At 33.5% G+C, this 72,089-nt stretch overlaps 1 protein-coding gene across 1 annotated transcript; it reads right to left on the reverse strand.

The window, feature by feature from the left end:
* Positions 1–1,410: 1,410 nt before the first annotated feature.
* Positions 1,411–43,406, reverse strand: LOC132556769 (unconventional myosin-Ia-like). The gene is made up of 30 exons (XM_060221210.1): positions 43,272–43,406; positions 40,204–40,319; positions 25,914–26,008; positions 25,243–25,347; positions 24,941–24,987; positions 24,679–24,742; positions 24,295–24,308; positions 23,400–23,484; positions 22,843–22,949; positions 22,077–22,224; positions 21,707–21,825; positions 21,307–21,393; positions 20,736–20,807; positions 20,193–20,297; positions 18,301–18,363; positions 12,444–12,638; positions 12,104–12,218; positions 11,301–11,356; positions 11,031–11,096; positions 10,687–10,754; positions 10,184–10,400; positions 9,011–9,160; positions 8,607–8,675; positions 8,132–8,293; positions 7,571–7,702; positions 6,578–6,684; positions 6,078–6,213; positions 5,339–5,491; positions 3,099–3,235; positions 1,411–2,456 (listed from the first exon to the last, which is right to left on the reverse strand). The coding sequence occupies exons 1-30, from the start codon at positions 43,404–43,406 to the stop codon at positions 2,336–2,338; spliced, it is 3,246 nt and encodes a 1,081-aa protein (XP_060077193.1). The 3' UTR covers positions 1,411–2,335.
* Positions 43,407–72,089: the final 28,683 nt, after the last annotated feature.

The following is a 72,089-nucleotide window of genomic DNA, read 5'->3' on the forward strand; positions in this document are numbered from 1 at the left end:
ATGTATCAAATGGCCGATTATCCTCGTATAAATCCACTGAATGTGACGTCTATGGAAGGAAAGCCACTATTTTCAAACATGAGTCCAATAAACAATAATTGATGTTTGTTCAAAAAGGAGCAGCGGTAAAGAAAAAGTAAAAAAACAAACAAATTGTTACGTATATCATTGATGGATTAAAGAAATAAAAGTTCCAAATCAATTTCTTTCCATCTTTTACAAAATACTTTTTAATTGGTGAAACTATTTTTATAGCTGTCATGTTATTTGTTTAATGAGATATCTTGAAAATGGCAATTCAAAGTTGGGAAAACTTGTGCCTGATCTAAATGATATCTGTGTTAATCAAATCAAAAAATTACATTGAATAGCATTTGCAGGCAAGTAAAAAATGTCTGAAGGACTGACATTACAAATAAGACCGCAAAAAAGGCCACGCCTTCTAACCAGGCAAATTGTTAAATAGGCAAATTTTCTTGAGCCCAAAAAAAAGGCACATGGCATTGCAGAATAGACAGGTGTCATTAAAACCAATGCACAAAATGAAAACAACATATACAATAGATATGGAAATATAGTCTAAATATGTAAACAAACAGATCTAAGTACAACATATCAGCAGCCAATAAGGCACCATTAACATATTGCATACAAATCACCCCTCAATAATACCTCAATACATCCACACTATCACCATGGTCTTTTGTCATAGTGATGCATGGCGATGCACCAAATCCTATATTGTGCTAAGCACTATGTCAAATTAAGATAAGATAGCACTTGGTAAGTTATCCTTTCAATATATATATCGATAATGAACCTCTGATTACTTTTAGAAGTACAGTTAATGTTGAATTTAAAAATCAATTTACAACATCTGTCTCAAAGTGTTAGTAATATACTGAAACATTAAAGGTTTAAGTACTTGTACAATGTACCTTCAAATCTATACTAATTTCAATTATTTTGATCTTATGGTTATCAAATGCTACAGTATATATCAGAATTCTAATTACATATACTATCATTTATCATTAGACTAGAGGTCACATTACTATCAATGATGAAAAATTACAATCTGATTTCGTTTAACAAATATCGTATATGGTATTGGTCTTCTAACTTCACTTGGTTCAGATCAATAGTAAATAAATGCATTAACAAAATATCTGTAAAAATCAACAAAAAAGTTCTGGCTAACATATGATATCTAGCACAGCTATAATGAGTAAACACAGAGATTAACAATGTATAAATAGCACTATATGTAGATAAGCTCATTGACATCACAATATCTGTATAATATTCGTCACTTATGATTCATACACTTCCAGTAAAAAAAAAAAATCCCAAACACAAACCCATACATTTTGTTGTATACATGACATCAGTGGAACTGATCTGCATCAGACTGACATCAGTTAAGAGTTAATCATTTGTTTGTCACTTGGTTAATGCAGAATACACAAAGCATGGATATGTAAGGATTATGATGTATACCAACAAAAATCCAAGTAAGAAATTCTCAGAAATTATGTGTATACATTTGTCCCAAAAAGGTGTCATCCACAATTTTTCAATAATAGACATGACAACCTTGTTATATCTTTTGGATTTTAAGGATGAAAAAGTTTGTTATTCAAGAAACAAGGAAACCTTTGTCATGTAATGTTATTATGAAGATGTCTTTTCTTATGATATTAAAGGAAAACATTACAGAAATAATAAATGTATTTATAAAAATCTGCAGAGTAGCTCTAGTGTCATCAAACATACAGCAAAACCTTCCATTCTACTTAGAACAACACTAATGCTCTCCTATCCAAGGCTGGATTATTAACACCATTGTCCCTGATGTCGAGCTTCCTCACATATTTGGAATTGACCCTTTTAAGGCACCACCACATACACACAGCCTCCACATGCATGTGCCACATCAACAGACACTTCTACACCTTTAAGGATGTGCCACATCCCAGAAACATAAAACGATCCTCTATGGATGCGGCTTATATCACTTTATGACACATAAAACCCCTCTTATCATTGTGCCACAATAAAACCCATGTATGGATGTGGCACATCACTTAAGACACATAAAATCTATCTTATTGAACCTCTGAATGTGGCATGTTCACCTTTGCATGCACCATATCCAAAGACAAATGTAAACCTCTCAATGGATATGCCACATAAACAAACAGACAATAAACTTCACTATGGATATGACACATCAACAGACAGACAATAAACTTCACTATCGATGTGACACATCAACAGACAGTCATTAAACTTCACTATGGATGTGCCACACTCCCAGACATTCAAAACTCCTCTACGGCTGTAGAACATCCATGACATTTTTCCTTCTTTGGATTTTTATACCACCAACAATGTCTTGTACTCCATTTTGGAAGTTCAGTTGAACAGATGTTGACCCAAACTGTGCAGAAAATCTGGAATTATTAAAAGAATTGTCATATATATATCAAATAATGATAGTCTGAATAACTTAAATAGCCATAAACATACTAACATAAAGTTGATTGAATAAAAAACAGGCAATGAGTTTGCAAAATTAATGCAAAATATTCCTCTAGAATCATTCTTATATCCAACGCATTTCTTTACCCAGTTTGAAACAAAATTTGTGGAAGTAATGAAACCTAATAACAAGACACTATATTTGTACAAAATCACACACTTCATTTACCTCTAAATAATTGTACTGTTCAAATGGTTAGTCTTCATAGGAAAAGTCATAACAAAAGATGAACTTGGTATGATTCTGTGTGCTTCTTGTTACTCAGTTAAAAGCATCTGTACAACTAGCTAGATTTTCTGCTTTCATACTTACTGTTTAGATAGATATCTGAATACAACACACCTGTGATGTACTGCTTTGTATCTCAAGTTCGATATTCCGTGTCTCATACTTACTGTTTAGATATCTGAATACAAGACACCTGTGATGTACTGCTCTGTATCTCAAGTTCGATATTCTGTGTCTCATACTTACTGTTTAGAAATCTGAATACAAGACACCTGTGATGTACTGTTCTGTATCTCAAGTTCGATATTCTGTGTCTCATACTTACTGTTTAGATATCTGAACATTAGGTGGCTGTGATGTACTGTTCTGTATCACCAGGTATGTTTTAGCCACTGCCTCGATGGCATGATCACAGCAAAACAGGAAATCTCCCTTCTTTGACAGCTTATCACCATTTTCATGCTAACCATTAAAAAAAATTGTTTTAAAAGTCTTCTTTTGTCCATTTGTTTATATACTATTACATTGTCAGAAATAACTTATATTGAAACAATTTATTCATTTTCTGTACATAGTATGTGAATGATATATATGTGTAACACCATTTCATAGTCAAAAAATTTAAAATTTCAAATGAAATCTAAATTTGTGAATTTTGTAGTAAAATAATGCTAAACTAACCATGTATGTTATATGTATCATACTGAAATTACTAGAACATTAAATCTGTTCTTCAGTTCTTTAAAAGTTACAAATTAATATATTGATCATATAAATAGATGGGTTTCTTCTGATCCTTTAAACATGACATTTTAATGAAAATGATAGATTAATTTTATGTGTGGAATTTCAAAGACATGTGAATATTAAAACAAAATTAACAATGGTCCATGTTAAAACTAAATTAATACATATACTAGAATATATGACAATAGTTAAACTATTTTAATCATGAAATAAGCAAACTGCAGCATTTTGATCTCTGAGATCTTGTTTGAAATTCAAAATTTGTTCTGAAAAAAATTCAAACAAAAGACAAAGAATTACATTAAAATTTGTGCAAAGTAAACAACTGAAGACATAGTGAAGCTCAAAGTATGACAATGGCACATGTAACTCACTGCTGGATCAGACGGTAGCTCTTCCTCTTCTGTCTAATGTACCGTAAACAAGGGAGACAACTATGAATTACCACAACACAAGGCATATGTCATGACTAAGTACCGATATGGTAAATGAGTCAAGGGAGGTAAATCATAGCCATGATACTACACAGGATACCAACAACATAAAATTATTCTAGGAAGGTTCAAGTAACAAAAGGTGAAAAAGAAACATCTAAGGTCTTACATTAAGGTAATTTGGAAGTTAATACAGGAAAGTGTTTGAACAAATTTAAATATTCCAAAAAGGGCAGACAACTCTAAGACAACTAGTGAATTACAGTTTTAGGGAAATCCTAAAGCAATAAAGTTGCTAGCACTAAAACTATGATGGCAGACACAGGTAACACAATAATCGGGTCCCCTCATAATAAATTGGCGAGAGGTTTGATATACTTCTGGAAACACTTTGTATGTAAGTCTGCATTCCAATTTGAGTCAGTCTTGACTAAATGATCCCATAGCCTTGTCATGTAATTATATAAATACTTCATTTTTGGAGCTATTTCTTTGTAAAATGAAATTACAATAAAACCAGTCATATGATAAAAATGAATCAGTTGTGTACTGAGAGACCACTTTCAGAATCACTTTAAGTGTTTTATTAAATCATGCTAATACAAATTCTTGAAGGAATGCTTGTCAAGAGTACATGCAGAAATATATGGTGGTGTCAAGATAAGCAAGGTCTTGATGAAACCAAATATGACAATCGTTAATGTTAAAACCGCATTCTATGGATGTCATGTTAATCCACACACAAAATACTGCTGGTAGGAAGTAGGAATAATGAAATCCTTTCCTGACGCCTGATTCATCCGACCACCGCTAATTAAAGATGTCTGGATTCATGACCACTGATTTTTCTCTTGACTTTTATCCCAAACATGCCTTGAACCCTTTGTACATTTCTTATCCTCCAATTACCTATCTTGATTCACCCTTGATCTCTGTACATTTCCCTCTTGACCCTTGAACTTTGTACAAATATTTGTCCTGATCTCTTATAACTCTCATAGATCTATATGCAAGTACAGGAGGTCTTTTCACTGTGGGAGGAAACCAAATTTCCTGGCAAAAATCAATGCAGTTAGGCCAGTAACAACATTTATTGTCAGTTCAATCATGGATTTGTTGCATTCCACACTTTCTATCATTATTAACCACGGAGTCCTAACCTCTGTTCACTCACTTCCTTTGAACCCTGACCTCTGATACTCAATCTCCATTGACTCCAGACTCTTAATCTCCTTTTATTAAAAAAAACTCTCTTTCTCCTTGTTATTGACTTCTGACCCAACATCACCCTTGTTTTGTTAACCTCTGACCTCTAATCACCCCTTGTAGTTGACTTTTAACCCCCAATTCCCCTTTTCTTCTGACATTGACAACACATGCTCACCTTTTGAAGGTGAAGGACGACTAGGGAGTCTCTGAAGGGACTCAGTGATATCCTTTTGATTTCAGCGACAGGAATGCGGTACTTGACCATCATGGTATGGTGTTCTATCACTAATATGGCCTGTGTACTGATCACCAGTAGCTGGTCAACCATCTGTAAATAAACTCATCTGTCAGTGAAATACTTTCAATTGTTATTATTGTGTTTGAAATTTTCTTCTTTGTTCCACCCATCCTTTAGAACCCCTTCTGGCATTTCTGATGCGTTCTGTTTGTTCTTTTTATGTATATCTGAAATCTGATGTTAATTTTCATTTTCTCTGAGACTGATGAACCTCAAGTAAGCTAAAACAAAATATTCTTATTTAATTTAAAAAATCTCCAATTCAATGGAAAATCATGAAAGTGTGAATTTTATTGCACAAAGTTGAGACAATGGAAACCTGTAGCCACACAACATGTTATAAAATGTGTTTTTATTTCAATATTACAAAAAAGATAATGAAAATGTAATGCAAAGAAGAAAATTCGCCATCTTTGTGAAAGCAGATTTGGCAACAATTAGAAAAGATGGAATAAAACAGAACATTACATACTGGTACCTGGTATTGTCTAAATTCAAACCTGAATACACGTCAGAGAATATGAAAAGGAAAACCACAACTTTAAAAACTATTATGTACAAGAATATACAAATGAACCAGTTTAAGATAAAATATTATCAGTTTTTAAACCCATACCTTTCCATTGGCTCTGTTGACCTTTTTGACAGCATCTGCAAAAACAACGTGGTTGTCATTGGCTACTTCGTTCATTTTCTTCCATTTGGGGTTTTGTCGCAGATTTTGATAATCACCAGCAAATTGCATGGAGACCCTGAAAACAAAATCAGTCATAAAAATTGGAAAAATGTCTATCAGTTGGTTGTTTTCACAAATAGTAACAATGGAAATTAATTTGACCCTGGAACAAGGTTTCGTCCTAGGTATTAATCCTATAACATGGATTTGTACGTATAAGATTTTGTAAATAAGACTACACTACACTTTATTTGAAGATCAGAACTCTATTCTTTAATTACTGATTTCCTTGTTAACTCTTTAATCCAAATAGTGTTACACTACATAAAAGAGAGTTCAAAATGGTCACCTAATTAAAAAAAGTATAAAATTTGGGGTTATAATCTGTGTTTATAACTGGTTAAATAAACTATAGCCCAGTCTATATACAAGGTTCTTACGTTTGTGTATATCCCTCCTTCTTATCTTTGAATAGGTCACTGGCAGTGACCTTCTCTTTCATCTTGTATCTCTCAGCCGTGTCAAACTTCTCTCTGTATTTCGCACACTAAAACAAAGGCCAAATAATCAACTAATGTAGAAATAGGTAGAACATGATCACATTAGACTTAAATCTAACTAATGGATTTTACTTCATATAGTAAAATAATAAATAAATAATTTTTTTTTTTTTTGTAATTTTTTATTTTTAAGCATTTTTTACAAGTATAGTTAACATCACATAAGCATACACACACTCCACACACAGAAACTTCCATACTTGTATAGGATTGCAACTATTTGTGAATCAATAACTTAAGTATATTGTAGATGATATCCTAGTTTACACAACATTCTTATCTTCATAGTTGCCATCAGCATTAGAATATTGCAATCAGGGTTCATCCATAGATATATGATTAAGAAAATATGGTTTACAAAAACCAATTACCATTTCTATATACACAACAAAACACATGCCTTTGTCATCTTTATTACACACACACACTTTCCTTCCACATAGAGAGACAGAGAGACAGAGAAAAAGAAAGAAAAGAAATGAGAGGGTGATAGTGGGCTAAACATTCATATCACATCTATGTATCTCACTCACCAACAATGTCTTTTTCACTTACATTTTGAAATCCTCACACACTTTAGAGGAGAATAGCAGAGATAAAAAGAGACAAGCAAGGAACAAGACAGAGGGCTAGTGGAAGAGAGAAAAATTATATATGAGTATATTGAAAATCTAAAATACACAATGAAAGGTCATTTTTAATAAATAAATAATAATAAAAATTAATTAGGTGATAATATCAACATGAAACAAAATGTGATAGATATGTTAACACATGATGGCCCCATATCAATAATAAGTAGCTTACCCTTGAATACTATCCTACTAATGCAGTCCTTGGGAAAGGACTAGGCCAGTCTAAGTATATGCTTACCCGCCACCTATGGAAGAAGACCTGTAGTTGGTCTGATGCATCCTTAAAGCGTGGTGAACACTTAGGCCAGTAGGGGTCAGTTGGTGACATGGAGGGCAGACTTTTCTTCATATTCAATAAGAACTGTTTCTTCTACAAACAATGGAAAGTAGATAGATCAGTAATCATTTCTAAGATAAAAGGTTTTGTTAAACTAGACTGATATTGTTTCATGAATGTGTAAAATTAGATCGCATAGAACTAATACTTGCTAGTTTCTTTTATGCATTTGAGATTAAGGGTTAAGTAACGGCAACTGTGGTCAACATGCAGTAAAGAGACATAATTAGAACTTGTACAATTTTCAACATATAGTGAAATAATTTCAGAATATCCAAAGCAACAAAATATTGGGACTCAAAAGTCATTAATGAAGCTGATCAATTATAACTGTTTTATATCATCCCTATAATACAGTAAACAATGTGACACTGACATATTCCACATAGCTTTTAACAGCAGGTCAGGTGAACTGCTGGGCTCCAAGTATGGTTATTGATTTGGATTTTTATTTTAACCTACCAATGCAACCTGGATGAACTTGACAATTTTGGGGCCCGCCTGGGCTCGGAACTTCTTCCTGTACTCTTTACGAACTTTCCAGCCAAGGAAATATTTCCTGATAATAGCCACAGCCCACAGTTCCAATTTCTCTCTCTTCAGCTTCTTCAGCAGCACACGTGCCTGAACAAACACACACAGAGTTATCTCCCTTACTTCATAAACTGTCGATACCAACATCAAATTAAATCAGAAGGAGGTTTACAGTCTACTGTGACATTTTATAATGCAATTAAACTAAAACACTGGTGATTCCATAACAAGCAGTACTAGCTGTTTTTCCCCCAAGTTCAACTTTTAAAAAGAGGTGACCTAGATTTGGATTTCTGAAATTATCAGCAATTGCAGTATATGGCATATATAAATTACATAACATACTTGTGAACTGCTTATTCTCCTGCCCATAAATTACAATAGGTTGATATAAAGATCTTACCCTCCAGCCACGGACAAAGCACTGTAACACCAAGGTAGCTCTCTTTGTCCTATGATATTGTTTCTGGGCCTGTAATATGCAGAATTTAAGTTTAACAACTACACAATATTTCATCGTAATTTACAAAACAAGGAAAATGTGTGTAACATATGAATGCCATTGCTTCTATGCAAATCAGCTTAGGCAGGTACCTTTAAGTTCCTGAGTACCTCAATTGTCCGTATCCAGTTTTCCTACTCTGCTTCTATCCCTGAACAGTAAATGTAAATGGACTTATTACATTTATAGCCTCGATTCTCAAGCAGTTTTAATTTATATGTATACATCCTTTATATTTTCAAAATGCATAAGTTTCCATGTATGTAGTAATACTGCTTAATTAAAGATCTATTGTTGTGACTTACCCAGAATCCTCTGAACCGAGCAGCAATGATGACCTGACTAGCCCTCATTAGCTGGTACAGTTTCTGTTGTTTCCATCCTTTGTATGTTTTCTGTATCATCACAGCTAGGTAGTGCATACGGTCTCGTCGCCTCTCCTCCATATCAAATAACTACAGCAAAAATCTTACAATATATCACTGTTTCCTCTCCTCCGTATCAAATAACTACAGCACAAATCTCACAATATATCACTCAGTTTCCTCTCCTCCATATCAAATAACTACAGCACAAATCTCACGATATATCACTCAGTTTCCTCTCCATATCAAATAACTACAGCACAAATCTCACAATATATCACTCAGTTTCCTCTCCTCCATATCAAATAACTACAGCACAAATCTCACAATATATCACAATTGTTTTCAGTGGATAAACATTGTGTCCTCTCCTCCATATCAAATAACTACAGCACAAATCTCACAATATATCACTCAGTTTCCTCTCCTAGTGTCCATATCAAATAACTACAGCTTTGTTATGTTTAATAATATATAATTATATACAAATCTCACAATATATCACTCAGTTTCCTCTCAAATCTCACAATATCAAATAACTACAGCACAAATCTCACAATATATCACTCAGTTTCCTCTCCTCCATATCAAATAACTACAGCACAAATCTCACAATATATCACTCAGTTTCCTCTCCTCCATATCAAATAACTACAGCACAAATCTCACAATATATCACTCAGTTTCCTCTCCTCCATATCAAATAACTACAGCACAAATCTCACAATATATCACTCAATTTCCTCTCCTCCATATCAAATAACTACAGCACAAATCTCACAATATATCACTCAGTTTCCTCTCCTCCAATCACAAAGTCTCATCTCCCCTCCTCAATATAAAATAACTATACAAATTTCAAAAGTGCAGCACTTTTTAATTCTTTACCCTTGAATAATGGATGATGTTCAAAATGTACTCTGGAATAGCATGTGATAAGAAAATCCTATCATGTTAATTTGATCAGAGTTATATGTGTTCGTAAGATATCTTATACACAAACTTTAACATCTTTCAGATGGAATTCAATTATACAAACAAATTTGTTAAAAGATAGAAAAGATCGTTAAAGAAAACCTATAGTGTGGTACTTTTTTTAAGCAACAATCTTACCATACGGGGGTTTCTGATAAAGATCTTAGATTTTCCAAAGGCATATTCTTCACTAGAGATATTCTGGGCTAAACAGATGATTTTCACACCCTCTTTAGGGTCACCTGTCCAGTGAGGCCACGTCTCATTGGCCAACATCTTGTATCGGTAAAGGAATTGTGGGTAGCTCTGTCGGAAGGCATAACCAGCCCTTCTCACCCGTACATTCTCCATCAACCTATTATATAGAATGTATATATTATATAGCAAAACTTAACTGTTCTTGAATACATCGCATGGCATCAATGTAAGACGAGGGACAAAAAACTATGATATTAGGTCATATGCTCTCTATAAATGCCAATACAATAAGCTGAATGTGATTCCCAATGTATCCTTGCATAACCATAAGAAATAAATAATTAGTAAGTTTAGATTAAAGACCTCCACGTTTTGAAAGTGGCACAGATTATAATTTGCATCAGATGAATCTAAATGTCTTTCATTTAATGTTTAACACTCACCCAAGATACCGGACTTGATGTCGCACAATGTCCAGTGTGAAGACACCAGGTTTCTTCTGGTCATTTGGCTAAAATTGACGACAAACAAATATTAAAAAGACCTTTGTAGGGGTGATGCTATAGTGTGAAAATTTTTTATCCATGGGATCATAGGATATTTTGTACTTGAGGTTATCATGGTGGATACACACACAGATGCATAGACAAAATAGTTACTATACCCCAACCCCCACCCCCACCCACACCCTCATCCCCATTGCATAAGTGGAAGGGGGAGGCGTTCTTCCTTATTCATTAACACAGACGTTATATGTAAATAATTCAAAATATGTTTTATGACTTACCTTAATACACCTGACATAATTTGGATTCTTGGATAGAAGATTTTTCATCAGTTCTGTAACAGACACCTGAAACCAAGAAAGAATAAACTTTGAATATAAATCAGTGCATAGCAAGTGATGTCTCTTAAAATGTATAAATTGAGGCATATTGCCTAAAGCTTTGTAAAGAGAACCTTCAGGTTAGTAGGACACAATTAAAGCATTTATTTGCAGAAATATTATAATATTTGAGTTTCATGAAAGATCTGATCTAAAGTAAGGTTTCCTTACCTTGAATTGAGATCCAGTTGTAGCTGGCCTTTTAAGAGACTTCAGGGCTGGGTTACCTGGAATAGCGACAAGATTTTTTACATACAGAGCGAACAGAAATTATGCCCAACCATCATGTATAAAAATCCTCTTTAAACACCACAAATTCTGCTTTTTAGATAAGAAAGAAAAAAACTATGAAATGTTAAAACATGTCTGTTGATATTTCTGTAAACCAATGCTAAAGAATAGGAAAAGCTATGAAGGTTATTTCTCAAAATATCATACATTAATAACTTAAGTATACAACAAAGATATAAAGTTGGCATCATCTGATTGGTGTGTATCCATCCTGTAATGCGTGATACAAGTTTAGCTGGAATATTACTTGGTCCCTCGTGAACCAATAACATTGGGTTAATATTCTAATTATATTGAGCGGGCTGAGGTATCCACTCTATCATTTAACTATGTTTAAAGTTTGGTTATATCTGGACTCGCTCAACAAATCTAAATGCAAAACTTTAAAATGAAATGTTAAAGACGACAGTTGTATCCCCAATGTTGTCTTCCACATTGCAACGTCACAACAAATTGAGATGAAAATCCCATAAAAAAATTTCAAAATCGAATTGTACGTAAATGATACATGCAACGCCACATCTATTCCCACGCTAATATTTCTTTGTGATATCATAGTCCTAGATCTAAGAGTCCGTGTGATGATTGACAGTAAAAGTCAACTAATGGATTATTTATATACATAATAATGAGATCTCAAAATAATTCTTTATCTTTAATGATATGTAGAATTTGACTTGTACCTTCAGGGAAAAGATCCTTCAAGAGAGGATGATCACAGGCAAACATGGCTTGAGAGAGGTCACGGAAGAGTAGATCGTTGTTTTTGTCTATAAATCCCTCCACTTTGTAAGTCACCTGTTCACAAAATATTTTAAAAAAACTTTCAACCAAATATTTAACTTCCATTTCATAAACATAATATTTGTTCATATTTAATGTAAAAATGAAAATTTTGAGTCAATGTAAAAAATTAACAGATCACAAACTATATTTACAAATGTTTCAGAAACAGTTTTAAAGAAATCAAAATTAACTGATTTATGGATATTCTAAAGTTGGTATAATTTACTGTTTACTAACATTTCCAGCGTAATGCTTGAGACGAAAGATATCATGGGCTAATGTTCTGTCCGACTGATTTTTTTTACATCCTCTGCTCTCATAGTGGGGATGGTTACCACAGGCTACATTCAGTTTCTCCAGGAAGGTTTTGTCTGTGACATTTCCAGGGCGGAGACATTCCTCATCCAGCATAGCTAGGATGCCAACATTTGGCTGTAAAAAGCAAAGAACAGATTATTTAGAAGCATTACATTTAATTAACCACAGTGAAGTGGAACCATAGTTAAAAGTTGACTCATCAAATTAATTTCCATTATATATATATTATATTAAAAATGTTTGAAATTTGTACTTTTCTTCAAATGAAATGACGTTCAAGTAACAAATGAATTTTTTGTTATATTCTATCAGGAGAATTTGTATTACAGTTGCTATTTCTTTTGTATCAACTCATTATTTTGCTGTTGTTTGATCATCTCTAAACACAGTCAGAATATCATTGGTGAATAGTAACAGCATATGGTTGCCTTTCAAATCAATATTACCACGAGTTTAATCAATCTAATCATGATTTAGAAATTAACACTGTAGTAAATGAACATGTTATGGAAATATAATATTAAGTTTGATTGTATGTTAATTAAATACCGGTAAATAAGCTATTTCTATACATAAAAAAAATCATCTCTCTGCAGAAAAGAACCAAAAATATTAGATCCTCACAGGATTAGGTGTACAATAAATAAATATAAAAAATTCTTTGAAATATATCTGAAAATGAAAACATCTTCATGGTTACTTTACTTGAAGTTGGAGTTAAATGTCAACTGCTTTCTGTTCTGTGTATACAATTTAATTAAACAGGTAGAATATTTAGCAGTAGAGTCCAAATTCCCTGTCAATTCTAAATTAGTTTTCCAAGAGAAAGTCCAAGGATTCAGTGTAAACAGCAGTGGAAAATTCAAACAGAAAGGCAAGAACACTTAAATGCCTGATGAGACGAAGCAGAGCAGAAGCCAAGTATAATTATATGTAAGGTAAATAAAAAATGGTTAGCATTTCCATCCATAATCATATTCAAATTACTGTACAGCAAATTCAGTAGACATGTATTATACAGTCCTATTTTTACCAAATTTCAGGCCACATTCAGAAAAGAAAACCTACTTAAATAAGTAGAAAACTGTTTTGTACCTTAATTTTACAGCATTGTACATTGAAGGTATGTAAAAAAAAATTTAACTTTAAAATCCTTGTTCTTGCTTATCTCTGATTAAATTAATACACATTATTACATCAGTGCTTACTGAAGAGTAAGACCTTTGGAGTTTCAATTCTACTTCTTTGAACTGAGACATTAGGAGACATGTAATGTTTTTTATTCCAGAAGACTTATGACTTAAAAGATCTATTATGAAGTAAATAATAGCTTCACAAAACTCCAAATTGACAAGAGTTATCATCTTAATTAATTACCGATATACTCTACAGATGCTCGTCATAAACAATAAAGGGAGGTCTCCATTTTCTTAAGGAAGGTCATCATAAAAACACTCATTATTCACCAAACCCCCATATAAACACTGATCAATACATACATCAACTAACATTGACTGTACTTGAACTTACAAGTTTTCAGTCTGTGACTCAATGTATTTTAACAAAAAGAGAAATTTATTTTCATAATGCTATTGGTCAAATATTAAAGGTTTTACATTGTAAGATATATCGACCATTTAGAGAATACAGCTTTGGAAAGCAAGGCAACAATATGTGCAAAAAATACTCAAAAGACACAACATCAGAGAACAGCTAGTACTGATTTGTGCAAATCACACATAGTAATGATGTGCTTATCCCAATATCATTTTAATATTCATAGCGAGGGGATGATTAATACATAACAACAGATCCTTTACTGAACATACAGTGTTGATATATATCAAACTGAAAAACGCTCTTTTAACCTCATTGCTAAGGGTCCCCTTCACCCGTGACCACACTTCACAGAGGTACAGCGAACATATAAAGATGTGATACTAGTGTACACTGTGATGACCACTTTAACAAAGGGTGTTGTGGTAAGACTTAAACAGAAACCTACAATTTAGCATGAAATAAATAGATTTTATACAATGATGTAATTACATCAACAGGTGAGTGAATCAAAAATATATTAATGCCATTTAACAAAACAGAATCTAATATATTTCATCCATTTCTTGAACTGAAAGAAGAATTGTCTTAAAAACAGATTTCAACATACTTTTTTGTTCCTATAATTAATGTTACAAATATCTCCATATTGAAAGCAAATCAAAGCAACCATTCCGTTTTGAATGCTACAGGAAACATGAAAAAGGAAAACATATATGAAAGCCTTTTACAAGAAAATCTCACACCAAGTTGTCTTACCATGTATTTACTTTTACCGGAGGTCTAACAAAACAAAGACATACAGATATAATGCAAATGGAGGTCCGACGACCGAATGGTGCATTATACGTGCTTACATAGGCAGAGTGGGTTAAGTGCATGGAATATTTTATTTTGTTGTTGTATTGATAATGGAAAGTGATAATATAATAGTAAATGGTACGTAAGTGCTTAGGATGTTTCATAATAATGGCTAAGGAAAGGGAAGACAAGTACAGCGTACAATGTAGGGAAAATTAGTATATATAACTATGAATGCTCTTATAATGTTCTGTATTTTCGATTGAAATTTAAGCTGTTGTTACTGATAATAAAAGAAAAGAAGCGATTCAAGATAATTGCCAAGCTAAGGAATTGTTTCCAATATCAAAACTAAAAGCATTTTTGTTTGTATTGCTAAATTAATTGCCCCATCAACAGGGTCACTTTGAGGCAGGAACTCTTAATTTCAAAGATTTTATAGCATGTTAAGGTCATGATATAATTCTTACTGAACCACATATATGGCTTTATCTTCAATTCAAAACTTTCAAGAACCATCCCATGGTTACCATATGGCCACTCTAAGACAGGAAATCTCCTTCAGCTAGGCTTTAGACTTAAGCAATTCCATTGCCTTTATATAATGTTATTTTAGCAGGTCTCCATCAATTAAAATGACTTTAACCCAGTTTTATATTGTATATTGTCTACACGATAACTATTGAACTGATCAAACTCTGTACTACAAACTAACTTAAGATAAATCAGTATGTAAGGAATTAACTATCATATGTACTTATATGGTCTTACAAGAGTTATCTATCTTGAATTGGTCATTGACAGCATCATAATACAACCTGTTGTTTATGACTTCACAATACCTGCCTTCTTGTTTAGAGAGAACTTCTCTTTAGCTCTGTTGAGTGTCAGACTAATAAACCAGAGATCTCAGGTTTGAAACCTCATAAAGGCATTGAAATAAAAAAAAAACCTCGGTTACATTGTCCAAAGCCAATGGTATGTGCATGATCAATGGGTACCATTAAACACTAGAAAACCAGTCCCTAGTTTACTGTGATTGATGTACCCCTTTTAACAAACATAGATATATGCTGACATTGCATGTTAAAGGGAATTTTGTGCTTATATTTGTAAGAAAATTATGACAAACCAAAACCAGACATTTTATCAAATTTTACCAGCTTATGTTTTTAATACCAACACCGAGTGAAATGTTAGTTTAGACATAACAGATATGTTTGATTAGCACCATAAAACATGCATGCCAATTACCGAGAGATGTCTAGATCAGATGTACAGCTACAGTTCTCTTCTAACCTTACTACCATAAAGTCTTCAAAAAGCATTTGTTAAGAACAGCCTCAGGAACCATTACCCAAACAAAATTCATAAAGTTGAAAATAGTGATTTGTATCCACACCAGTACTTGACCATTTTATAGTTATATTTTCAGTATTAACTTCGCTTGTGTGATTTATCGCTTTGTCAACTGAATGGATCTTAGTCTGTAGTTATCTAAACACCCACTAGGTATATATATTCATACTCGTTTTCTTCGATTATCTCCCTTGAAATGAAAACTATGTAAACAACACTTTCTGCTGAATTTGAAAACAAACTGTAGTGTGTGCAAGCTATCTGTGTCCTATTGTCACCTGTGAGGCACATGGACTACAAGATGAAGAAACTAGTATTTGCTGCTGGCAAACTGTCTTATATTATTAGTTCCAAAGCGGTACAACCGAGAGATCAATATTTAAAGTGTGTAACAATGGTTGGATTTGTCATGATTAAACTGTTTTAAACATAGCTGAAACTGAGAAGTCTGTGTGATAAAGGTGATACACTTCATGTTAATTTCTGTCTCTGTTTCTTGTTTATTGAATGAGTAATAATGAATACTTTCATATGACAGAGGCTTAATTCATGATAAACTGTTTTTAATTTTACAAACCCTATTAGGATGTTAGATGATGTATTTCCTGTTTAAACCCGTTACACAAAGTAGATCCAAGTGTGAGGATGTTAGAAATAGGATATACAGTACAATTACTTACATCACCCTTAGTTGCAGACTGGAAGAAGGAGTAAGCATGTCTATAGATAATGCAATGGGTCACACACCATGCTCATACACAAAGTATATCATATAACTGTTCTGCTTGTAACCTTATTCTCAAACTGCATTCATTATTCATTGAAATGAGTCAACAATTTGAGGTCCATTTCATAAATTCGATTTATAATAATAATCATAGTTTTCTTTATTTCACCAAATAGCTAAAATGACAAGAGATTACTTCACATTCATAAACTCTTTCCTACAGATATAAAAGACATCTTATTGTTGTATCAAAAGGAAAAGTTCTGTTTAAATAAGTAAGATTTTGTTTTTGAGGAAATAAAATGAATGAAATGGCACGTTTAATGCAGAAACAGTAAACATACATACATACAATGATCTTTCATTTTTGATATTGACACTCTATAACTTGCACATGACATGCTTAAATGTATACTTGCCAGCTCTTTCTTTTTATTGGGGCACTGTCGTTTTTTTACTATCATTTTTTATTTTCAAAATGACTGAAAGTCTAAACGTCTAATTCTTTACTCAATTTCCATTCATTTATTATACTGACCAGATTAAACTGTAATTAATTAACCAACATTTTGTCAAACAAAGATTTTGTCCGTCAGTTTCTGACCCAATAAGAAATTTGAGAAGACGGCAAGTATATGGATTCAGAAAGAAACTGACATGCATTTGATAAAATTTATTTTACAAAAGTATAAAAGTTCTCTATATTTATGAGAAGGATGATATCAAAGTCACACAACAAATATTTCCTGGTTTTATCAAAACATCTAACTATAAAGATATGATTTTGGCTCTACCAAAACCCATGGCAGTCAGGAGGCACACAAGATGCTTAACATGGCACAACAAAAAGTTAGGATGTCACTGGGCTTTTTAATAAACATTTTAAAAAGTTTTCTGTCTACATTAAATGAGTATCACCATTTGTTCACATGAAAATACTCATGTTTGAATAAATGACCAACGTTATTCATACCAGTATTTATATCCTATTAATCTACAGATCCAATGAAGCATAAAATGACATCAAATTTACTCAGCCGTGACATTATATAGCTTGAAAACTAAATCACTACACTCAATTCTACAAAGTTGTGGAACTAAGAAAAAATAAAACATGGTGAATTAGTACTTGATACTTTAAGGATCAAGTGTGAAAAATATTGAGATTCTGATTAAAACATGTGGTTAATGTAGTGAAGGACTACAGATAAACTATAAGGAACACCCCTTACAGGGCTCAACATCCATAACAACAGGAGAAATACTCCAAACTCATGTGACATCAGCAAGAAGTCCTATAAATATCTAATCAGTGCCATATCTGTACTATACCTTTTCAATGAGCTCACAGATCACAGAATTGTTGAAGAAGTCAACATGGATCCATTCAATTCCCTGAAAGAAAATTAAATAATTATAAATTCTAAATCTATGGCCATATTATGATAATATATGATGAGGAAAAGTGTTATCACTGAAAATTGTTTTTAAGAGAATCAAGCAGAAACATCAGGTAGGAAAACAAGAGACCCACAGGCCTTAAACGGTCATCTGACTATAAAGACCTACATATGAAAGAGGCCAAACAGGCCTAAAATAAATTGAAATCATGCTACTTCACCAATGCCATTACTCCAGACCTATTGCTTGTAGAAAAAGAAATATTAAGATCTTGACTCACTTAACCGAAGATACCTTGAATATAGGTCAAGATCAATTATTTGAAGAAATTGGTAGCCCTTCATCAATTTATATCAAAGAACCAAAATCAACAGCCTGGACATTTCTATTATTGAGAAGAAGTCATTTGAAGATTTCATACTGGTTTGTAATGATGTCACACTGACTTGCAATGATGTCATACTGACCTAAAGTAATGTCAAGTTGACTATATTATGTCACCAGCAATCAGAATGATGGTTACTATAACATCATTACATGTCACTATGACATCACTAAAGGTGACTATGACATCATTAAAGCATGAAAGTCTGTATGACATCACTATAGGTCAGTCAGACATCACTGAAGGTCTGTCTGATAACCCAGTGGTCAGTATGGCATCACTCGTCAGTATTACATCACTGAAGGTCTGTATAACATCACAATTGGTCAGTTTGACACCACTAAATGTCAGCATGACATCCAACTGGCCAGTATGAAATCATTACAGATCAGTGTGATATCACCAGAGGTCAGTTCAACATCACTGATGATCAGTATGACATTACTATCACTGGTGAGTATGACATCAATGACACATCACCAGTAGTCAGTCTGACATTGCCAGTAGTCAGTCTGACATCACCAGTAGTCAGTCTGACATCACTAGTAGTCAGTATGACATCACTAGTAGTCAGTCCGACATCACTAGTAGTCAGTATGACATCACTAGTAGTCAGTCCGACATCACTAGTAGTCAGTATGACATCACCAGCAGTCTGACATCACCAGTAGTCAGTCTGACATCACCAGTAGTCAGTCTGACATCGCTAGTAGTCAGTTCAGTATGACATCATTAGTAGTCAGTATGACATTGCCAGTAGTCAGTCTGACATCACCAGTAGTCAGTCTGACATTGCCAGTAGTCAGTATGACATCACCAGTAGTCAGTTCAGTATGACATCACTAGCAGTCAGTCCGACATCACTAGTAGTCAGTATGACATCACCAGTAGTCAGTCTGACATCACCAGTAGTCAGTCTGACATCGCTAGTAGTCAGTTCAGTATGACATCACCAGTAGTCAGTCTGACATCACTACAGGTCAGTATGACACCACTAGTAGTCAGTATGACATCACCAGTAGTAAGTATGACATCACCAGTAGTCAGTCTGACATAGTCAGTCTGACATCACTACAGGTCAGTACTACAACTCACTAGTCAGCTTGTCATCACTACTGGTCAACATAGCATCAGTACAATCTATTTTTACCTCGTCATTACTACTGGTCAACATAGCATCAGTACAATCTATTTTTACCTCGTCACCACTACTGGTCAACATAGCATCAGTACAATCTATTTTTACCTCGTCATCACTACTGGTCAACACAGCATCAGTACAATCTATTTTTACCTCGTCATCACTACTGGTCAACATAGCATCAGTACAATCTATTTTTACCTCGTCACCACTACTGGTCAACATAGCATCAGTACAATCTATTTTTACCTCGTCACCACTACTGGTCAACACAGCATCAATACAATCTATTTTTACCTCTTTGATGTACTCATCCTGTTCTTCCTTCAGAGTAAGTTCTATGAATATCTGTTGTAATTTCTCATTACAGTAGTTGATGATGAACTGCTCAAAACTGTTCTCCTATAAAAGATACAATTATAGTTCTGTTAGTCCTGTGTTCTACATTCTTTGTTGTAACACTGTGCTAGAGGATAATGAGAATTGTTTTCTACAACAGCGGGTAAAAACTGTATAATTTTATTGTCTGATCAATCATTCTTATAGCTGTATTTTCTTTTTCTTCTTTTTTTGTTTGTTTTTTGTTTTGTTAAAAGAATTCGAAGAATATACTGATTAAGGAGCTAGAGGTTCGATATGAGGGTAGGACAGTGATTTCCATAATTGTTTTTTAAAGTTGCAATATCAAAAGTCACTGTATAGTTTGTATGGTTGTACCTTCAGTGTCCATCTTACGTTTTACGCATAATGACAATTTTCTACATTTTTGCATTCAAAGGTTTCCTAGACTTAACAATTTCTTAATGTACTATAATGGAAATTGTATAAGGTCTGACCTACCTGAAACACTTCAAATCCATAGATGTCTAAGACACCCATCACTTTACATTTACCAGTGGACTGGGATTTCACCTACAGAATTACAAAAAAAGCAATTCAAGACTACATGCAGAACAAGCCACAGATGTCTAGGACACCCATCACTTTACATTTACCTGTTCAGAACCCTTCCTATACATCAAAGGTTTTACTTGTACAACAGTTCAGAACCCTTCCTATACATCAAAGGTATTACATATACAACAGTTCAGTACCCTTCCTATACATTAAAGGTTTTACCTGTACAACAGTCATTACCCTTCCTATACATAAACAGTATAGCATCTACATCAGCTTCTACAAGAAGAATTCCCTTTTCTCTTACAATTTATTTCCCACAGAAAAGTCTCACATCCAATGTAATTTAGTATCCAGTGGACATGGTTTTTCTATCTAATAAAATATTGTATATTATCAAAGACATATGACATATTTTGTCCAGTAACATCTCATTCTGTTTAACTGATAGAATTATTCAGCGAGATGTGTGGCCAGATTGTAACACAATGGTACAAGACATGTCCAATCTTACCCTAATGCTGTCGTTAATCCTGCCAACCAACCAGGAAAACATGCGGCTATAGATGGCCTTACAGAGGGCATCACGGGCATAGGTTGCCTGTAATATAAGATTTCTCTTTGTAACAGGTTTCCTGAAAGCTCTTACATTTGAAACTTGTTCCTATTTCATTTGCAAAGTGTATTTAAAACATGAGAATTTTAATACTCAAACATTACTTTGGATTCATCAACAAATTAGAAATTGTGAAATAGCAAGTTTCTCAATTTTATGTACTGGTGTTACATCTACAGATTTCAAGACTTCAAATGTTAACTGTGTGTTTTTCATGTCTGTAATTATATTGAAAACATATTTAATTTCACAAACACAGACAAAGTCAACTTCTTTTGACAACATCCCTTTCACTTACCCCTGCTAAATTAAGATCAGATTTGACCTTTTCACCTCTGACCTCAACTGACTTGCGGGTCAAACTTTCATAAAGGTTTTCCATGGAACAGGAAAGCAAATCAGAAACATCTCGGAGATCTGAAATAAGAAAGGAATCTTTACAGTAATTGATATAACAATGATTGCAAAACAAACAGGAGTTAAATCTCAAAACCCATTTCAGACAATATTCATTAAGGTGTAATTTACTGCCAGAATCTTTTGAAGCCTTAATTGTATGAATATTTTCAAATCTAGGAAATCACACCTGCCTGTTATTCATTTATTTGTTTTGTTTTTCTTAGGAGTGTTTTTCTACAGATTTCTGGAAAAGCAGAGATAACACAAACCTTTGTCATCTGCTATATCACAGCCATCAGTTCCATCCATGTTGCTACGGTGAACAAATCCTACATTACCAAGCTTGAGTACACTGGCCAGGAGTTGGTGTACTGCGTTGATCTCTTCTTCCCTGAATCCTATCACCTTCATGCCATTCTGTAATATATAATACTGCATGTGTAAATATCTGTCCTAAATCCTTGAATGTCCTGCTGTCGTTCCATTCAACAGAACAATTCTGTACACATCGCTGTCTGAACACCAATGATAAGGAAATTTGGACAGCTATGAAATAAGACGCAATCAGGAAGAACACAGATGTATGAGACTCTTCAGTCATTTAGAGACTTTGAAGAAATTTTGGAAAACTGGCAGACTTCTAGAATATGAAGAATATATCTAATGTTATTTATGAATTTTAGAAAATCAACAATAAATCAGTTTTAAGATTTATCTAATGGGGAGAATGGGAATGTTGGTAGGACTAAAGTTTCAAAATATTTTAAATTCATAAGATTTGTGACAACACAAGTCACCTTACCCCAGTTTTCAAAGTTTTGTGAGAGAAAAGAAAATTGAAACAGTTGCCACTGAAAAAAAGGACAAATATCATCAATCACAGCTGTGAAATTATAAAGGATGTTCCAAATTTTGTATATTCTATGTTTGAAAATTTTCGTTAAACACTGGTTAACTATAACCAAGCTTCCAGGAACTGTGGCATAAGTTTGGCAACAGCATACTCTGACTACAGCAGAAAGGGGAACAACTCACCATAACAATGCGATAGTTCTCTTTATCATCCACTGTGTCCACAGACACACAACCACTCTTGTTGAGAATAGTAAACTGGTTGGGATCTGAAGTTAACTTTAAATTTGCTGAAAATAATACATATCATACAAATTAAACAGACTTATATATCGAATATGGTTACATATGGAACAATAACTGCTTATCAAGAATTCTACATCTCTCAGTGTATGTTGACAGGTATTCAGTATTTCTGATAGAAAAGTTCTGATATTTCACTGGTAAAAATGTCATTAATTTGTGTTACACAGGAAACATATATTCAATACAAGGACAATTACAAGCCTCTTGAACATTTGTTTAAATAATTGGACTACTAGAGGTTACCAATAACTTTAACATACATTTAATACATAGTCACTAGTGGTAAATGATGTATAAGCTTAAAATTTTCAAAATGCTATATCACACTAGGATATGATAGGAATATTAGTGAGTGTAGAAGTTATAGTAGACATATAGGTTAGGGTTGCTAGCCTTTTTTTCCTGGTTTAGGATTATTGTGTGATATACGATACCTAGTGTAGTAGGATCTGCTCCAGTCAATAGTTGGTAAAATACATGGAAATTTCTTTCCCCGCTACTTTGTCCAGCAACCCTTGACTGGAGGTAACATATACGTTATAAATGTTATCAAAGGTTGATTCAAAACATGCATTTGATTAAGGATATAATACATATATATAGTGGAAATTCTCCAAACAGACTTTGTATGGGATATGAACCTTGATCTGTTTTAGGAAGGGTTCGGTTTGTAGAAGTAAACAAAGTTGCAAAATGACAGTTTTCTTGTTTTCTAGCTCTGCACAAGTACCTATTTTCACTCTGTCTAGCCTTTACTTGCTTCAGCGAAACATTGAATTTGGTTACATCATTTCATTGGTGATAATTATAATCATTTATAAAGTTAATTATCATCCTGTCCATCATGGTAGATATTGCTGTAGAAAGACTACCCATCAATGACACACATGCACCTGTCAGTCAGGTCTTGATTACTCAGATGGCAGTTTGGTTTTCAGAAGTAATTTTCAGTGTATCTTATTTACTTTGGACACAAAATTGGGTCAGTATTGGGAAATGGGAGGGATCAGTCTTGGGAAGTATTTTCATTACTATAATAAAGAGAACATCTTTTCATACATTGCCATTTTGTTTGTCTTTAAGTGATACTCAGTTTTGTGAATCATCAGTTTGAAGAATTTGCACTGCAATTTCCAATACGTATATGTAATTCAGGAAAAGAAGAACAAAATGACACTTATTTGCTACATGAGTATACAAAACATTAACACATTGTTATATTCATATAAACCAAAAGCTCTGGATGAGGAATCTCATGCCAAAAAGGAACAATGTAGATATGTAAACAGTTGGCGGGAATAACTGTTGAAACTTCCATGTCATACTCACTTTTTCTAAAAGATCTGTAAATCAAAACAGAAAAACATATTAGTTTGTAATGAAATTTTACTTGAAAAATAAATTTTCAAAAAATATAAATTCTTTTATTAAATCTATTTTTATATAACCTTAACAAATTTATATTACGACAATATCGAGATGCCAAAAATTGAAGTAATTTACTTTCAGGAAACATTACATTTAAGCTTTTATATAAACAACAGGCCAGTATGTAAAGGTATGTAAATGAATTAAGTACAATTATGGTTGCATACTTGAATCAAAAGATTAATTAATTAATTAATAATAAGCAAAATCAAGGTATTATTCAAATGTTCTCTTCATTTAAACTGTATATAAGTTATCTCCCCTTTGTTAAGTAGGGACACTTACAGTTGGTGATGACACCACCAATAGGATCTCCCTTGTAGTCAAACTCAATGTCCATGTACTTTCCCTGTTAACAACAAAACTCTTATTACAGTACCATGTGCACAACAAAGAACCCCTGAAGATCTTGATTTATGAACTACAATTGTAGATAATTTTCAATCACAACATATATATTTGAAACCACTCTATGTATAATATTGCAATGCCGATCATATGTCATTAATGTAAACTTGGGATTTTATAAATTTTGTAAAATACTCACAAAGCGAGAAGAATTATCATTCTTATTGGTCTTGGCATTTCCAAAGGCTGAAAATATAGAACAAATATCAAAGAGATTGTTAAACTAAAAGGAAAGCATACACCATAATTTGCTCATGCCAAGGTATTATATGGAAAAGGTTTTTCTGAATAAAATCAAGTCATCTCTATTTTAAAGAAAATGTTACTCCTCAACATCACAAAAATATATGAATTCCACAACAACGAGATGTTTTTATGATGATTAACATTCTATGTAATGGCACTGGTAGATGACAGTAACCAAGGGGAGTAACTCCTTACCCTCCAGTACTGGGTTTGACTGAAGCAGCTGTTCCTTGACCTGGTCAATGTCACGACCTTTCCCTGACACCTTAGCTATGTAGTGCATGATCATCTTACTGGCCTCTGTAACACACAATTTTTACATGCAAACTGAAAAGTTTTGCAGTCTTATTCAATGCAAACAAACTGTAACTTATCTAACACATGCTTTGTAATGAAACCATGCATGTACATCCTATAATCTATATACAAGAATTGACAGTTAAAGATATTTTCAAAGTACATATGAGTTTCAGTAAAGTGCACATACTGTTAAAGTAATTGTGTCTTCAGAACTAAAACACGATTGTGTGGGATAATGAATAAAAACATGTACATATTGTAAATAAAATATTTTGTGTATTCCTGAAACATTTTTGAATTGACAATCAGAGTTGGAGATCACTGTGACAGATTGGTGTATTATTTCCTTCCGCATTTTCTTTGTGTGACCTCCAACAACTCTTTTAAACAAGGAGAGACATTTCAGGAAGCAAACCAGATATCATTATATCATTTTACTTCAGCTCATTCACTGATCATGGATTATGATGATTCATTATGCTACGGTCATAAAATCTTCTGGTGCTGACAGATATCTTTAAGAAATGATGACATTGTATTCAAAAGGTTTTGATAACATATCTCACCAGTTTTACCAGCACCACTTTCCCCTGATATGATGATACACTGGTCCAAGTTCCGATCCCGCATAGACCGATACGCATCATCTGATATGGCATAACTACAAATAAAACAAAAATTTAATTTGAGGTAGAATTGAAAAGAGGATATACTACAAATAGAGAACTTTATCCTGCAACTGACAGCGACATCGTTGGAATATATCTGCCATATTTTTTCTATTCTTTTTGCGGCAGTGATGGAAAGCAGTCATAATATTATCATGTGCATTAATTCAACTGAATTACTTTCTGATTTACTTGAACACTTCATTCAAAAATATGAATAACTGTTTAAAAAAAGCTAGTTTGGTCACTGTAACAGACTTGTAACAAACAAGTTAATTTACAAAAATTTTGAAAATTGCTTTTTATATTCATTCAGTGTAGCGTCAATGTCAGATAAATGAGGATTGAAATCCATAGAAATTTCAAGTCTCAATTTTCAATGAGTACTTAAGGATAAATAGAATACATGGTCAGTGTCTTATGCATATCAGCTACACTTTGGCTTGGGACAGAGAGACAAAAGTGGCTTGCCAAAACCTCACAACTTTCTTTACCCTCTCCAAAATAAAGCTTACATGTTAAGACACTGACTCACTTTTCAACCACTGATGCACTTAATTACTTTACTTTGATTACAAATTATCATATCTTTTCATGTTAACCTTATTTATTTTAATCTTAAGTCATAAGATGTCCTTGACCACTCCTTAAAATTTATGATTATCCCAATGATTATAATCCTTATACCGATAGGATAAAGTTTAACAAACTAAAATTATAACACTAAATTATCTCAGAATAGGTTAGTTATTCAGTTCCATTTTTAGGATACGATTCTTTTATACAAAACAGATACAGACGCTGGAATCGGCTATAATGCTTTGCACTCAGGTTGTGACTCACAGCCTTGACTCCTACAGATATAAATACACTTACAACTTGTTTGTAAACTCAATTAGACACATGCAGCAAATTTGATGATATTAATCATAGCCCCTAAGTTACAGATTTCTCTGGTTATCCAAAACAGTCTTCAATTACCCAAGTCAAAGTTTTCTCTAGTCTCAACACCATACCAGATATTTATCTGTCAAAATGTCTAACCCCTGGAGATGGGGCCAGAGGTCTCCTAGATGGATTGATATTTATAATATTTTGAAAAATAGGAGAAGACAAATCCTTTATATCATTTGCGACTTTTCTTAACAATATCATATTGAAGCTCAAGGCATGCGGGCAACTTCAAAAGATATTTCAAAGTTACAACATTTCCATAGTAACATATGACACAAATAGTATATTATTTTCAAATATTTCCGGGTTGAGTCATCCACATACAGAAATAAACAAAATCATAGACTGATAATGCTAACACAGGTGAAACATTAACCTTCCAAACGATGTTTTTGGAATGTCAAACATTTAAATTGTCACAACATTGCCAAACTTAATTTTAACAAACCTACAGAAGATTTATGTTATATTCTAGCTCCTGACTTCTTTTAATATAGATCTTTTTCTGTAATCTGAATTTCTAATTTTAGGGTTCATTTCACAACATGACTAACTAAATCTATATATACAAAGAAAGTAAATTATAAAATATGAGTATAATTATTTACATCATAACTTTTTTTGTTTTATTGCATGTACCGGCCATCATTATAAATTCTGTATGTAAGAACAAATATGAAAATATTCCCATTAACAACATTACTCTTAGCTGGTCAAGATTCTTTTCAGGTTATACAGTTTCTGTAAGGAAGTGATGGATCTCACTGCAACTAGAGGATGATCTGAAAATGTTCCCTAAATGCTCGTAACAAATAAGCATCATTGAATGGCATATCCTGACTCCAACAGATGAAACAATATTCAACAATCAGACACATTCAAGATAATTGCAGTATCTGCATCTCAGACTTTTTTAGCAATGAATGTCTTATAGAATGTCCCATGTAAATAGCGGTATCAGTTCACGAGGTTTTCAGACAAGTTTCAGACTATTATCAAGTGGTCATATAAGTATAAAAGTCCATGTAATGATCCTAAGATACACCCATGTGTAGCAAGACGGACAGAGAGATAGCACCAACAATTTAGAGGTGATAGGGAGTGCATCTCTCACACGAATGGTTCAGTAATTCACAGTTATGTTGCAAAGAATTTCCCAGAAATAGATTACCTCTAGACCACCTATCAGGATCACATCTCTCTGCCCCAATCATGGAGCTAGACAATACATTTATACGAGATTATGTCCACCCCATCCATGGATGTTCTAGACAATATTTGGTTATAACTTGTTCCTTGTCCAGCAGAAAGGTTTAAAGATCAACCTCCGTTTTTCCTATTGGACCCATTGCCTCTCTGCCCCCAGATGAGATGTGGAGGAAGAGGCAGACCATCTGATTTTTTAAATATACTGTCACATTCATGTAAAAAAGTTGCTTACGTACAGAAAAATACCTATATCCGAAAGACTGTGAGTAAAATTAATCTCTATTCCCCCTACTGGGCCCCAGTTATGTCCACATGGTTGGAAGACCCTTCCTATAAAATTGCCCTACATAATGATATTCTAAAATAAGAAAAATATTGAAGATTTAAATGTATTTCTTCCCTTCTGCCCCTAACAGGGTTTATCTCCACAATGCATACAAACTCATAATCAAGCATACATTCTGTACTAAAGTTTTCTGATAACCTTAAGAAAAATTTCAAATTGTCTCTATATATTGCAATTGATAAATCAAACACATTCTATATATCACCTGAAGTAAATGGAGAAATTGAGTAATATTTATTGGAACTCAAGATCAAATTATAACAATTTTTCTCATTCTAGCAAAATTATCTTATATCATAGAAATTTGCCAAATTGTAGTTATCAAAATTTCAGGAAATTTACCATACAGAATTTTGTACTGGAAGTGAGACTTTATTGCCACTCCCTGTTTAATGCTGTGTGCCAAGCATGTCTTGAAATCACTAAAATAGTTCCCCCAACATAATTCACCCACCCTTACCAAACAAGATAGTAAAACACGCGTGAAAGGTCAATGATTTAAAAAGGGGACGTAGTATATTTTTGATACTGGCAATCAATACTATAATCTTGCAAACTCAAGTTTGGTCGGACCGCAACAAATGTGGTGGGCATCTTTTATTACATACAACTATCAGTTTATGGAATCTTAAACATTTCAATTCAAAGATGACTGAATATTTACCAAATTATAGACAAACTATACCACAGTTCACTTTATATCTTGCCGTCTTTCTATATCCCACCACCTGTCTATTCATCCACCACCTGTTTGTATCTACCATCTGTCTATCCACCACCTGTCTTTCAATGATCTGTCTATCCACACCTGTCCTTTTATCCATCACCTGTTTATATCCACCATCTGTCTATCCACCACCTGTTTATATCTACCATCTGTCTATCCACCACCTGTTTATATCCACCATCTGTCTATCCACCACCTGTCTTTCCACAACCTGTCTATCCACACCTGTCCTTTTATCCACCACCTGTTTATATCCACCATCTGTTTATCCACCACCTGTTTATATCTACCATCTGTCTATCCACCACCTGTCTTTCCACCACCTGTCTTTCCACAACCTGTCTATCCACACCTGTCCTTTAATCCACTACCTGTTTATATCTACCATCTGTCTATCCACCACCTGTCTCTATCCACCACCTGTCTATGCACACCTGTCCTTTTATCTACCACTTGTTTATATCAACCATTTGTCTATCCACCACCTGTCTATCCACACCTGTCCTTTTATCCACCACCTGTTTATATCCACCATCTGTTTATCCACCACCTGTTTATATATAACATCTGTCTATCCACCACCTGTCTTTCCACCACCTGTCTTTCCACAACCTGTCCTTTAATCCACTACCTGTTTATATCTACCATCTGTCTATCCACCACCTGTCTATATCTACCATCTGTCTATCCACCACCTGTCTATCCACACCTGTCCTTTTATCCACCACTTGTTTATATCAACCATCTGTCTATCCACCACCTGTCTATCCACAACCTGTCTTTCCACACTCGTCCTTTTATCCACCACCTGTTTATATCTACCATCTGTCTATCCATCACCTGTCTATATCTACCACCTGTCCTTTAATCCACCACCTGTCTATATCTACCATCTGTCTATCCACCACCTATTTAAATATACAACCTATTTATCCATACCTGTCCTTTTATCCACCACCTGTCTATATCTACCATCTGTCTATCCACACCTGTCATTTTATCTACCACCTGTCCATATCTACCATCTGTCTATCCACACCTGTCATTTTATCCACCACCTGTCTATATCTACCACCTGTCTATATCTACCATCTGTCTATCCACAAATGTCATTTTATCCACCACCTGTCTATATTTACCACCGGTCCTTTTATCCACCACTTGTTTATATCAACCATCTGTCTATCCACAACCTATCTTTCCACACTCGTCCTTTTATCCACCACCTGTTTATATCTACCATCTGTCTATCCACAACCTGTCTATCCACACCTGTCCTTTTATCCACCACCTGTCTATATCTACCATCTGTCTATCCACCACCTATTTAAATATACAACCTGTCTATCCATACCTGTCCTTTTATCCACCACCTGTCTATATCTACCATCTGTCTATCCACACCTGTCATTTTATCCACCACCTGTCTATATCTACCACCTGTCCTTTTATCCACCACTTGTTTATATCAACCATCTGTCTATCCACACCTGTCATTTTATCCACCACCTGTCTATATCTACCACCTGTCCTTTTATCCACCACTTGTTTATATCTGCCATCTGTCTATCCACCACCTATTTAAATATACAACCTGTCTATCCATACCTGTCATTTTATCCACCACCTGTCTATATCTACCACCTGTCCTTTTATCCACCACTTGTTTATATCAACCATCTGTCTATCCACACCTGTCATTTTATCCACCACCTGTCTATATCTACCACCTGTCCTTTTATCCACCACTTGTTTGTATCAACCATCTGTCTATCTACACCTGTCATTTTATCCACCACCTGTCTATATCTACCACCTGTCCTTTTATCCACCACTTGTTTATATCAACCATCTGTCTATCCACAACCTGTCTTTCCACACCTGTCCTTTTATCCACCACCTGTCTATATCTACCATCTGTCTATCCACCACCTATTTAAATATACAACCTGTCTATCCATACCTGTCCTTTTATCCACCACCTGTCTATATCTACCATCTGTCTATCCACACCTGTCATTTTATCCACCACCTGTCTATATCTACCACCTGTCCTTTTATCCACCACTTGTTTATATCAACCATCTGTCTATCCACACCTGTCATTTTATCCACCACCTGTCTATATCTACCACCTGTCCTTTTATCCACCACTTGTTTATATCAACCATCTGTCTATCCACAACCTGTCTTTCCACACCTGTCCTTTTATCCACCACCTGTCTACTCTGTAGTTTGCATATTTAATTCCAATCATTCTGATGTGTTATATTTATATTCAAAGCATTTCCAGAAAAGTTGTTACAAGTAATTATGTTTATGAAAGTAAAAGAGATTTTTTCAAACCATATATAATTAAAACAAACTTAAAATATTATGTTTTTTTCAACCACTTTGGATAAAGTTGTAGAGATTTACACACATTTTCAAATTTATACGGACAATTCTTTCCTTGGACTTTGTACGATTTATAACATAATTTTCAGACAGCTCGGGTGAACTCCATAGAACTCATGGTGACAATGACTACCATTATTCAGCTTGAGATTATCAGGTTTACTTTCAGAGCTTCTGTATGATACCTTAGTACAATTTGGCTTTATAAATAATTTTGCAAACATACAATGTCAGACAGAAAACAAGTTCATGACAACCCAGTAACACAGGAATCTGATAAACAGCTACACCAGATGTTTAAAAAAAACTTCATTTTGTTTATCACGTTAATGTACTATCCAACATAACTTGCTAACATCTTTATTTTCAGAATGACGACAAGGATATACATTGACCTTATCCATTACGGTCATCCTTGGAAGTAATCACTAAAGTAGCTGTTAAAATGCTGTCTCAGTGTTGGGCAGTACCCTGTACAAACTGATTTACGTGGAAACCTAGCAGGATCCAAATGTTCTATACCAAACAATCCCAGGAAAAGAAAAGAAGAATGTTGAAGCAATTAATAATCAACACGATCTGATATAAAGCTTAGAAAGACAGAAGAAAATAAAGACAGCACATGCATGTCCATAATTACTAAATTTTCTGACTTCATCAGTAAAGTTTTACATAATTCTGAAGGAACCAATTTTTTCCTAAAGGGACTCAACTCTCATAAAAGAAGCCAACTTGTCCTTGGTTCTGGATGTTCCTACTTTGTATACCAAAGACAGTCTTAGGATGTTGGCAACATGTGCATCCTTTTGACATAATAACCCACATCTTTGCAATCTATTTACAAAAATATTCATTAAATTTCATGGATATCAGTGACCTTGACCTTTGTAAATTATATAATTTCCAAAATCAATGCGCATATCACATTTTAACACCTTAACTACAACTTGACTTGGATAATATTCTGAATAATTCATCAGATGGAGGAATGGCAGGGTGACAGGTCAGTAGATAAAAAGAAAAGATACTGACCTTCAATTTCACCTAAAAACCAAAAATTGAATTTTCATGGTCATAATGACATTAATTGGCCTGCACTTGACAATTTTGTAGATAACCAAAAAAAGTACATTCAACTGATGTCTAACTTAAACCTGAAGCGGTAATTGTTTCACTGTTCCTTAATTATAAATTATAAATTTACAAACATACCATCATACATATATATATATCTTCTTTCAATTTAGTCTTTAATTCAAGATATTTTAAAAAACCCATTTCCAAAGTATCTTTTATCTGTCTGCTATTTGTGTTTGTTTACACAGCTTGACCATTTTGGATGACTGGACATCCAACTACCTTATAACATCCCTTTTAGACAGAAACAAATACCAAGACAGTGGGCTCACCTGCCTTTTATCAAACGGAAGGAAGGATGTGGATAAGCTCTGGGTCTAATATTGACACAGAAGCAATTACTTCTCTATATACCCTGTCTGATATACCTGGTAAACAAAAGGTGAAAAATGTCTAGTGTGCTTACTACTTCTGGTCACCAGAGCTGGTTAACTTATATCTAAATCTAAAGCCATCAACTTCCCCATAGAATTTAACCAGCTTGAGCTTTTGAAATTCTAGGAACGATGTATACTGTAATTACATACTGATAAAAAATGAACAAAACTAATCATTGTTTTCCAATTTCAAAATTCAGAAAAATGGCAATTTTTGAAAGAGCAAAGTTACTACCAGCTTGGAAGGATTAACTTTTCAATTGAACATGATATTTATTACTTATGAAGCTATATATCTATGACGTCCTTACTCGATGTATCAAGCTTGCATTATTTGAGATCAGTCAGCCTCAGTGATAGAGGTGATAGCTTTAATATCCTAAACATAGGGATGATAAAGGGACATATGGTGACATCAGATTCACATCAATCAGAAGAGAAAGTGGCCTGACCCAACTAAACAAATACCAAACCAGCCAAAGTTAAAACACCTAATCCCACGAACCAGCCTGTATCAACTTAAGGTACAAGTGGACAGTTACAGAACCACTGATGACCCCCTAATTTCTAGTCTATCTTCTTATCTAACAGTTCAAGTCAAACTAGATTTGTACCAGTCCCAACAAACATCCTTTAGTGTTTTTTGTATATAAGGATATATGTTGTGTCATCAAGTTTACCTTCATTTAGATTAACTCTGACAATCACACGGTCAACTTACATATATATAACAATAATGTAATATCAAAATAATGTCAGCGACAAACAGTGAAAATTTGTCCTAAAAGATCAATAACATTGACAGATAAGACATGAACAAATTGTAAGTACTTGTGCAACAGGAATGACCCTTGTGCTTTGCTGACAACCAAGTTGAAGTGCTGCTTTTTATGGTTATTGCCATTTCTGAGGGGTACACATACTTTTTAGAATTTGTAATATATAGATAAAGACTTTTAAACAGCTTAAGTTAATTTAAAGCTGACTTACTTTGAACAATACAACAATTAAAATGTCACATTTCATTTCAATATCCCCATCCAGCTGAGAAAAAGGGCAGAATTTGAAAGTATATCAAATTACAAGGGTCTTGGCTCTGCAAAAACCAAGTAAGATAGAGAAAAAACATGATCTGCATCTTCTAATAATTCAAAAACACATCAAACATCAGTTCAATAACTCAGCTGTGACAAAAGGTGTCAAACTGGAATTTTGGATTTATGAAATTTCTGGAAATTTTCTGAAGATTCCTTCAGGTTCTATGTGATTCTCTTTTTTTAATTTGTGTAAACTGATGATACAATATCTTAATTCCCATGCTTGTTTTCATCTTGAACAGCAGCCCCTAGGAATGCCATGTTATCTTTATATAACATCATACATCTAAACCTTTGCCTTCCTATTTAAAGTATTAACATGTCGTAGGGTTAAGTATATAAACTGGAAATGTAACGCTGAACATTTTATATGTATTTTTATTTGAACCTTTGAAAATATAGAGATATCCTGCTTGTGCTATCTCTGAAGGTAGTTTATGTTAATACGTGGAGATGATTATACTGATCATGTGACTTTTTCAGAGTGGATTAACTTTCATTTCTACATTCTATCACACCCTAACTGCCCTGACAGTCCATATATCTTTTCTATACAGAAATACATCTCTGACCTCACAATGATTAACTGAATTGTCCTTTGTATGATGCATTTCTTAAATAGTTTAACATCTCTGACACCACAATTTTGTTTTAAACAAAGTTATGTGATTATGAACGGCTCAATCAATGGGTCAATTCACGTAATATTTTATCAGATCAAACATGGTTTGTATTTCACATTACATTTTCTGTTTCGAAAAGTTGAGAGTAAAGATCTGACCTAGTTCAGTAATACAGCAAGTCATGGTTTTCCTATATTTAAGGTAAGGACTTTGCAGAGTGAAAGGGGATCAACACCTTAGTTGATATATCCTGAAATTTTACTTATAATGCTTCAATATGCCAAAATCAAAAAAAGTTTTGTAGAAAAAAAATAAAGCCTATTCATTAAATGAACTAGAATTGTTGGTACAACAAGAATACTGACATGTTAACTTGTAATACTTATACAAACTTGGTTCCCTATCACCCAATTTGCTCTACTTCTAAATACAGCATGGGGACATTAAAAAAGTGTATTTAAATAATTTTAGAACATGCGACTTCATTAAAGCAATATTTTCTGATCCATATCTAAAACAAATGTAAAAACATCATCAGGAAACAAAAAAAGTTGTTTTCACCATCTTAAATCAATTTTGAAATGATACTTTCCAAGATAAGCAAGTTATATAAATGATGTGTACATTAAAAGTATATATGAAACAGTCGATATTTCAGTCAATGATAAGCACTGAAAAATATTTTGTGTAATCTGCTTAATATGCAGTTTTTTAAAAGTGTGTTCAAGGTAATTCTTCTTCACAGGACCATATGTACAAACTTGGCATTTATCTATGTTTCTTTGTGTCCGTATAAATCAAATTCTCATACTTCAAACACCTTTATACAGGCATGTATGTTTATTTTCCTCCTAACCACTAAACCACTAGAACAAACCCCTTTATATTAGAAACAATGGTATTCTTGTTATGCAAGGCCAACTTTTTGTCCTTGCCACTACAGGCATGTAAACAAATATGACAAGGCTAAGTAAGTTATTTATATGTCAATCGAGGTATCAAATTTAAGCAGTCTGACATTGAATGGATATTCAAACTGTGATCATATTCTACACATATTGGTATTGGTTCAAAGCACTTAGTATATAAATAAGACTGATACAGAACATTAATTCTCTTGTCTGTTACTAATCAGTGTCAACAACTACTGCAGTAAATAACCTCAGATGATTTCAAACATAATTGTTGGAACACATCAAGTAGTCAGTTAAACTAATTTACCTTTTATTTGGTGGTAGACATTTTCTGGATTTCAAATGTTTTCTCTTTATCTATTCAAGGCCAATTAACTAGTTTGTATCATTTTAATTAGAACATACATATAGCAATATATATTGTCCATATATCCCTACTTTTGTCAACAGAAAAAGGTCATTGGCTTAACTTTTTCTGAGATCTTTGTTATCTTAAAAATGTTTGAAAGTTATTATATTATCTAATACCTCCATTTACTCTAAAGGCAAAAAATGTTGAAGAGACCTTGCAATATTTTGACCTTTGTCAAATCTTTATACCATTGAGTGATCTGAATCAACATCCCCTTTTAAACTAGTGGATGGAAACAATGGAGGAAGGCTAACAGTTTCAGACGGAATCAATTCATGAATTCTTTATGAATCAAGCGATACTGATAATTCAACTAGCTACAAATGACCTTGAAACCAAAGTGTTTGACATCCACGACCATGTTACTTTACGCACATGTTTTGATAAGAAAGCACAAACTGTTTGATTCATAATATATTTAGTAAGCTGAGAGAAGCGTAGTATAAACCAAACCACAACATACATATTGCCTCCATGTACAGAAAACCTGAATAACTATCTGCCTTGGCCTGATGTGTGGTGAAACAGCCTTATCAGGACCAGCAGACCACTACATTTCCTCTGGAGACAAATGGGAGGTGACAGGCAAATTAAGTCTACAGCATTAAGTCTACTGCAACAAACATTTATCTACCACCTGATGAAAAATTAGGGTCAGGGATGAGGGAGATCGGAAATTAGTAAAAGGATCTACCATCAGTTTAAAATTAGGTTAAAGTTTCATATTTCATCTTAGGAGTTTATCTGACTTTTTTCTGCTAATCCTACACTTTTTAATTGTGCCAGTTATAGCTGTTATTCTGATGAAAGGCCAAATATTCACATGACAATGTTTTATTTATGAAGAAATTCAAAACAATACTTTGTATATTGACAAATGTTTTTTTCATTTTTTTTTTCTTTTTATGAATTGCTTTATCACAACAAAAACTCTCTGATCAGAGAAATGAGGTTCCGTTATATCAACAACATAAACAAATTACCAATGAATGTATAATAAAAGAAGCTGAGTCATCTCCTGTAACCATAGCAACCAATGATAAAAATTTACTATAATGATTCCGAAACTCACACAGATTTCACCTTTGTCTACATGGCTTGTTGATATAGAATACAAGGAGGATATTTGGGAGAGTACAAATAAACATCGTCCATCTGTAGCAGAATTATCAGTTCAGAAATAAAACAAACATTTGTCTCTTTCCTCTAAGTGAGCATTATAACTGATAAGAGCAAATGCTATGCTTTTTGAGAGTCCATAAATACTTAAACAAGAGAGAAAATCGCTGGGCATTGATACCTTCATCTCATTGTCCCTATCCCCTAGTCATCAACATAACCATTAAATCCACAATGAGTAGTAACTCACATCAAAGACTTGAGATAACATTGTCCATTATAACCCCTCTTCCCTTTATCCACTCCGTGTTTATTACTAACATAAATATGAGACTATATATAGGATGCACATCTGTTCAGTTACCCTATCTTAAAGAGATGTTTTTTTTCTTTCATTTTTTTTCTTACATCAATTACAAAATTGCAGGTGTTGATGACAAGTCCCCCCCACCCAAACAAAATTAAATTAAAAAAGCAAATTTATTTCTGTTTACAACAAATTAAAAAATATACCGTAAATAAAACAAGCAATATATGTATATAGTGTTGAAATCACCAAGGAAACCATGATAATAGTTATAACACACTGCACCATCATGCTTAATGAAATACTGCACAAAGACACCCATAAACAGCTGGAGCTTCTAACCATCCAAAGTCTCCCTAACATTTGACAGCAGTGAAATACAACACAGCAGTATACCATTAACTTCCCAACTTCTTCACTGATTTGAGATAGAGCAAGTAATTGCTATATGAATTAGAGGCATGGTATTTCTACATTATAAGTGAAGTCAGTTACAATTCATTTATTTTGGGTTTTCATTTTTTTTTTTTTTTTCGGAACAGCTTAGCTGTTCAGTTTAAAATATCATCAGATTTTCCTGTAAAAGTCATCACAATCTGTTGTTTGATTGTGCATATAATAATCATGAATGTCACGTTGCTTTTTATAGTGATAACTTTATATACTTTCTGTGTGGGAACAATTTTTTGTTTGTTAAGGCTGTGGAATGAGATATGTAAACAGCTTGAACAGGGTCAGATAGATAAACAGCTGCGATGGTGTTAGACAGAGACCTTTAACATCCTAATCTGTATACACAAAACATAGAAAATGTGTGTGCATGCCACATGTTTTGATAACAAATATCTTATATCACATAATTCCATTTCAAAGCCCTTTGCTAAGGATTAATTAGGATATTTCAATTTTTGTATACCATATGACATGCAAATCTACAAAATTGGAAACCTCAGATTTATATGCAATTGAGTGGCTGTATTAATCTTTCCCACTGAAAGAAGTCAATTCATTTTGCAGACATAGTTGATAATATTATATAATATGTACAAAGAGACTTAATCAGACTGGACTAATCATAGTGTATAGCTACACACTTTTTATTTAGAAAGTTCATCTGTTTTATAAGTGAGGAGTACACTTGTCAGTCAGTAACCATCAGATCAGTCAATTATTGACCAACATTTTTGTCTACATTGGACAGAATTTAAAGATTTAAAATTCAAGTTTGATTAAAAACAGAATTAGTCCAAAGCCATAATATCAGACTGTCAATATGGACTAATCTACAAAGTCTATAGCTATGTTAGACAGATTTATTGTCCATATGAATAGGACTTACATGGAACTTTTTCAATAGGAACTAGTCATGTTTCTGCAGGATAGATTTAATCCACAGCAAATATTATTGGCCTTTGTCAACATGGACGGACTTTTTCTTGTTGGACAAATAGAATTACATCCTCCAATACCTCTCATGTGTATATCTCCATTCTGCTAACAAAAACCTGTCTTTACCTACCTTGGGAAAGACAGCTCATATATGCTTTGTTTTCAAAATTGTCCTCATGTACAATTGTGATGCACTATTATGTCACAAGCTTTAAACCATTTCATTAATTTTGTCATATGTCTCATGTGCCATTTATCCATGGTGTAATGGATTGATTTCAACATTACAACATGAAGTATTTCATAATAGGAAAGTGAAAGTGAAAATTAATAAATCACCTGTGCTTGATATAAACAGATCAATCTGAACTCTAAGATATTTTGGTGGTAACACCTAACAGAGCCTGACATCAAACATAAAAAATGTCACCATTGCTATATTTTGTTATGCCTGTGACAAACACGGGAGAGGGTTAGAAATACAAGTTAGCCTATAGATACAATCCCCTTAATATTAATCCCTTATTTTTACCTGATTCTGAGTGTATTATATATATTAAGCAGAAGGCATCATCACCACTTAAAGTCAACTTTGACTTCAACCCTGTTTTAAATAACTCCCCTTAAAGACCATTTACAGCTAAAGTTTACCATTATAAAACACTTTTTATTGTTCAAACTATTGCAGAAATGTAATTTGTTGGAAAGGAGTCTTTAACTTTAGTGTTAACACCTAGATGTTCACAGATTCTATTGGTCAATAGCAGTACAGTTAATTTTGTCAATATAGATAGCCTATGGATTAAGTCCATAGCTATGCATATTCCGACACACATGTACTGGATAAGGATGTCTGGACTGATTTAGTCCTGTGAGAGCCTTGATTGACATACCATGGGGTTTTGTCAATCTCAATGGAGCTATACTCTATATTACAATTCAACTATAATATAAGGTATAAATGAATACTTTGAAAAAAAACTGTTCCTGACAATGTTTTAGAAAACAAAATTTTCAGATTATGTGAACTAGTTCCGATGGTTATAAAAAGCTTATTGTCTAAACAAAATGAAAATTGATTAAAATTGTGTGCCTGGACTGTGGTACAAATGCACTTAATAGATAATACACATTTGCTGCATGGCAATGAGTTTCAATGGATGAAGTTTTGGTTTCTTACATGTGTGGCGGGAGTTCATATATGTTGCGACATCTGTACTCTTCAATCACGCTGTCGGTGTAGAGGGCCAACTTCTTGTATGGGTTGACAGACACCACCACATTGCCAATGTATGTCTGCAGAAAGGAAGAAGATAAAAATGAATTATTCACAATTGAAACAAAAAAATAGCCTAGCTATGGGCTTACAGGTACATACTACTTCAGCAAACTGTTCCTGAGTGGGTTTTCAAGACTGACTGTCCCAATTATCAAGCACATGTTCTTCAAAACATCAACATCCTTAGCTTCCATGTTACAAAGCTTTCTTGCCATGGCCTTTTAAATAAAAAAGAAAATGACTATTATTGTGGGTTTTTTTATAATTGTTGGAATTTGAAAAACTATTAGGATGATTTTAGAAAACCAATATATATCTGCATGAGTCTAAGCACAAACTTAGGTATTGATTAGATCTTTTCTTTTGTCTCCATCCTATTTTTATCATTATAGCAGTCCCAGATCCACTTCTCCTTAACATTCTCCTACATGTTTACATCAAAAGATAAGCCTGGTAGGGTTGGAAGGAGGAGGTGGGGAGCAGGTAGCCCTATTTAGTATAGGGGGATGCACCTCAATTATAGACTTGAACTATCAGTAAATCTTCTTAATTGTTCATCATTTCAAACTTCAGTCAGTCCACCAATAGGACATTCTTGCATTATGTTGTGTTTTTTGTGTATGAAGTGAGGTCTAAAAATGTTACACTTTTGGAGACTTAAAATTCTGACCATAAAAGTTGTGTGCAAAAATTTCAAACTGCCAGGCAATCATCCAGGGTATAATATCATAAAATAAACTCACTTACAGGTGTATTTTTCATACATTAGCAACAATTTAGGAATTCTTGAATCATATCTTGTTCTGTATAAATCTGAATGTTCAATGACAAACCTAACAAAAGCTCGATCTGATAAGACGAGAATAAAAAAAGTCCCAACAAGGAAACAATAAGATACATCATGACTGATCACAAGAAGACTCTAAACAGGCAATTATTGTGTTAAAAACCAAAACTCTAAAGACAACATTCCTTTATTTTTATGTGCAAAAATATACCAGGACACAATTACTGTTCAAAGCAAGAAGGAAACCCAACACTTACAAGGACTGTGGTTGTCATCAGGACATAGAATTTATTACAGCTGATGCCTAAAGTGTATAAATGTGGTACAAGGGTTACAAATACATAGTGACATCATAATAGTAGAGAACTTCCCTCCCAGCCAAAACATGTAGACTTATTCCACAAAATGTCTTTGTAGAGTTGATTTTTATTTTTGCTTAATTATGTTTTCTTGTTAAGGAACTCTATTGAATCCTATCAATGGATCCACCCAAGGACGCTACTGTAAAATGTTGGATCACCCTTTATTTATTATGTTGCAAACAAAATAATCCAATTAAACGTTTAAAGAATATTCCTTAAAAGCAGAAAAGTGGTTAACAAGAATACTGATTAAAGCAGTAAATTTTACCTATGAGAGGAATATTGTGGGTTTGGTGATCATGAAGCTGAAGAGGTGCATCTAATTAGTAATTAGGCTTAAATCATTAACAGCGCAAATCGTACGGAAAAGAAACAGGATAATTGAACTGAAATTCAGGTTTTTCAATTATTTCAAGTAATGCTTTTTAAATTATAACACTTGATTTAATAATTAAAGTGTTTAGTATGAACTTTAGTGGAACACTATACTGTATTTTCCTGGTTACATAAACCACAGAGCTGATTTTTACCGATTTTTTAGAATTGATTTACATATAAGCCACACCCTTTCTTACAATATGGTGACCACTACTGTGGATGTTTGATATACTAGTAACAGATAACGGAAGACAGTTCTTATGAAATGGTAACCGTTACGTTGACCACAGTTTGTTGATATAACCAACAATGGAGGGCAATTTATCAAGACCATAAGTGAAACATTTAATTAAGTTTGTAAATGAATCATACACAGATAGTCCTTTATTTTATTGATAAAGTTCAAAAAACCTAAAATAGCAAATATCGAACTTGTTTGGCTTGGGTGCCTTCACATATTGCCTACACACAGATATAGGGCCTGACGTTATGTATGCTAAACAATCTCTCCATTTGTGTCTGTACTGTTAAATATTAAGGAAGACCCTTACATGCTGAGCAAATTCTTATAGTCCCATATTATTTCTTCTTATAGGTTACACAAAGCCATTCATATTGTAAACAAGCATGGCAGTTGTTTTAAAATTTGACCTATAACCTGACAACCTATTGATCCCAGGACACAAAAGGCTATCGCATACTTCCGCTTTGACTTTGAAGTAACCGCGAAAGTCCAGAAGATATTGCTGTGATTTATATCAAAAGGTATGATTAATTAAATCCATGAGAATGTTATTTTTATTTCAATCTTCAAATCATCCTGTATAAATTTGCAAATGATGACTCTAGACGATCTGTTTCAGTCACAAACAATTCATAGGTAGGTACTCATAAAAATCTCAGTACCATCTCTACTCCAACAATGTTAGAGATTTTACACAGCGAGAAACTTATTGCAGGTGTTGTGTAGTTGCAGTCATCACAATAATGACAAATAACAAAGCAGCCGTCCAGTGACCTCTTATGTTATAGGAATACACCGTCTCATACTGGTACACTTCCTGTTTTTTTTTTCTTTTGAGTAACATTTGTTCTGAACATGCAAGTAATTTTGCTATCTTGCTTGTAAGAATATGATAAATAGAATTACTAATAGTGTGCATAATATCTTTCACTCGTACTGCACATTCATGAAAGACACTAAAATATTTGACACCCGTGTGAAATATATTTGTTATTAAAGAAGACAATATTAGATATTCTCTTTACCCATTCATTTAAACAATTCAATTTCTCATACAACATTATACAGAACTGCCAAACATTAATATAGCCTCCCTAAATCCGTCAGAACTTTCTTTCAAGAATTTCACTCTTTAGCATTTCTTTTTCATTTTAGAATTATTTAGTCTTCAGAAGATTAGCTTTCTTTATCCACTTACATATATCTGGTCATGGGCAAAGCGTTGTTGAATATTTTCTATGAATGCATCTTCTGTAAGTGGATCTAGCAGAACGGCATCACTCACACCAACATTGTTCTCAAAGATTGAAAGAGTCACCTGGTGCAGCGCCATGGCGACTGATTAGCCCCAACTGCAACAGAAAATAAAAACTGAATAAAATATCCATAATATTTCATAATAAGTCACCTCACATATGCTAAAAATTTCACAATTTATGTTATGGTACCAGAATGTTTAAGATGCAAGTAACAAATTAAATTTATATAAATAACTTTATAGTAAATCCTAACGATGATGTTTTCATCAGTATTGTTGCTGTTGACAACAATATCCTGGTAGTCATCCCTATAAATGCATACTTGTTCACAAACTTTGATAGCTAAGTCGTCCCATAAAAGCAGAGATAAATGTTAAATATAAATTATAATTGACTGCTTGTCAGTTACCATTGGTTAAAGCTAGCCCAACTATGAAATGCGTTTTAGCTTCTGAAGATGGTAAACATTCATTGGTGATATAACCTTTGAAGAACAGTTACTAAATTTTATGAGCCATTTACATAAAGAACACTGAAATTCACAAATGGACATTACCAACCATCTCATTGGCTATAACTTAGTTATGACACTATTTCCTATTTTTTTGCTCAGTTGTATCACTAGTTATTAAGGCAGTACATGGCATGTTTTAGTTCACTTTATCTTTAATCAATTAAAAAAGATACTCCTTATCAAATCAATGTCTTATCACAAAATTAGATCCCATTAGTTCAAATATTTATCAATTTTATACTCTTTATCTAATTTAATCAACTGAACCGTTTTTTCCCTACCTGCCTCGAAATGCTGTTTTGACCATTAACCCCATAAGGCAGTAATGCCTGTCAACTGCCACATAAAAATGTCACATTGACCAACAACATAATATATATGCATGCATACATGGTAACAATTCTTTCTTGTCAAATAACATGCCATAACATTTAGCTGAAAAATGTTTCACAAGCATGGCAAGTTGCCCGAGTCAATGGTTTCCTGTGTGTATTGACCATATTTAATGGAAAACACATATGTCTAATGAAAGTTATCAATATTGCACGAGATTGCTAGACAATCATAAAAGGGAAGTTTTTTCTACTTAAACTCCAAGGTTCTCTTGGTTAGTCTGATATTAAGTAGAGAGTATATGTAATGTTTAGACAAGACTAATAAATTGATTCTGATGGTGATCTGAGAAACTTATAGTATAAACTTGCCCTGAAAGTATTGCACTGAAAATATCAAACAGTTAATTTGCCAAAAAGTGATAAAATTTTATTGCGAAAGTCAAGTATGGGTTACATTTACTTATAGCAATAAGTATGTCGGTATTTTAATCAAAGATTCTGTATCATAAATAATTAACTAGACAAAAAATTTAATTGATATGTGAAAAAAACTTCCATTAAAACCAAGAAGCAGCACAAAGTGCTCTACATTTGAAAGTGACATTTTAAGGCATGTTTGAACAACAATCGTTCTTATTTAACCATAGTGACTCTGTCATGATTTATTTAATGCCACGATCATGATTAGTAAATAGTTTGAACATGGGTTCTTTTAAACTCCACTTCTTTAAGTCAAATATATATTTATAACTTATTGTTTGGTGTACTAACTTGAAAAGGAAAAGAAAGTGTACAAAACATGTGCACATATTAAACTAATTTTACACTAGGATTAAAATTGATAAAATATCTAAAAACAAGTTCAATAAGATTTTATCTCTGTATGTAATTAAGGTTATGATACGAACATCTTATAACTAAATAAAAAAATAACTGTACAATGGGAAATTTTGGTTCTAGTTCAATTTTTGTCCATTTCCTTCATGAACAAGGGGGGCAAATTTAAGATGGGGTGAAAATTTGTCACAATTATATAATCCTTTTAAAAATAACCAGGTGATGAAATGTTACATAAGGTGAATTTATGTGTGATGATATGAGGGGGAAAACAACCTGGGGTGACAATATCCAGTATACAGTAAATTGGGTTTTTTTTTTTTTGGTGGTTGCTTTCTGTAGATACTGTTCATTTATTTTAACATGTGCAGTGACTAAAAACACACTGAAAAGAAATGTAATGAGAATTAAACAGAGATGTCAACCAATGGACTATGTAAGGCTTAACCAATAAACAAAAGTTATGATTCTCCTACAGTTGATTGCACAGTCAAATACAGTACTACATTCAATTGAACTAAACATCATTTTGTAGAATATCACTTAAGAACGTTGACAATCAAATGTTGTGTATTGAAACAGCAAGTTCTTGTTATTTTGATTGTGCATGCCTATTTTACTGAAGATTATGACTTACTGGTAGTTAATAGTATAGATAAAACATTTTTCCACCAATACCCCACAACAATTCTTTGATGATAAAACAGCTTCTTCAATGGTCATCTGGTATATCTAGACTTTCTCAATACCCAATAATTCCCCACAATTCCCCAATAGACCATTTTGGGAATCTGAAATAGCAGGTTAATTTGGTCAACTGCAGATGTGTCACACACACACAACTAAAGTACTAATAAAACTTCTTTGTTGTAACAGAAACATTAAAAACAAGACAACTGCACTGTTCACAACGTTTGTAAAGTAATAAATGAGCAATCCTAGTTTGGCTTTAATGTTAAAATTGTCTACTGATATCCCATTTGCACAGCAACCTGTCCAAATTGTATTTAAATGTTTCAGAAGTGAGAAGTGTAAGTTAAAAACATGTCTGACAATGGGAAATGAAAGTTAAACCCAAAGGGACCCCAATACCAATAACAGTACTCTAATACATTTTTAAAGTGATGTATTGATGTCCAACGCTTGCACCAAAATCTTAACATTTAAAAGCCAATGCTGACACCATGGTGGTAACATATTAAGGCTTTCACTTTTCTTTGAAGAGGCAAGCTAAAAAGTTGCACAGGTAATATCCATACAGTTCAAAACTTCAATCTGCAGATAGGATGCTGACACAGGGAGTGACTACATTAGCACTGCTGTTCTTGAAATAGGCAATTTAAAAATATTTCCATCGTTTGGTAAAATAGTACATGGCACCATTCAACATGCTGATAGATAACATTCTCCTAATCATTAAACAGCCTTGGCTGGTTCCTTGTTACTGCCAGCAGGTGACCTAAATACTACAAAATCTCTATTGCAACACTTTTTCAAAGTTGGTGCTTACCTTCAAATTACTCCATCCATCATCTTCTTATATTCTAACATAGAAAATTGTATGATCAAACTGTTGTCAATATCTGATATACAAACAAGTACTTTAGTGTGTCAGTCATCCTACAGAATGTTAAGTTAGTACTTCCTAGTTTAATCTTCCAATTTAGCTATTGAAAACATTGAAGCACACTTTAACACAACTGATTTTTACAAATGAATGTAATAAACAGACACCTTCCAAGATAATGGAAAAGAAATCATCAGATGACTATGTACACTATAAACAGGAATAACTTCTTGTATCTATTTTTCAACTTTCATGTCCTTACTGAACAGAAAGAGTTGTTCATTCTAATTTTTCTGTTAATATGAACTTTGGTAAACCAGTAAGTCTATTTTTATCGGGTAATGATTTTGTTTGTTTGAACATAAATGTCAACAAATGTTATTTCACACCTTTTTAAACTCACTGAGTTGGTATGATATCATTGTTGACCTCCTGAGGTTTACGACATGATAAATCTTGGCAGATTGTAATGATTGGACTGGGAAGATTCAAGATATCAAGCTATTTACAGAATACCACATACACCCTTAAACAATGTCTTAATTTACAAAGTTCGAAAACATCATGAACAAAGCTGGTACAAAAACTTCAACATTTCTTGAAGAACAAAGAAATTTGAACAACCTACCTCTCAAAATAAGTGTTTTTATCAGCAGATATGAAAACAGTGGTCCAGGAACACGAGCCAAACTCTTTTAATTATATGCCAGAAGAATCTTTACACAATAAAATCCTGTGTAAGGTTGGCCGTTATCAGAGAATATGTTATAAATCCTAAGGCCTGACAAGGCTTCAGCACTTCACAGGAAGAACTAGTCAGATATATCTTAGGCTAAAATTCACCACATGTATGCCTTTAGAACTCCAGTGAAGAAGAAAGTTTATGAAAAACTTTAAATCCTTTGATATGAAAGTTATCAAAATCAATATGAAAACAATTCAGTGGTATGAATATAAAATTCTGTGACTTAATATAACTTGCATAATCCAGCTGATTGGCAATTAAAATCTACAGACATTGATAAGAACACACTCCAGAATAGCTACCACCTAATATATTTCAATAAGAAACAACACCTCTTCTAATTCTGACTGGCAGTTTAACCAGAGCAGTAGCTATACTCCAACCTATGATCAGGTTGAGGGAAATCTTTACCTAATTGCACAAACATAGACTGTTGCCATGGCATATCTTGACTCCATCTACGTACACTCAAACTGCACAATAGGTTTGATATTTCTTGATTTCTCTATCATTCTAACTTGAGGGAATAAACATGATGCTATATCCTGAAGGCAATAATTGCTCCTGGATAATGAGATGTGTTACACAGAAACAATTATGAATCTTTCCCAGCACGAAATGATCAATACCTAATACATATAAATTCATCTAAGAGGATCGAGCTCCGTCAGCCATATCTAAGTGGTGGAAAATGCAGGGAAACCCAATATATTGAGATACATTGCATGATGCTGGCTTTTGTCAGTATTTTGGAGTACATTCATCAACATTGGGAACGTGTTTAATTATAAAACAAAATGTTTTGCGAATGTTAATTGCAAATGATCTTTTGGCGAATCTTATGAAATCTGCGCTCTTGGATCATACCAATACATCACCATAATCAGAAAATACTTCAGAGTTAATATTTACATCACATGTACAAACAAAATTTTGCGAAATATTAAACAGGTATCCTGTTACAATGAACGAAAACCAAACATGAAACAGCCAGCAGCAGGTCCAGGTGCAATTATAGTTTCGTAATTACATTGGCTGGCTAGTTTTGTCGTAGTGGGACTGAAGTGAGCAAATGTAAATATATTACCATAATGTAACAATCATCATTTAATTATAAAACACTTTCATTTCATCATACTACAGAAATTATCGACTTTTTCTAATATTTATGAAGAATTTTGTAATAAACATAATATCATTTGTTTGTTCTGTATTTAAAATACACCCGTAATTACGGCCATTTTCATCTATAACAAATAACACTTGATATGATCCATGCTGCTTTAATGCATGTAACTTATTATCAGATCCCATATATCACTGACTTTAAAAACCTTGACTTTCTTGGAGCTGTATGCTATTTTGTTAAAACTTAATTTCATGTTTAAATAGTACTCAGAATGTCCAAGCATCTAAGCAATTCAATTCTTAGATATGCATCTGTAATTGGACAACTTAATTTGTGGTATAAGATCTAAAGTACCCACAGATTCAATGATAAAGAACCACACAAAAATTACTGAGTTTACAATGCACCGAGAATATAACAGCTGGACAATAAAACTATAGAACGTTGGTCAACTTGTATTATTGTTACTATTATTGCAATATGGATGACAGATAAAAAAGGATGACATCAGTTACGACATCATAATTATTCATCTGGTACCCAGATTGCAGTCATGGCAATCAACCAATATACAATCCGACAGACATCAATAATTATATTTACATTTTGGAAATTATTTAAAACATTACCATGGTTACATCTTTTTAGATTTGATTTTTTTTTCTCATATGTTTACATACTGGAAAATCTTTCATAACCTGCATAATGAATAATGTAAAGCTAAAATGTATGTTATCTGAGGCAACGTCCAAAGTGTTAAGTCACATCAGTCAGCATGGTGCCAAAATGACGTCATGTTATTGTCCTGTGGTCCTGACTGCATCTACACCCCTATGAATACAATCCAGATTAATGCAAAATGTAAATATGATGGTCCATAGTTTCATACAATCTGTATATGCAATTGCCTCCATTAGGATTGTGTGACTTTGATAAATTCCAATATTGATTCGGCAGTGAGTATTTCTGTTCCCTAATGTATTGCATCAACTTGTTTTGTCACCCTTTCATTCTATCAATCACGTGATTTAATTAACCAGCACACTGATTACAGGATCAGATGAGTTCTATAAACATAGTAGTACATTAATCAACACCTGATTCTTTAATTGTACACCAAACTACATCATGATCTTATAGGATCTGGTGCAAAGTAATCAAGCTCACATCAGCACATTGATATTCCAGATTATATTGAGTAGTTTTTCCTGGTAAATCATAAACAGTCTCCGAGGTGTTTTTGATAGGTTCTCCTGTAATCAATGCTGTATTACAGAACCTTACCACCTTTATATCTGTATTTGATTGCCTACATAGGAAACATAATCTTGTCACAAATACATATAAAACCAGATATTACCTCTTTAACAAAGTCCCAAACCATCTATCACATAGTAAAAGTATGTCTAAACACCTGTAATAATACAGCATTCCCCAGTATCCCTACAATAATCAACTCAGAGCCACAAATCATTCTTGTCACCATTGTAAGCCTTCAATAAAGTCACCACTAACTTTCAATCCAGTCAGCACACATCAAACAACCCAGTCACCACACATCAAACAATCCAGTCACCACACATCAAACTACCCAGTCACCACACATCAAACAATCCAGTCACCACACGTCAAACAATCCAGTCACCACACGTCAAACAACCCAGTCACCACACATCAAACAACCCAGTCACCACAAATCAAACAACCCAGTCACCACACATCAAACAACCCAGTCACCACGTCAAACAACCCAGTCACCACATGTCAAACAACACAGTCACCACAAATCAAACAACACAGTCACCACAAATCAAATAACCCCCGCCCCCCCGTCTCCCCCATTTTTTAGATGTTAGGGTATAGAAATAGCCGGATCTGCCCTCGTCATATTAGACCTGTTTGACCATTATTAGATAGCGAAATTGCACACTTTTATGCCTCGGCCCTCTCACCCCCATCCCTCCCCCTTAGTGTCCTTGGCTAGGTTATAACCAGAACAAGGACGTTAAGCTCCAAAACAGAAAGAAAGAAAAGTACAATATATCTTTACATGTGTGAGTACAATACTGAATGTGTTTAGATATAAGTTACCTGTAACAGGTACGTATGTAGATCTCTTTTACAGACTGCATTATACATTTGCATTTTCCTCGTACATCACCAGGTCAAAAACACAAATATCATTTCATTCTTCATGTCTGACAAAAAATGAGAGTAAAAATGATGGAGTCTAGCTGTTACCAGGACAATGACAACCATGACATGACCCAGATGTAACTTTTTTTCTGCATACCTTAATGTCACCAAGAGTCTTGTCATACAACGTTACGAAATGTACATCATATCTGACATAAAACTTTGACTTGAACCCATGCCAGTTTTGTTTGCTTGTAACAAATGTCTTGTGTGTCAATCCTTCACTGGTCGATGACCTTACCAGACAAATTGTACACTATTATGTTCTCATCTACTCCAAATGAATCCATCATTTCTCTTATGTAAACTCGTATTTGTATCCAATGATTTCAGCGGTGACAGTCCCTGGGTACTTGTCTACATATGATCTCATCTATTGTAAGGACATAAAATACTTAACAATAGCAATATTTAAACTGAAGTATAGACTCTTCCACGTATCATATACATTTGTGATTTTGTGTCATGAAGACCTTTACAGAGTATTCTCATACACAGTGCTTTCTTTATTTTCAGATAATGCCCATCTGTTTCCATTGCTCAGATGTATAAGGTATAGTATACAAGGTCCTGCGATATTATGATTATTTCAACAGTTACCTTAAACTGGTTTATCACTTTCTTCAAAAGGGGGCCGGGGACTCAGATCATAAAAACAGCTCAGGTAGGGAGAGCAATTTGGTCATCATACAAACTCAGGTGGGGATCTAGACGTTTGATTCAAAGCTCCCTACCTGTGGAAGTTTCTGTTTATCAGGAAGCTGGCTAGAAGCTTAGAAACAGACCTGTCTGTGCTGTCATGGTTGTGTCCTTTAGACAATTTACCCAAATTGCACTGATACCAAATTGTGATGGGCCTCCAGCATGTTCAGTGAGAGAGACCTCTCCTTGTTGGTAAGGCAATCATGAAACCCGACCAAACATTTGAACAATAGATTTTCTTACAATAAATTGATCTGCTAGCTGTCAATAAATAGCTCTGAATTTGATCACCAAGGAACATTATTATCAGATTTGAACCAACACTAAGGAATTATAGAAACAAACTGCTTGGACTATATTAACACAGTGACTGCTTATACACATATATTCATGTTGTAATTTGGTAAGGAATGTTGAGGCATGGTATGAAAATTAAAGTTATTCTGTGTTTCAAAATCAAAATCACATCACTTACAGTTGTCATGTCTTGATTGATCACGGACTAATATCAACAAAATGCAATTTGAAATCAATATTCATTTGGATGTACACTCTCCTACTAGAATTGAACACTTTTTTTTTTACCCGTAATGTCATTAACGTGTAATTGTTTTGTTATATAATGCCAAACTACCAAAATTGAAAACTGATTAAAGTACTTGATTTACAATGGGTAAAAACAAGTAAATCTGAGGGAACTAGTTACTAATTTTGGGTAAACTTAGAGTGATGCATTTAAAATTATAATTGAATTTCAAAAATTTATCAACACATCAAAAGTAGAAGGCATGCATATATGTAAAAACCACAATAAGTACAAGCTTCAATTTACCACACCAATTTAGTACACTAGGATAATATAAAATTTAATCTTGGCATTCAAACTTTCAAATATCCCTTCAACAAGCTAACTTTAATGATCATGTACAAAGATTTAAACATTCAATACATCTACCCATATCTGACTATACCTTAATCAACAAGTCTTTAAAGTTCCGCAATTTTCAAATCTTTTAAAGCACCTATAATCTTTAAACTATTTCTTACTTCAACAATATATTTTTGAAAGCAAAATTACCATATTTACTTTATTTCCAGTTCTTAAATTTATACTAATTTCTTTCTTTATTTTTGTTTTCTGTTTTTTGTTTTTGTTGTTCTTTCGCCAGTGGAAAATAACCTTATCAATATTAAGCTAAGAAAAACAAATATTAGCATCACTTCCATGAAGCCGATACTGTAACTTTACATTGCCTTTATTAACTTTTAACCATCAGAACTGTAGTACATTTGCCGTAACGCAATTATACATTCAATGAATACAAATGCATCCTCTGATTAGGTATGCAACACCAAGGACAACAGTTTTCCAAGATTTTTTTCCCCATCCAAATTACTTCCTTTTGTAACATACATGAAGGCTCAAACTTCAGCTTAAAATTTGAAAACAAAAATTCTTTCTGAAGGCAAAGTTTCTATCTTTGCAGCAGTCACAATTGAACTATATTTGATGTCCAATAAAAGGAATTGTATAGGCCACTTAGAAATTTAAAAAAACAACAAAACAAAACAACGATGGATAAGTCAATCAGACTTTCAAGCCCTTGTTAAACTGTTTATGGAATTTCACACAAAGCTGACTATATATGGAAGAGAACACACATGTTACATGAGGTTAGAACTGTAATTGTGACCAGCAAACAAGATGTTTCATTTTTATTTAACACTCTAACAACTTTGGGTGTTACAGAAATGAGCTACTGTGCATGGCCTTTATGCTAGTCATTGTGTCTGAAATTGACTATTCTAGCATTGTCGGTGAGTTGTTATCTTTGCTGACAGACACTTACAATACAAGTTGCTGAGCTATCTAAACAATATATGAAACTAAGTAATATCAAACTAGAATATATTTCTTTAAGATTTTAATGGCCATGCTCCCATGGATATAAGTTTCAATGTTTGACAGATTTCTATAGCAGTGACGACCTTTATTGGAATTCTAGGCCTGCAATGATAACTCATCTAATTGGTAAATTCATCTGATCGAGACATTGTCATAATTGACTTCTGGTAAGAGTGTAAGTAACCACTCATTCTTAACCTCAATTTTTTCACTGTATGTTATACCTATTCTTGCTTTATTTCAACAACAAAATGGACTCAATTACATTTAATAGTTCTAATCTGTTTTTCTTGTCTCAAAATCATAAGTGGAATCGAAGTCTGCCATTTTGTTGTCAGTAAACAACCTGATATAAACATGTCAATTTCGAGTGTTTCATTATCTCAACAAATGAACATGCGTGAACAACAAAGTTAATCATCATTATTCTATTTTTGATACTTATTATTTTCCAGATAAACATTTTGTCAACCAATTCATGTGTATGACTATGCCTAATGGTGAGTAACATAAAACGTGTTTCATCTCAATACATCACAAACGAAGAAGGACATGCTTATCGCAATGTTACAAGATGCCATGAAGGATATGGGATCATTTTTTTTGATGTCTCAAGATGTCATGAGTACAAAAAGTTAAATTCCAACAAAATGGTTGCCATTTAGGTAGTCTTGAACAATCAAGTTGACATTTTCAAGTTACCAATCCTGTCACTAGATTTACAGGCTTAATTCCTTGTCACACAATCCATGGTAGGATTTTTTTCTTAATAATCTATCGAGCTTGTTTTGTTACTGCTAAATCAAAAAATTGTTTGAACTTCCTTAATTTACTTGATGTTTTTAAAATGAACACATTTTAACCACCAAAATTTAATGATATTTACCATATAACATTTTTCCAGGCAGATGTGATCTATTTTCTACTTTGATTGATTAGGATAAACGTTCCTGTGATGAATTTAAAGTTTCTTTTTATCTGAAAAATTCATATTAACATTTTACATATGTTCTCATTTAATGATACGCCTATAATCTTGAAATCTTCTGCACCAGATGACACTTTACACGCTTTCATACTTTACCTAACATAGAATTAATAATTTGTTACCTGTGCTAGGAAAGCTTTTCACATGTTACAGCTGCATGATCATCCAGACAGGAAATATGGATTCCATCTTTGATGCTTACAAATTAACCCCTGATGATGACATATTATTCAGAAATTAAACCTATATTCCATTACCTTCCTTATCGATATTAACATTATTGTAAGAAAATTTCAATATAATTTATGCAACACATGTAATGAAGGAAATTTTCCCCCTGACATACTTTCTTCATTTTTTTTTTTTTTGTACATAAGAATACTGTATTTATCCACAAAAAATTCCCTGTCAACAAGTAAATTTCCATCTCAATTTTTGCAAAAATAACAATGCTGAATTAGTAAACTATAGATGTTCACAAATAAGCTCTTCCCAAACTGTATCACTTTTGGAAAGGGGGCTTATATTAGGATAAACATGGTAAGACAATTTTGGTTTGTATTGTTAAGCATCCCGTCTGTGTCAAGGACATCACCAGGTTCAGAAGGGTAAGCTGAGGTACCCAAATAAAGCAGTGATAAAGTTAGGAGTCTTTTTCTAAATTTCAGCACTATATAACTCTTTTTTGTTCATACAGAATACTCTGTATATCTTAATTTTTAGCCTTTTTGTCTTAAAAGTTAATATTTGTTGCTGTCATACTTGGTTTAACTCTGAGACCAAAGTGAAGTATTCATATCAGGCATATAGCTGCATTCTTACACAAATAAGCACACTAATCAACATGAAATGAAACAAATCTTTTGCCAAATGTTTTAAATTTCTTTTCAGCTTTTGCGGGGCGGGGGTTGATTTATCGACTGACCCTCAACTGTGTACACCACAAAACTAATTGGCTTTTCACCTTATTTGATCAGTATTATAGCAGTCTTGAATGAAATCCACATCCCATGATTGTTACAAGTAAATCAATCAAATTTCAAATAATAGTGTCTGACACTCACATCCACTTGTCAGAATTTCATACGGAATATCTTCACTCTTGGATTTCATATCAACTATTGTACATCATATTGATTGTAGACAAGTAAAAAACTTGAATAAAAATCCTATGCACCCTTGAACATGCCTAAAAAAGGATGTCAGCATGAATTCCAGGTCAAATTCAATGTGATCAAGGTCATTCTGATCAGATTATGTTTCCAGTCCCCACTTCACTGCGTATGACTTAAATACATGGTGTTTCCGCATGGATTAAACACCCATCAACTTTGTAATCTATAAGACCTGCAAAGACATTGTATTGCTTGCTGACACTACTTCCATGATTTTTTTTTTTTTTATTTTTGGAGATAGCCTTAAAAATATCTAAGGTGTGCAACCCCAGATCTGAATTTCTACAGATTTCATGAAGTCAGTTTTCTGTTTTATAAGATGTATTGTCTGAATTTTGCATTACACTTCAAATGTTTCATGTTGTTAGAATGACTAGAAACAATGCTATGATTCTCTGCAGAATTAAGCTGAATCAACCTATTTATACCTAGGTTCATATAGCTCCTCAGGTTAGGACTATACTGAAACTGGTATAAGGTCAGAAAGGAACCTTGGTGGCCATTCATTACTAAATATAGCTATAGAAAGATTTTAAGTAAAATGGATAATGTGATGTGTGTGGTGTTAACACTCTCACACATGTAAATATACACAATCATGTCACATATCAACAAGTTCCCTCTCTATTTTTAAAAGTCTAGTCAACCTTGTCTGAATAATGGTTCAACAGCCATTAAATTCTATTTGTTAAGAACTTTGATTTTGAATACTTAAAAAATCTAATGGCTTGCATTTATCTATTAATGCTTCAATCTTAATTTCCAAAGTGAGAAAAAAAATCCTTTAAAGAATTATTTTTTATATTTATGTTAAATTCTATTATATTAAGTTTACAAATAATGTGTTATATAAAAGCTCCACTATTTAATGAAATATGGCATACACAGTATATTAGGTTTATATGACAAGAGGTATATATCAATGATAGCTATATGGTTGGTGTCAGTGCCCAAATGGTCATACATTAAGTGTTATTTAATTTCCATAAATACCAGGTACTGATTACAGATCTGCTGTCAGTAAATACACCTACACACCTTCATTGGCATTGAATAGCATCTCTCTAATAACCTATGTTACTTTTAAATATTCATCAGGTTTACGATTAATGTAGTCATTTCATGGTCGGTTTTGTTATAGTTGTCACAGCTCTTAAATTTGTCAGAGTCAAAATATTAATAAAAACATTTAAAATATTTGTAGATCTTTAAAAGCAGGTGAAGTCACAATCTGCTAAGGGAATAAAGTATAAAATATATCAGAACAGACAAACATATAATAGTTATCTCCCAATAACCAGGATGTCATAAAGAGAAGTTCATCAAATGCAAGTCACGTTAGTTTTGAAAAGAAAAATATGAGACACCCATCTGCAATTGGCTCCAGTGACATCGATAAAGTGAGGAAAATTCTGCTTCAACTTTGAACCTTTAAAGGGAATATAATACAGAACATCAGCACCTGCATCATTTTTATGGCTGAATTTAAGGACCATCAGGTGGTGCAGTAAAACAACCGCTTTTCACCTAAGTGACCACATTTAGATTCCCTGTTTGGATCACCTGCCTACCCAAGTGAGCTTTCCCCTTGTACTCTTTTTTCATTCCAAAGCATGAAATTCCATCCTGGGTCTCAACAAAAAAGATCTCACCAATACACTATGAAAACTTACTATGAATACTCCAAATTTATTGTATTGTTTCATTCCAGAAGCTTATTACATGAAAGGAGAAAAAATACTTACAGAACAGAAGTTAAGTTAAACGACTATTTTCTGTTTTGATCCACAGATACACTACATATCAAACTCTGCATCACTTTTTCATGTTTTGGGGTGGTCGGATAGTGTAGTGGTAATGCACTACCTTTCATCTAGCTGTCTGGGGTTCGATTCCCAAAACGGACATGATGAGGAAGAGGCCCGCCCTCTGCAACCACGTGGAAATTTCCCCAGGTAGGCTGGTTTAAACCAACATTAAGAACCCTCCTGTCTTTACATCTGGGCAAACAAAAGTGATTAGTAATAAGATGAAATAACTTGTTTTGCAATTGTTGTAATGTAAATAGAGTTTAAATCTTTAACCAGACCTAAAATGGAAGTAAAAACCAAACCACTAGATTTCCTCAGATCTCATATTTCTATCAGACAAAAAAGTGTCATGTTCACATTCAAAAGGGAACAAGTTAAAATTCCTACAAGTTCTGTACATATACACATGTATGACAAACTAAGACCTAGGTAAACATTAAATTTGTACATGTATAGCCTGTTTCATAAAAGTACATCTTCAAACATGGTAACTTTCTCAGCAAGTCAAAAAATTTAGTTTACAATCTATGATTAGATGAAGAAACCAATATAATCAGCTTTATTTTAAAAGGTTTGAAAAATATATTATAGGCAATACCACATTAAAGTACCAGTACATGATCTTTAACTAAGGAGATTTGATGAATTACACCTGACCAGCTGAAGATGAATAGTATATGGTCAGCTATAAAACTTTTTTTTATAATACATCAACACACTTTCTCATTTACCTCTATATGAACAATTTGTGAACAATACTTGAATCTTGATCTCTTTCCTCAGCAATCAATTTTGGACAATTATGGTAACCCAACAACTACCTAAGTTGACATGATCTTGCACATCATCACAGCTGAGAACAATTTCTACTTCAGCAGCATATTGATACTGTTATGCTCTCCGAATGCTCAAGGTTTCTTTCTTTACACCATAGAAAATAAGACTGTCTTCAATCTGGATCATTTTGTTCAGCAATGACCTTTGGACAACTATCAGTGACTTTGGTGATTCAAACAACTTACCTTAATGTTTTCATGATCTTGTGCATTATAAACATGAAAAGAGAGTAGTATTATAATTCTGACAATCTTTGTGCAATAGTTATATAAAGAAAGGAAAATTTACCTTATGAAAAATTCACCAAAATAATTCATACCAGGGCTAATTGATAAGTTGTGAACCTCGTATTTAAGGGTTTGACTTTTGGTGGATATATTGCATTATTTTTCAACATAATCCCATTTAGTATCTATATATTTTTTGCCAGCTATGTTAAAGGGCCTCAATGCCACTTTTTAAAAATTCCTTTTCCTGATCGTTCAGCAAGTCCTCCATTGCTTGTATGACATCATTATCTGACTGAAAATGGGTAAAGGAAATGGCCTTTTCCAATTTTGGAAATACAAATGTAGATGAAAGTCTGATGGAGCAAGATCAGGTGAATAAGGCAGATGCTCAATCAATTCAAAGCCACAATCATTAATGGCAGCCACAGCAATGACAGACATGTAAACAGGGGCATTGTCTTGGTGGAATAACACACCTTTACTGTGTCTGCTTCAGCACTTGAGTTCAATATTTTCTCTGAACTGCCTTAGAAGTGATATGTAATATATGTACTGTTGATTGCTTGTCCCTTTTGCAGATAATCTACAATCAGAATACCATCATCATCCAAGAAAACAGGCCATAACCTTTCCAGCTGATGGAACAGACTTTGCCTTCATTGGCGGGGGTAAACCTGGGTGCTTCCATTGTTTCGACTGTTGTTTGACCTCTGGGGTGAAATGATGGATCCATGTTTCATCCAAAGTCACAAACCTCTGCAGGAAGTTAGCAGGATCTGCCTCTAAAAGGTTCAGAATAGCACACCAGGAATTCTGCCTGGTGTGCTTCTGATCAACTGTCAGAAGTCTTGATACCAAACCTGTATTGAAGAACTGCTCTTTCATCAGCGATTTTGTCCATTTTGCAAAAGACAGTTGCTTTATTTACTTTATAGAGTGCTACCTCTTTGACAAAAACTGGCCAAATGTCACCAGTCTTTGGGTACACAACCTTAAACAGTCAGGGAAAAGTACAGCTGAAAATGGACATCCCTGCTGAACTTCTTCAGTACAAGGCTCACAACTTATCAATTAGCCCTCATAGCTTTCAATTGCCAATTCTAAACAATAATTGATGTCCATATTCACAAAGTTTCTCATGAAATTCTTGTAGAGAAATATGAGTAGCAGCATTACTCCATCTGTCAAAACAACTTCTAGACAAATGCAAATGTATAAAAAGGTGTTTAATTACATTCCCTCATCTACTGTACCACATCACTGCTGTTATAGACCAACTACACCAACAAAATTAAGTGTAAGCCATGGCAAGGATGATATTTCTGATGCACCCAGGAAATGTGTTGAAAGGATCAGAGGAAAATTTAATAATATTATCAGGTAACTGAAGGTAACAACCTTTTTAAGAAACCTGATCGAGATATATATCAAAGTGCAGAATTTTTTTCATCACATGACTGTAATGCATTACAGTACTGTTGGCTGGGATTAAACATATTAACTTAAAAAAATTACCTATTTAAACATGTTATACATATGGATTTTATTACCAAAAAAAAGAACTACAATGTGTAAATGTCTAAATGTTATGATTAGCATTATATCATGGCAAATAAAGCAAGTACATATAAGTGTAAGCTACTGTCTAGCATCTGAATAACTTACAACACCATAAAGCAGGGAATTTGACAAGGCCAGCTTAATCAAAAGCCCTGGCAGTAGGCTGATCAAGCCTCCCGTTCAGATTGTTGTACATTATTAACAATAAAATATCGGTTTTATACCTCTTTTTGGATTGGAACTCATCAGTAAGCAAATTTTGAAAAAACTTCTGACAGTGTCATCCTAATCTGACATCTAATACAGGTCACAACATTTTCTTATTGATGATGATGAAATATATTTCTTATAGAGAATATAATTTCTGTGACATGAATTAATTTGGGGTTTGTTTAGCTGCTAGAAAAGACATTGAATCTGATATCATTTCCTCATATAGCGAGCAGGTGTATCTACACTGGTGTGGATTCCTCTTGCCTTTCTAATTGTATGACATCACATCAAGGATCTTACACATTTTTTCATTTGATGCGAAATTTTTATTTCATGCTGAAATGAAAATTCCTTCTGACAAGTTCCATATATGTTACATTTAATGAAAACCCATGTAAGATCCTATATATTCAGAGCAATTGCAAAAGATTGTCTTGCCCAAGGGCCCAACCAAGACAGAACAGGACAGTTTGTGGTCTCTATTCCCTGAAGAGAAACATAGACTGCCTCAGGTTGAGATAGAACCCATAAACTTATGTAGGATCTCCACTGGAGATTAGAAAATCTGAGGTTCTCCTGACTGCTCTCTACTACATGTATATTTGCTGCTGATAAGGTTGAAAAGGATGGAGTATGTTGAGGTGGGATGGGTGGCAATGAGGTGGGTGGTTAGCAGTGATTTAATAATATACCAATATCTTTTTTCAAAAAGATTTTATATGATCTAAAATGTATAAAAAACAGAAAATTTTCTTCCTTTTAAATCCTTAAACTAATACAATGTTACTTCAAATTAAATTCATATCATGTTGATATTTCAAAAATGAAATTGAATTTTAACTTACATATGAATTAATCGTTTACATCCCTTATTTAATTTCTGATTCTCTGTCCCCTACATCTGTTGTTAATGAACTGCACCTTTCCCCTTCCTCTGCACCCATGGAGTATGTGGTCACTGTGTGTAAAACCACATACAAGTTCTATTTTATGAGAATAGGAAGTGATGGCTCACGCAAGGAGTGTTAAATTTTAGGGTTGTTCTTTTTAACAAAGATGTTTATATACCAAGGATAAAAGAAAATTACTCATGCATAAAGCTACGACACATATTCCAAAATTTTGATCACATCATATTTTCGTCATTGTACATGCAGATGGCATGATATGAATTACAATACATAGTGTAACACAACACCTTAACAGAACAAGTTCTGATAACATTATTATTGTGAAAGCTGTATATGACGTAATGTTTCAGGCCCTAACAATATTTCATGAAAACAAACACTAATTTCTTGGTAACAGTTAAGATTATATCACCGCCTGGAACCCAGGTACAGTGTGAACCACCACGGGTACGTGCACTTGTCTATTCTAAAGAAAACTATTAAACCAGACTTTAGTCTGCAACTCCGAACATAAATCACTCAATGCATACCTAAGAATGTGGCTTAGATACATTTGCAAGTGGCAAATATAAAAAAAATATTGATAAGAATTAACTGTGGTAGAAACAGAGAATTTTCACCAAATATATTCACATTTCAAACAATTCATTCATACAACATGTATTGAAAAATACTGAAAATTAACTTACATACCTGGTAAACTGAATAAAAACATTCAAAACCAGTCAACCGCCACCATGTGCATGTAGAGCACATTACATTATTATCTAGTTGATTAAGTTCAGACCACCTATCAACAGCTTTACACAATAACATCCTGCATGTAAAATATAAATGTCTTGTAGGTATATCATTTACAATGTCTCCTACTTTATTTACCACAAAGCACTTGATAATACACAAATTACAGAATTTCATACTGTATTCATTTGATGTATTTAAACAGATTTTATTTGCTAAATCTAACCTTGAGATTAGGCATAAGTTAGACACAACTTAGAAATGCCAACTCTTCAGTGTTCCATGTTTTGAAATAACTACTTAAACCCATGACTAATCTTAATATTACTATCTTTCCTCACTAAATATGCAGGTATCAAATGACATTTGAATTAAATAACATTTATAACAAAATTGTTTATTTCAGCAATTTACATGATCATCTGTGAAATTAATGAACATCTTTTTCAAATCTTTAAACACATCTAGCTTGACCATAGCATGATGATAGTGACCCATTATTAATTCATAATATTTCATCTGTAGCCTTGCAAATGATGGTCATGTAACCTACTTTCTGTACTCAAGTAATTAAAGCTAGGCAGAATATTCACTGTAACTCATAGCTTTACAACTCTGTAGAAGAAGTTGTTAAAATGGGCCACTCAATAATAACTTAACAAAGCAAGCCACAACTGCTACAATTTATAAGCAAGGAATACTGACAATATAGACTCCAAAGAATTCATGTAGCAGGCAGTCTAACTTATAACGGAATTGACACTCTTAAGTCTTAGGTCAAATAAAAGTCAGTTCTGACATTAAGTAATAGATGAAAAATATCAAGCTCATTAGTTTAGTCCAGAATAAGGATATTGCCCAGCACAAACTGTAATTAAAAACTCAGTAATTTGTCAAAATAAATGCTGTGACAAGAATGATTTTTTCATCTTTTAATATCTAGCATTACTTGGATTACAAAGGCTGTACATCATGACTTAAATACAGATAAAACTAAGCAAATTTCATATAACTGATGACAACACAATTAAATGTTTCATTTCCATCCCTCTTCAGAGCAGAGAATGCCTCTGAGCATCATCTTCAATGATTTACATATCTCAGATATGCATTTATTCTGATGAGCTACAGATATTAAAGCAGATGTTAAGCTTTTATAACCATAGGAAAATTTCTGGAGGGATATTATGACCAATATGAAAGTCTGACACACATCTGAGGAATCCTTGTGTTTCCCAAGAGTTATGTGAAGATCCTCCTCTGGAGTGAACCATATATACTCAAAAGATGCTTATTTGAGTGGTGATCAATTAGTGACCTTCACCCCAACCTTTAGACTGACCTGATATATTAGGGGGTCTTTTCAAACAGAACAGCTGCAAATCTGTTTTTATTATCCTCTGAATTAAAGTTGGGAAATTATTTTACTTATAAAAAACAATATTAGAATTTTCTAAACTTAATTTGTGATACATGTATGAAAAATTCAAAAGAGATCACACATACTGATAAAGTCATACCATTGTACACAGAGTAATTTTGAAATTTACATTCATAGCAAAATATTCATAGTTGTGTACATAAATTTCAAATGGGTGGTGCCTGTTCAGTTTTGTTATCATGGTAGAAGTAAAATGTCATTCAAAATAAGCTGAGACAGGCAGTATTTTCAATACACAATTTAGAGTTTACAAACAGTTCAACAAGACGATTTGGGGAACTACAGTACCCACTAAATGTAAAATAATATGCCAAAAATACACTGCAAGTGAACCTATGCCCAGAATAAGTAGTTCAAGTGACAAGTAAAGGTACGAGAGAGAACCTAAACAATTGTTTGTATTTGATGTGGATTAAAGGTCAAAATGTAAATTTCAGAGTGACCTACTCTTGTACCACAACACATGGCGTGATCAAGCAAAATCCATATATAATATGTGAAGTTCCAATAAGTGTAGGAGATAGAGCCTAGACAATAAATTCCATAAATGTAAGGCAAAGGTCAAAATGTAGGTCACAGTGACCTATGTTTTATAGAGGACACATTGCCTCACTATGTGAACCATTAACCCAAGTATAAAGTTCAAGTGACAAGTATTGTTGGAAATAGAGCTTAGACAAACTCTTTCTTTATTGCTGGTCAGATGTCAAAATGTAGGTATGAGTGACCTACTTTTGATATTTGATACATCACCTCAACAAGCAAGGTTAAAGCATATACCCCAAGTATGAAGTTCCGGTGCTTAGCATTATAGGAGGACCCAGACAAACATTTTCTTTGCTGTAGGTCAAATATCAAAATGTAAGTAGGAGTGACCTACTTTTGATACCCGACACATCACCTAACAAGTAAGTCAAACCAAATACCCATGTATAAAGTTCCATTGACTAGTATTATAGGGGAGCCAAGGCAAACCATTTCTTTGATGTAGGTCAAATGTCAAAATGTAGTTCAGACTGACCTTTTCACACACAACACATCAACTCACCAAAGTAGATCCATACCTGAAGTATGAAGTTCCGGTGACAAGTGGTGTAGGAGATAGAGCCTGTACAAACTAACAGAAGGATGCTCTTTCACAACAATGCAACAAAATCTGAGTGACAAAGTGACAAAAAAGATATTTTTCTGAGATTTTTTTGTGACACTATCCCATCATCACATATATTGTCTGATTGCCATGCTGGCAGACTGTTTCATTGCCCCTACCACTTCCAGATGGTGATATCAACCACCATACTAAGAGACCTCAAACAAAAACCCCTTAAGCAGTTTGAAAAACCAAGGTAAAATATACATATTTATGTATGTTATAAATTATGTAAAACACTCAGGGGAAGGGAGGGCGAGATAAAAAAAAAAAGACAAAGAAAAAGCCAGAAGAGGTTCAAAGTCATGAACAGAAGAATGGTTTCAAACAAAGGCAAACTCCATTAATATTACCATCACACATTTCATTCCAATCAATGCGAGAACCTATAACCAATCTGTAAAACTGGATTGCCAGTGATTTCAGTAAATAACTCTATAAAGAACACAATCTTAAGAATTTGCATAATAGCATCTGGCGCCTGAGTTGCTCAAAGCTTGGTTAGAGATACAACCAGTGGATTTCTTCAAATTTTCAAATATGAATAAACAAAATTGAGAATGTTCTTTAAAACTTACATGTAGGGAGTGTTACGTTAGCTTTGAAAGTCCTTTTTTTCAGTGAAAAGCTGAAAATATTAATAGCCCATAAATGATATCATTACAGGTGATGATTTCAAGCAGATTGGACAACTACTGCATCTAGTACCATATGTGTGCTGCATATACCAAATCAAAATTGAGGAATCGATTCGTTCTAGCACTCAAAACATTTGCCCCTTCATCTCCTTAATGGATGTAATCAGCTGTTTCGTCATATTACTACACAAATCTGTCGGTCTTGCAGCACTAATCAAAGGAACCTTAATGTGCATTTATGCACAGGAGTCCAGCACTAACACTATAGCGCCACCTTTTTTAGTTGGACTAGCCTTACATGTGTTGCCGTTCAGGATGACTCATATTGGAGATCATATCGAAGCTCTCGTGCATAATAATGAATGAAACATGGAATTTAAGTTTGTAGACCAACACTTAAAAAGCACAATGTCTTTTTTAAACCAGCAAATTCAAACACCTATATACCTGTATATTTACATATATATATAAAATGAAAGCAATATATCATAGAGATAACAGTACAATTAGTTTTGCTTCAATTCAAATCAAATTATATAGTAAGGTCTCTGTGAATACATTTCAAGTATATCTTTAATCATAATGTACATGTAGAGCTGTAAGATTGGGTTTTAATTGCTAATATCAGTATACCTTTTCCTGTGTTAGTGATGGAGTTTTACTGTTAGTTACTTTTCTGCCTGTTTTACATGTATAAAAACGGTTTCTGTCAAGCACAAGTATATTCTATTTTAAGTTTTAAGTGCTCTTTCTTGTTTGACGGTTCTTTGCATCTGTCTGTGTGAAGTATAATGTTTCAAAGGCATTCGGTACATACTGTGATGCATACCATCATTACCGAACTGTTGTATATTTAACTCAGGTGCTCCAAATAGTTATAAAGTTTCCTGTGTAATGTTATCACCTGTGTAAAGTTAACTGCTAGTCTTAACACAGAAAAGAAAAAATGAAAGTAAGAAAAAACAAAAATCAAGCTACATGTTTGCCTTTTGCAGATGCAGTATAATCTGACACCAAACGATACACAGTTAAGCTAAGGGACTTTTATAAATATTTATTCAATTTTAAGTAGAAAGAAATTACCCTACAAAAATTCAATTACACAGTCACTACCTGAAAAATAGTTAAAGGGATTATATACTACAATTGAAATAATGTTTTAGTTACCATACAACAGTTTATTTTAGCGGGGTGCAATTTTAGCTAATTCATTCATTTACTGTGAAATGCCAAGATTTACTTCATGAAAATCAATGCCACCAAAAATTATATTACTAACTTTTTCCACCACTAAGCCATTAGTATGCCTTCGGTATTGTAGGTTATCTAACACATGCTGTAGGCTATGTGTGACTGACATACGTACGTTTGTCTGTGGAGAAGTGTACCAACTGATGTTTATTGACCTTTTAATAAACAAAATTTCAATTAAAGATTTAAACATATGCAGTTGAAATAAGTATCTAGTCATGTAGCATCATTGCATAATGAGATTCCAATTGATGCAGCACTCGATAAGTCGAAAGATCTGGACCCAAGATGTAAAATGTGGAAGCATACAATCATACATCATAGTCCAAATAAAGATGGTGCAGTTGAGGAATTTTAATCTAAATGGTACAATTGTTGAATTTTAAATTGCTAAAAATAAACACCAGACTTTTTAACAATCTTAACACAGTAACATAGATCCACTCCGAGGCTTGTGTTGTATATAAACAGACGTATGCTATATTCAGCTGTAGACTGTAGACTAAGTAGGTTTTTATACAGTATCTGCTGTCGACAAAGGCATGATGAGAGAGTTATTTATGTATTCTACAGCAAACACTGCACCCAGTTCTTATAACTGAATTACTGTTTATCAATTTAACTTCCTTGTTTGAAAGCCTGCATGCACCACTTGGATTTTAGGGATAGCTAGAATTTTCATGATAAGCTCCTTCCTTATTCTAGGTTCGATATCAATGGAGCTGACTTTCTTACTTCTGTGCATTCAAATACAATTTTTAAAAGTCAAAGAAAATGTACTCTCCCACTGAAAATATTTCACCACTTTTAGATCCTTAACTTAAAAGTGTATTGATATCTCTGATAAAATATATTCATTTATTGTTAACAGTGTACATGCATGGATTTTGATTTTGTACTATTGCATACAGAACAAACAATGTAATGTCAGCTTAAAGATGGGTGTGGCAAAATCAGCTGATGATCTAAAAATAAACACTGGGTGTGGCAATATCAGCAGATCTGAGCTGTAGCAGCAATAGATAAATATCTCAAAAATAGTCCATTATAGCAGAAATAGGAACATGGCAGTAGGTTATGGTAGGAATGATTCATGTTAATGCAAAAACAGTTGGATATGGCAGAAGTAGTTTAGTATGACATTTTCATAGACATAACTGGAGAAGCTGGGTATGGTAACAGTTTGGTTTTGCGAGGAATAATAGATATAGATATTGCAGAAATATAAAAGCATGTAGTCAGGATGAAGAAATATAATAAATCCATTCAAAATTGACACAATTTTACTACACAGATGTTTTCTGAAAAATACAATTGTATCTCGGTATGATTACTAATAACATCATTGATTACATGAAAGTTATTTTAAGTATCCATGATTTCACTCAGATGATCATACTGTCTGTGCATATAATACACAAGCAATTTTTCAGTACACCTTCAAAAACCACAGGAATGTATGCAATTACCATAAATATTCAGAAAGTATGAAAGTAATCTAAATTAAATATAAAGCTTATCTAAATTAGCATTTCCATAAACTATCAAAATATAAATACACTTCATTTTTCAAACTTCAAGTATAATCTGGTGGTCTTTTTTCAAGAAGTCAAAGTGAATGAAAATAAAAGTAGACAGATATACAGCATCAATGTTGTTGACATGTACTGTAGTAAATGTATGTATAGACAAGCGTTACAGAGCTCACCTGAATCAGAATACCAATGAAAATATGTGAATCATGTGATGATTTGACCTCCTGTCAGTTACAAAATGGAGTCATTTATTTCATTTAGTAGAGAAATGTCTTCCTTTTCATTTCTGAGGCATTTTATTAATTTTTCAATTTTTTTTTATAAATCATATATACAGTGCTCATTATCACCTTTTCATACATAGGGCTCATTATCACTTCATCACACATAGTGCTCATTAACAATTTGTCACTAACATAGTGCTCATTACCACTTTACTGTGCACAGTGCTCATTACCATTTTGTCATACATTGTACTCATATATCATAACTTTGTCATACAAATAGTGCTCATTATCACCTTTACATACAGAGAGCTCATAATCACTTTATCATACATAGTACACATTATCACTTTATCATAAATAAAGAGTTCTTTATTATTTCATAAAATAAAGTGCTTGTTATCACTTTGTCAATCATATAGTGCTCAATACCACTTCATCATATACATTTTCCATTGCCATACATAGTGCTCATTATTACCTTGTAATACAATGTGTACAGTGTACTTTATCACTTAGTCATGCATGGTGCCTATATTTTGTACAATGTATGAAATATTTCTAAATCTACATTTGTATACACATGTATATCGTGTTCCCCTGCTATTGGTGTATACCATATAAGGGAAGATCCAATGCAGTAAAAACATAAAATACACACATACATATACACAGCATAAATTTGTCATTGTGACTACCACCAATAATATATTACCATTTTACGTTGGTGCAATACATGGACTTTTCTGAAACGGCCTATAGTCGGTCTCGGCTCGTGAACAGAACAGTTGTCAAATACGTATACCCGAGCACACAAGACACTGCTGCAAACAAGTGTTCTTTTATCGTGACTGCGATATGACCATTCGACAAATCCAACTGATGACTTTCATTACATAAACTGAGGATAGAACGGAATACAATTGAAGAGTTTATAAAATAAATAAGTTTTGTTTATAAAATGTTAAAACATGTCGCGATATGAAATGAAAATAGAAGCTTGTCGTGACCTTACTTTGTGTTTACACAGGATTATCTTTAGTTTAATTTTGTCTTGGAAATTAAATGAATAATTCTTGATCGAAAATTTCAGCGCTATTACTCAGACCGACGATCGAAGTATTAGTCCCGTGGGGCACTCAGCTTTGTCATATGTCAGACGCTGAATCATTCAGCCGTATGCAGATGATTGAAAGAAAACCCAAAAATCAATCGCCGTGTTTCAGCGATAGTGAAAATAGACAATTTGTTTTCCGTTAAATTCAACTGAAAACATTAAAAATATACTACTTACCTCAAGGGATCATACAGTTTAATCCAAACAATCTCTTCGTTTGAAATTTTTGGTTTCTACACGAACATATCCTTCGCTATCTTTATCTATCAATAGTGTGTATCGTAGGCTAATGCCTGCCTGGTATCGCCGGTATGACAGCCATGATTTTCGACTAACACGCATGCGCAAGAGCAGTAGTTTCCTGTGACTAAATTTTACCGGTGCTAGGTTGAGTTTCCTCAACGAACTCTTACAATATGTCTCGGTCAAAATGTACTGTTAAATGCTCATAAGTGAGAGTTTCCATTTCGTTAAATCTTTGAAAAATCAGTCCCTGGCTATAAAATTTAACTTATATAAAAATGTCTGAAATTAAGTAAAAAAAACACCCACAGACATCTCGACGTTAAAAATTATACAAAATTTAATATATTTTTGATAAAGTGTTTTTATTTGACTTTATAATATGAACAATGTGGACTTATCTTATACTGATTAATTGTGCTAATACTAGAGGTATATAACGCGTATTTTATATGTCTTTGCTTAAATTATCTGTAAATCAATCTGTATGTCTTTTTTTCTCATCAAAACCAGACCAAAACTTAGCAAATCGCATAATGCACAACTGTAACTTATCAGTAAAATCAAAGACCTACTTTAATGAAAACAATATTTCCTTCAGGAGAAGAATTCAGCTTTTAGATGTTATGTAAATCGATTTGTTGAATGAAGGCTACTTTGTGACCTTCATTTTCACCTACATTTTATGCCTGTAAGCCTGTGTATAAATGTATGTAGTGAACTTGTGGGTATCGCCTGATTCGTTTCTAAGAAGTACTGGTCATGATGAGTTCTGGTTGTCAGACGATCGGTATAAATGTACCTGTGTGATACATACAGGGGACATGACGATAACTCTAGTAGACAAATGCAAGTGGACATTTTTTTACAAAAACGGGAAAAATAAGGACATTTTTACAGTACTATGTACAATACTGTATACATTGTACAGCATTAGTTACAAGAAAGTCAGGATATCACCTATTTAATGTCGACTTTCAATCCCGGTTGAGTTTTACGGTCACGATGAGATATCATCACGGGTTTTGTTGTGAATTTTTAGTGAAAAAAAAAATAAATAAATAAAAAGATTGGTTATGGTAAACATTTTGTCACATTATATAATTATTTTGTCAGACAACTGCCTGTTTTAGACAATAAATTGTTCAAATTATATCGTGCTTTGTATTACATTTTATTTACCTGGGTCATCGAAACGAGTCTAGTACCGAACATCACAAGATGAGACTTGTAAGATTGTTTGACATTCATGACGGCATAAATGCAATTTTGGAACAGTTTGAAGACTGCAATGGCATAATTATATGAAAATGGATAACAAATATAAGAAACAAACCAGTTCTGTTTAAAACTCGAAGGTATTTTTCAGAGAACAAAACAGAAACATTCGATTCCATAATAATTGTATTTGCGTTGACGTTTCTTCTTCTTCTTCTTCTTCTTCTTCTTCTTCTTCTTCTTCTTCTTCTTCTTCTTCTTTACATTGTTGATATCCAACTAATTCCTTGGACCGCCTAATAACGTAATCGGTTTAATGTTTTTGTCTTATAAACGAGAGTTCATTAGACGCTGATCGAGTTTTTCATATTGAAGCTGGCGAAGTTTTAACAGTATACATATTATACTGTATATAATAGTGTCAGCCTCTCGGAACAAACGAAATTTACTAAGTCATTTATAGTTATCGTGCTTAAGCATACACAAGGACTTGCTTCCGACAGTTGTAAGTACCTCCCCACTCCAATTGCCAGCTGATATATATGTGTTACTCGCACGTGATTTATTAACGATTAATAAGACATTATCACCAAAAATGGATGTACGAATGCCTTGTAATCATTTATGCCCTATCTTACCACAGTTTCCCTTTAATTCTGCCATCTTTCCTCCAGTATCAATGTCACATCTCTCCATCATCTTTGTTCTTTTCCTCCAGTATCAGTGTCACATCTCTCCATCATCTTTGTTCTATTCCTCCAGTATCAATGTCACATCTCTCCATCATCTTTGTTCTATTCCTCCAGTATCAGTGTCACATCTCTCCATCATCTTTGTTCTATTCCTCAAGCACGAATGTCACACCTTTCCAGCGTGCTTCCATTTTCAATTTTGTGAATATCTTTACCATTTTTGTCTCGTGTTTCCATTCTCCATCTACTATGTCCCATCTCTCCAGTATCAGTGTCACATCTCTCCATCATCTCTTGTTCTCCATCCTATATCATCTCTCACATGTCTCCATCAACTATGTCCCATCTCTCCGGACTCCGTCAACTATGTCCCACCTCTCCAGTCTCCATCAACTTTGTCCCATCTCTCCATCAGCTCTGTCCCGTCTCTCCATCAACTACGTCCCATCTCTCCATCAACTATGTCCCATCTGTCCAGTCTCCATCAACTATGTCCCATCTCTCCAGTCTCCATCAACTATGTCCCATCTCTCCATCAACTTTGTCCCATCTCTCCAGTCTCCATCAACTATGTCCCATCTCTCCAGTCTCCATCAACTATGTCCCATCTCTCCGGTCTCCATCAACTATGTCCCATCTCTCCAGTCTCCATCATCTATGTCCCATCTGTCCAGCCTCCATCAACTATGTCCCATTTCTCCATTCTCCATCAACTTTGTCCCATCTCTCCAGTCTCCATCATCTATGTCCCATCTCTCCAGTCTCCATCAACTATGTCCCATCTCTCCAGTGTCCATCAACTATGTCCCATCTCTCCAGTCTCCATCAACTATGTCCCATCTCTCCATCAA

Source organism: Ylistrum balloti, unplaced genomic scaffold (genome assembly GCF_031769215.1).
Source record: "Ylistrum balloti isolate Yb309-2 unplaced genomic scaffold, AGI_CSIRO_Ybal_v1 Utg370590, whole genome shotgun sequence".
Lineage (NCBI taxonomy): Eukaryota > Metazoa > Mollusca > Bivalvia > Pectinida > Pectinidae > Ylistrum > Ylistrum balloti.

Excerpts from the sequence above, each read along its gene's own strand:
- LOC132556769 (XM_060221210.1), bottom strand. The coding sequence starts at position 43,406 with ATGGCGCTGCACCAGGTGACTCTTTCAATCTTTGAGAACAATGTTGGT. Across the intron at positions 21,826-22,076 it reads TGATATAGCAGATGACAAAG|ATCTCCGAGATGTTTCTGAT; the intron begins GTTTGTGTTATC and ends TTCTTATTTCAG. Across the intron at positions 10,401-10,686 it reads CATCAAGTCCGGTATCTTGG|GTTGATGGAGAATGTACGGG; the intron begins GTGAGTGTTAAA and ends TCTATATAATAG.